General features: G+C 49.5%; 1 protein-coding gene across 8 annotated transcripts; it reads left to right on the plus strand.

Annotated features, from left to right (window-relative positions):
* Positions 1-20,393: 20,393 nt before the first annotated feature.
* Positions 20,394-44,209, plus strand: VEGFA (vascular endothelial growth factor A). 8 transcript variants are annotated; one of them, XM_080408017.1, is made up of 10 exons: positions 20,411-20,692; positions 20,866-21,565; positions 27,519-27,570; positions 32,681-32,877; positions 34,654-34,730; positions 35,134-35,166; positions 35,330-35,476; positions 37,936-38,007; positions 39,153-39,284; positions 41,563-44,209. In XM_080408017.1, the coding sequence occupies exons 2-10, from the start codon at positions 21,500-21,502 to the stop codon at positions 41,582-41,584; spliced, it is 798 nt and encodes a 265-aa protein (XP_080264143.1). In that variant the 5' UTR covers positions 20,411-20,692; positions 20,866-21,499; the 3' UTR covers positions 41,585-44,209. The 8 variants fall into 8 exon arrangements, with proteins under 8 accessions (XP_080264144.1, XP_080264146.1, XP_080264143.1 ...); XM_080408018.1 differs by lacking the exon at positions 39,153-39,284 and having other exon boundaries at positions 20,394-21,565; XM_080408019.1 differs by lacking the exon at positions 35,330-35,476 and having other exon boundaries at positions 20,427-21,565.
* The last annotated feature ends 26,239 nt before the right edge of the window (positions 44,210-70,448 follow it).

A 70,448-nucleotide genomic window follows, 5' to 3' on the forward strand; every position in this document is an offset into this window, starting at 1 on the left:
AGTGCATACAGACCCCACTGCCCATACTGCAGATCCAGTAAGATTTCAGCATCCACTCCACCCACTGTTGTTCACATGCATGAGAGAAAGTCTGCACCCTAAACTTTTTAAGTCTGGTAGGGCTGGGGAATGTAAGGGTGAATGGAGGGAGATGTTGAGTATTGCAGGCGACAGTGAGATATGGAGAGTAACTGAGGAGGGAAAGGGCAGATGAAATCAAGGACAAGGGGCAGAGGGAGGTGGAGGAGGAGAGTCTGAGTATGTATACGTGGAAACAGATGATGCAACTGGAGATTACTGAGGCCCTCTTTGATTCAGCCTTCAGAAGTGGTGTGTTCATCCATAACTACTGAAAAGGATCAGTTACGCTCATGTGATGTTTGAAGAGGGTGGCACCGATGGGTGTCTTGCTTCAAACGGTACAAGGGGAACATTGGACTCCTGGGAAGGGTCACCTGGAGGGTATATGGTGACGACGCAGTAGTGCAGTCATCATCCCTTCATATGTTTACAACAATCATCTTATCAATCCACTTTCTGGGATGAACCCAAATACCATTTTCTGTGGATTGTAAGTCCTGCTTTTCCTTTGCTTGGCTTACGCTAGCTAAACACCAAGCACAAAAATTGTTCCACAACAGCCTCTCTCTCCCACTGAAAAAAAAAAGAAATCATCTGTTCAGAACAACCTCTTCATCCTGATGCAGCAAGATAGGTATGCTACTAATGAGAGAAACACATAAACAAAATAAAAAGCTTTGTACTCATTCTTCTCCATTCCCAATTACAAGATGTAGAGAAAAGGAATCTCCTCCTGGGCAGGTGAAAGAATAAAATCAAAGACCCCTGAAACAATCTAAAGATGAAACTGAGGATACAGTGAGAGATGTCTCCATTATCAAGTACAGAGGAAATGTTCCTCCTGGAGATTATTGGATGGACACATACGGATATGTGGTCTGGGATGAACCAGATTATCCAGTGATGACAGACAAACATCTAGAGGGGATAATTTCTAGTTAAATGAGGTTCCAAATTGAGGCAAGGAGTTTTCACTGTGAGCAAGGAAGGAGAGGACTCTTTTTGCTTACCTCAAAGACTAGCACTCAAGAGAGGGAATGAGAACAAGAAGAGCTCCTGCATATGAAGACAAACCATACTTCTTAAAACAGCACTGAACACTGTTCCTGGCAGTGCTTGAGCTTCAGCTGTGTTGAGACCAGGCTCAGCTGCACCCCTTTGCAGTAATTGCTAGCACAGATATGCAGCACTGGGACTTCATGAGGAACACGGCCGCTTAGATGGATGCTCAGATTGCAAAACACCACACTGAGCCCTCCCGTCGGTTCCAGGAAGTTCAGTGTACAAAGCGCTTTCAAATGCTTTCATCATGATAGACACTACAGGGGGCTGAGGAAGAAGCCTGCGGTCACGCTAACCTGTGCAAGCTGGGGATCTGTGGAAAATATTATTTCTGGTATATGGAAAGGAAGCCTTCCTTTTCGCAGTGGTATTTCTGGCATAGTTACAATCCCAGAAGCAGCGGAGAGCTCCTGGCTGGAATGTTGTGGGCACCTTGGTACCAGAGAGAGCAATAAAAACAAGCTAAAAAGCTCTGGTTTATGTAAGAGCAAGCACATACTACAGGTGCCCTGCCAAGTCAAAATACAACCGGGTTTATGGCCTTGTTTGTTTGTTGACATTGTGTGATTAGGACAAGAAAGAAAAATGGGAAGAGGGAACGTTTTGCTTGTTTCTCATCTAGGAACAGCAAACTTTTTGCATTGGTGTCTTCCTTAATTTTGATGTATGTTTCAGAACAAACAGATGTCTCGTTTAAATTTACAGAGTTATTGTTAACAAAGATACTATTCTTTTCCTATGTTTATTAGCTGTCATGAAGAAAAAAAAAGAATCCTTCAACTTAAAATGCTTACATGCTATTCTCTTTTTCTTATGATGTAAGAACTGACAATAACTTTCACACCATCTCTTGATATTCAGGTTATAGGATTTTGAGTACAAGAATGAAATCACTCCTTTTAAAAATGCTATGAAAACATGAAACATCTACCTCTTAAAATCTATACATTCAAACAGCTTTTCTTTAGAGGTCAGCTTTAAAACATTCTTAAAAGATGATGCTATAATAGAGAAATTTAGAAGAAGATTCAGAGGCAATTGGAAACTTTGAGCAGTTGTTTTCCCCTGGTTTTGATTCCCATTATACTTTTTTTTCTTTATATCCTTTCTGTTCTGATTTTTAATTCCTCATGGAGGTCAGACATTTGAGGCATCTGATTCTGATTGACTGCTGTGGAAACAGCGATGAGGCAAAAGTGAGAGAGGTGACATCATGGGAGAAACAGATGGTGAGAGCTGATGAACTTCTAAGAAACAAAGACACTTTTGCCAATAAGTGTTCCTAGAGAACAAGAAAAAGAAAACTGAGAAAAACAATCTTATTTCATAATGCAAAGACTGTCTTAAAGGAAGAACAACTAGCATTGTGGATAGCTTTTCGGACTCCACTAGGCCTTTGACTCGAGCTAAATGAAAGCAGTGTTGAATACTGGAAGAGCAGAGAGCAGAAGATCATTCAGGATGCAAACTCTCCCAGACACTTCCACATTGTTAGGAAGGTAGTAGCAAGCCCACCAAAAAACTCGCTCTTTGCTCAGGCATCTTGGGAAAATTTGCTTTTGGGGAATGAGAGTCCTCACAACAAACCAGGCTTTTCAGTTATGCGGTGATATGGGTGTCTTTAATAATCTTGTTAGATACTGATGTGGTGCAAATGTAGCTAAATTTGAAAAGGAATGTGGATAAAATGACAGTCAGTCCTGTTACTGAAGAAAGGAAAAAAGAGGAATCTGCACAAGTGGTTGTCTGTTGTCTTGTAGTGTGAAGAACATGAAGAAAGGGTTGGTTTGGGGAGGTGGGTAGCAAGGCTTTTAGGTTTTATTCTACTGCCTGACACTGCCATTGCAATTACTCTGGTGTCTAAATATGAGAGTCTTTTGTGCTTACAAGCTTGATCAAAAGCCTGCCATCTAGGGTTGCTGGACTGTCTCTGGCTGCATCATCAGTAGAGGTAGTAATTGTAGTGTCTCCTCTTGACATGATTTGGAGGGGGTCTGAGTGTGGTGCTGTCATGAGGTGGGCAAGATGAGGTCTCACTGATGATGAGCTGCAAACTGTGCTAATGAAGGCAACTGAGTTGATACACCTTCTTGAATAAGGTTTAATATATATTGAATATAAAAAATAATTTTAGAGATGATGTAGTATTTTGTCTCACATTACTTTGGGGAAACATGAGCTAGCATTAGGGAAGACTGCATCTTACTGGCATCTGCTCAATGACTCCAGAAAAGCAGCTCTTCCCCTGAATGGAGTTTGCTGTGAAGTCATTCATCCTCCTGCTGAGACAGGGCAATCTGACTCCATTGATGGCAGCAGAAATACTTGAACCGAACTTGTTGGGTCTGAGGCTGAGGCTTAAGCCTAGCTGTCTTCAGGCATGTGAGTGGGTACCACTCCCAGACAAGGAGTATAAGGTTGTGATTCCTTCACAGAGAATCCTCTTCCTTATTTTCTAGTACTATTTGATCATATCATGGAAAACACATAGATATTACTTCATGCACTACAAAAGGCCCAAAGCCTAGTGACTATTGAAGTGCCTTTGTATTAGGCGCTTTGAGGACCATACACTTTCATCTCTCTTAACTTTTGATGTTTATGTTTGAATTTCTGCTCCAGGCAATCTTTATAGCCAATGGAAAGAGATAGTCACTTCCAGGACTTGGTTCATCTGAGTGCTTTTCAACATCTACCTTAAAATGAGATTACCCATGCCCCAGAATGCCTATTTCTCTCTGCTGACTGTTAAAGGAAGTCTAGACGTCTAGCTCTGATGTAAATGCCAACATCTGGACAGGTTTATCCCACCAGCAAAAGTCCCCTGGTAAAATCCAGAGCAATTACTTTGTTCTCTTGAAAGGACAAAATGCTAAATCAAGGTGAGAGCAGAGAAGAGTGAGGCTGAAGAGAAAGCCAGGGAGAAAATGATAAAGTGATCGAATTCCCACACACTTCAGGGCCAGTAAGGAACAGAATCAGTGCAGAGGCCCAGCTCATCCTCTTATCTATGGATATGGTGGGAAGAATTTATAGATTTCAGAGGGAGGAGACAGGAGGATCTGAATGTTTTGTAGAAATAAGCTAATAAGTACTGGCTCTGTATGTAAATGAAGTTACCCCATTAGCCTCAACTCTGTGGTAGTGTTCTGGCTGAGCTGTTATATGCAAAGGATCTGTACATTTAAAAAAAATAAAAATAAAAAAAAATGCTAAGGTGTTCTAGAGGGAAGCAGAGCCACTATGGGTTAGGTTATCCAGTGCCAACTGTCCTGCTTATCCACAACAGGAGCAAAAAAGCAGTGCTAGGTAGTGTGTCACCAAAGAAAACTGCTGGTTTTATCAGTTCTCCCAGAACAAAGGAGCCTATAGATAGCTGCTTTCTCACATACTTGAGAATACTTCACGATTTTTTCATTTCTTTGTTTTCTACCTCTGCTCTTCCATCAAGCCAACAGACAGTAAATTCTGTCCCTTCGAATTTGATCCCTTATGATATTGCAGCTTTAGGGTTGCTGAACTTGACCAAGAGAGCACAGCACATTATTTGGCATTCACTCATATGTATAGATGCATTTTGTTCTCAAACATTAAAGATGTATCTGTTACTAAATTTTCAGTGTCCTATTGCTGCTTATAAAGGCAATGACTATTTTGTGTAAGGAACGCTCTCTGTGTGACTGCAGTGTATATTTATTACTGACTTTTCTGCTGTAATGGAGTCAGTTAAAACTCATTTAGCGTAAGGAGTAAAATATCAGTGTGACCGGTAGAAAGTAAACCAGCAAGAAATGTCCTACATAGGTGTATTCATATATGACTTGTTATAAAATACAACATAAAATATGAGAGGAAGAATGTTGCTATAATTAAAAACAAAGGACTGGCAGCAAGAATATCTGGTTTCTGCTTTCGGCTGTGTCACAGACGCTCTGTGTGGCTATGGAAGGATCACTTCTCTCTCCCGTGGGTTTCCCCATCTGGAAAATGGTCTAATGATACCTTCCAAGAAGGTGCTTGAGAAGCATGACTCATTAATATTTGTAAATATCCAGGGATCAAAGGGCCTGTAGATATACAATGTAACATATTATTATGCTGCTGTTCTTTGCCAATTTCCCTTCTTTGTAAGGATGAGCTCTTTGAATTTACTGCTTTTAACTCAGGAGAATGGTCCCACGGGATTCCGTGTTTTTATTGACTCCAGATGAAGTTTTCTCGTGTTTACAAATAAAGCGATAACTTAGTGACCTCCAGTGCCCACCGCGCAAGCCCGCCCTTGGATCTCGTTCCCAAATGTGGTTCTTGCTGGTGCATGGCAATAAGCAAAATGCCACATTTCCGGTGAGCAGAACCAGTTTTCTCTCTCACAGCTGGACGGCTCCGGTGGGGCTAGCACAGAGGGAAATGCCCTAGGTGGGTTTTGAGAGTAAGCAGCACAAGGCAGGCACAGGGAGCTCAGCTCTGCCATAAGGAGTGGTCATGGTTACAGATATTTTGCAGATCATGATATGATGCTGTTTTAGTAATGATTGGTCCCTTTTTCCCTGTCCTGGGATGCAAACAGTTTACAGTTCTTAGAAGGAAAATCACTTCTGCAGCTGCTCCGCTGTGGGGATCTTTCAGAGCCAGAAAAGCCAGAGAGCAGCTCCTGCAAAATGTTTTCTGTTAACTGAAGAGTATGTATCACCAAATCAAAACAGTCTTGGAAATGCTTGAAAATAACACCAGGGTTAAACTTTCAGCTATTGGAGGATGTGAGAAGTCTGAACATGCTGGAGTCCACTGGTGGATAACAATTCCAGAGAGTGATTCTGCGTAGTTGCAGTCAAAGTGTTTCATCGGCCCTCAAAAGACAGAATTTATTTCAATATTTAGTTGTTGTTTTTTGTTCTCCAGGGACAGCTGAAAGTTTGTGATCTGGTAAGATAAACAGGTAGCTTTTACGTACTGGAATACTTAGATCTTTTGGAGGTGGATGGAAGTTGTGTTTTGCTTAAAATAAAGTGATTTGAGCATTTCAGATACAGCTGCATTTCTCCAAATGCACCATACAACACACTAAAGAAAGAAGTGTGATGGCATAAAGCCAACATTGGCTAAATTAGGGACAGAAGTTTTACTCTGGGGAAAAATGCTTTAGTTTTGGGTAATTTTAAAAAAAATAATTATTATTCAGAAATGTTATCTTCATGGGAACAAGAGGTTGCAGGAGAGGCCAGGGCTGACCACTTTGAGCAGGAAATTATTAACGATTCTTATCTTCTGGAATTTGAGTAGATTTGGTTGGTGATCTTTATAGAACAATATTTATCTTTCCCTGGTGGACTTTCTCTTTGTCTCCACCAGCTATCAGAATTATAACCTGGTGTTCTGCATGAGTGGTCTTGTAACTGTGAGCCAAGGGACCTGGGAGCAAAGACAATAGAATTACAGTTACAGTTGGCAAATTGTGAAGATTTTTCGTTAAAGGTTGGATGGTAATCACAGGAGATTGGGTTTTGCGATTACTAATGGTCCTTCGCTCCCCTTTCCCATGTGGGTCTTTGCCTGTACAGAGCTGCAAGAAACTGCATGGAGTGAGACTTTATTTTTCAGCGTGCGTTTTCCCTCCTGCTCTGTATGCTGTTGCTGTGCTTATGAAGGAGAGGAAAAACACAAATGTTCTTTGGAGATCATCTGATGTTTAAAAATTTCTCATTCAGATTCATGTCTTCCTCAGTCTCTCAGCTGCCCTGGGCAAAATTTCTCATTTTCTTTTCTTCCTGCACCACCTTATCTGTCCTTCCTCACTGTGCTATCTTGTCCCATAAATACCCCAGAATCTATATGTTTGTATGACTTCAACTATTTTTCTTACATTATCTTGAGCTATTCCTGCTGCATATGCAATAGTAAACAATGATAGCACCAACTGATGGCATTTTTTACTCTTTGTATATAGATGTGTCTAATCCTGGTTGTTGGGAGTTGCTCTTCGCTTCCCTGCTTGAAAACTGGTAGTGTTGTATGGGCTAACTGTGAAAAGTGTCCTACCACAGAGGAAGTCAGTGCTGGATTCCTTACCAGATAGGCCAGAGATATACTAAAAATGTAACTTATCACTAGTGGGGCTGTGCTGTCCCTGTTACAGCAGGGTCTGTGCTTCCTTATTGCTTTATTCAGGGTGGTTTGTGGTGGTGTGTAGCCCACAGACCAGACCACACGCTCGCCTGTTGTGTTGGTAAGCATGTCGGCGTCCTTTTGTACAAAAGCCTGGGCTGTATTTTCCCTGATGAACCAACTTCTGAAAGAGGGAGGGGGTTGGGGTGAAGGGGGAGCATCAGCAAGAGATGATAGGATTATTTTGGCAGAAAGATACGGCCAGAGAGATGGAGGTATTCCACAGGCTTCGTGAGCCTCAGGTCTCTCCAACAGGAGTATAACCCCGGTTTTCTTCTTGGGGGTTTAGCAGCCTTGCCCCAAAGTCCTCAACACACAAAGAAGTCACTCAGAGTAGCTTCAGCACACTCGGGGTCAGGCCTTCTAACGGCCTGAAGGGATCTGGGGAGCACAAGAAATATGAGGTGCAAGGCCAGTTGCATTTCACTCTGGAATTTTCCAATCTTCTCGCAGCTAGAATACATTCCCTGGAAAGCCCAGCTCCATTAGCTGTATGTTAATTATTGCCAGCTATCTCAGAAACGGAAATCTTCACTCATTTTTCTCCTTAGTCCCTATCTTCAGCAGAAAAGTCCTGTCTTCAGAGGGTGGCTGGCAAGAGGGGATGGCCCGTTTCTTTGAGTTAGTACTCCTGTATCTGATTCTTAGTAATAACAACAGCAACAACAACACTAATAAGTTAATTTTTAGCAGTCTCTCTCTGCTGGGGTTATGACCGCACTGTCAGAGGGTGCAGGTAATGGGACTGCACTTCCACATCCAGCTGTGAGTTATGCAAAGCGTGAGGTAACATTTAAGTTAATGACATTCCAGTTCGCACACCTGCCCGATGGCCCTCTGATGCTGTTGAGTCTTTCCTACAGTGGTGTTTGCAGGCAGAGGCTTCCTTGGCTTGGGTGACCATGTTTATACAGGCTTTATTTTCTTGCTAGCATCAGCCGAAAAAAGAGGCATTCCCCATGGCTCCCCTCATCCAGGTTGAAATTCATGCCCTGCCGAAACACGTGGGTGAGGGATATTTAATCCCACATAGCTCCAGGCGCAGGACCAGGTGCCACTGTGATCTTTTTCTGTATTTCACCTCCAGAACGTGAAGCAGACGGAACGCTGCTCGGCAGCCAGCAGTGGGCCAGCCCGCGGGCCGAGCGGTGGCGTGGCCAGCAGGGGGGAGTGTGGGCAGCCTGGGAACCCCGGCCCTTCGCGGCCAGGGGAGCGCCAGCCCGCCCCGCAAACACGGCCCAAGGGTTGGAGCACGAGATCATGGATTCATAGAATCGTTAGGGTTGGAAAAGACCTTCAGGATCATCAAGCCCAACCGTCAACACAGGATTGCCAAGTCCACCACCAAACCATGACTCTTAAGAGATGGGAGTTTGCTCTGGGTCCCTTCGCCCCCCTGCCACAAACCTGGAGTGTGACATGGGTAAGTTGTCCACCACGGGAGTTGCCTTACCTGCACAAAAGTTGCCTTTGGCTGCCCAAAAGTTTGCCTCTGACTCAAGTCTGAGGCCATTGCATAGCTGCTCTCTGTAGCTGAACAGAGACAGAGGCATCCTTCAAGACCTTGTCTTGTAGGGTCTTTCTCCAGAGACATCTCTTGCTATTGAACAGTTAGGAGCAGGGCTGGAGGAGCACGGAGACTTGGGCACACTGGGACATGAATGGAGCTGTGGGGAGTTTAAACCTTGTGGAAAGCAGGAGGGAAGGTAATGAAGCAGATTGCTGTTTCTGGGTACAGAGATGAAGAAGGAAAAGAGGCCATCAGGAAGAGAATCACTATTGGATGCAGAGCAACTGCACTGACTAACCAGCAGGAAGACACAAATCCCTATTGTAATGAGAGCAAGCAACAAAACCACCCACAGAATCCATCAACTTTTATAACAGATATAGGGCAGAAGGAACTGTAGTGACTGTCTCATCTGTTCTATATGACACCCACCAAAGAATCTTCCCAAGTTCATGCCTGTTTGAATTAAGGAGAAACACTAAAGCTCTTTTGAAGAAAATGACTGAAAGATTTCCAGTTTTCAAAAAATCCACCAGAGCTTGTAATTTTCCTCAGTTGTATTTTTGCCTCATTTCTTATCTCCAAGATTGCCTTGCATCTTTTCCCCCCATTGGCTCTTTTAATATTTGCAACTGCTGTTATTGCATTGCTGTCTTCAGTGTCAGACTCTTACATGCCATGACCAAACCACCCATGACCTCCTCTTTCATCCAACGAACAGGCTGCGTCCTGGCAGCTCTACTCCATGGCATCTTTTCCAGTGCTGCAGTCATCCTCTGGATCTTCCCAGCACCCTCTCTAATCCTCCCTGCCCATGCAGCATTCCCAGCAGCAGTTGTCTTGGTGCTAAAGGGATAATACAGCCTCCCTTTTCCTGTTTAATATTTCCTGGTTTGCAGCCCAGGATCCTGTCACCCTTGACACCGTATTTTACCCTGGCAGATATTTCCCTGGCCTCCAAGTCCTCTCCTGATTTTTGGCTTGCTTGGGTAGAAATCCCCTTTTGGTAGGAGGTCTGCTTTCTTCCACAGCTGTGAGTCATACATTTCTGCATTAAAATGCATCGTGTTTGCATGAGCCCAGGCAATCTTTATTGTTCTGCACCAAAGACATATCCTCTTCATTACTTAATAGTTTCATCTCCAGGCTTCAATAGGAATCATTTAATGTATCATTCTGAGTTGGATTTGAAGGAGCTGGGCCAAAAGCATCACCTGCCAAATGGTGACTCTTCACTTACAGTATCACTTCCCAAGACCTACTAGTTAGCCAGTTTTTAATCCATTTAATAAGATCCATGCTTATTTTGTATCATCCTATGGCATGAACTAAAACGGCCTGAAGAAGTCCAAGTAAATTACATCAACCCTGTTACCTCTGTCAAGCAAACTCGTAATCTCATTGTTAAAAGCTGTTGTTATTCTAACTAGATCCATTTTCTAGGTGTCTAGGCTCACTGATATGAATTATTCTATCCCCTTTAATTCATTCTTCCTAACTGAAAAGCTCAGGAATGGAGGCTCCACCAGCTCTCTGTGCGTCTTGCTGCAGTGTCACATGCCATTCTTTATTTGCTCATCATAATACTGGTAAAATGCCACCTTGTTTTAGGCCTATGAAACCTGTTTTCCAAAAATTATCAAAGCTCCTCAGAGTCTTTTTTTGCCAGCTTTTTTTAATGCTTTGCAGTGGTGGGTTTTTCATGTGTTCAATCTAAATTGCTGCCTTCAGGTTTCTTACACTTCTGTTACACATTTTTAAAACCCCGTAGTCGCTAATGGAAAGGAAATATGTGTCATCACTGTCCAAAGTCTACAACAATAATATTTGTTGGCTACAACTGTTCTCTGTATCATTACTAGATAATTATTTCACCACTATTTCCACGTAGAAATAGACTAGAATTGTTTTATGGTATACTTTGGTTTTACTCTGCTTAAAAAAAGCTGTCTTACTACCCTTAGATCTGTCCGCAGTTATCTTCCTGTTCTTTTGCTCCTCCTATCAATTTTCTACAGTCGTAATAAATTAAATTATCAGTCACATTAATTATTGCTACCAGCTTCTCTTCTCCCCCCCCATATCTACACACACACAAGTCCATAAGGAGAGACCAACATCTACATTTTTAATTATTGCAATTGCTTTGTTTTCCTTACAAACCAGCCTCCTTTCCCAATTGTGATATTTCAGCACCAATAAAAATATTCAGTTTCCCAACTACTGTGTTTCTTCTGTTTGTGTTTCTCTCCCATCTCATTTTGCTCAAAGCTGAATTGTTTTCAGCTTTGGAAACTGGCCCTTTTAAAACTCCACGTTTGTACATTAGCAGTTTGGACTTTATTCTGTTTGCCTGTAACAAATCACATTGAGTCACACTCATTTGACTCTTAACTAATCAATAATTCATTTTTAGTTCTTTAGTTAGTAGTCTTAATCTAGCACAAAATACCAATAAGGAATGAGTTTCCACCAAAGCAGTGTTTTGGAAGGCCCACCCTGATCCCTCCTATTTCACTGTGCCTCCATTCTGCCTGCAGATGTGTGCTAGATGATGTGAGATCACCTTCCACTTCAGCCTAGGTGCTACTAGTACTAGTCAGAGTAAAGTATGCACTAGTCACAAGTCTTCTGGGATGCAACTGGCTGTTTTGCTCTTAATCCTGCGGTGCTTTGGAGTCGGACACGCTTTGGTACCTTCAGGACAGGAGCAGTCAGCAATAAACTGCCCTGGACAACGTTTTCCTGTTTGCCAGCAGGTGACTGTCCCCAAGGTGTCTGCAATGACAGAGCAGAGGCCATCTACTGTAAGATGGCACAGAGTCGCTGTGCTGGCTGGCTCCAGCTGTGTGCTTGGCTGCCTCCAGCTAGCTGTTGTCCTTCATTGTGCAGGGACCTCCACGTGGCCCGTGTCCTGATTCTTGTCTGGGTTTTGCTACCTGCCACATCTGGTAAGGAGATTGGGCCGGCCTTGGGGGCCTGCCTCAGTGGTGACCCCATCAGAGACCTTCATTCTCCCACCTGGCCAGATACATACAGGTGGGATGCCAGGAGAGAAATGCCAGCATGATCTGCCCAGTCTTCCCCCTGCTAGAATGAGCTGCAGACCTGGGAGAGCAGGTAGCCAACCTGATAGCCACTCTGCGACAAATGTGCATGTTGTTGGAGAAAAACGCAGCTGGCTCGGGCAACCTCAGCAGCTGCTTAATGAGCCTTGACTCATCCTACTACACCAAACATCTGACCAGATGAAATCGGCGCTGGCTGATGCGGCTCCTCTATTCCCACTGCTCAGTCCAGAGAAAAATGAAAGGCAAGCGCTTTCAACCGAAACCTGGCATGAGCCCCCAGCCACTGGCCTCGGCTCTCTGCACCATAGTGTGCTGTCCAGCAGTGAAGCCAGTCTGCACACAGCTGCACCTGGGTCAAGGATGTATATTAATGCAGACAACTCCCTTGGCAACCACTTGATTCTCCGAGGTGGTAGCCCTTGGGCTTCTCAATGTCTCTAGTGTGTCAGAGGTGCTCTGTTACATTTTAAACTGGCGGGTTGTCCTCTTACCATCATGACCCCCTGGGTGAAGAGCTACAGACCTTCCACCAGGACCTCCTTCAGCAGCCTCTGCATCATCTCCTCACCATGTGCTCTCTGCCCAGCCCAGCCTTGTGTGCCCAGACCTCTCCTCAGTCCCAGGCAGGGCAGGAACACGGATACACTAACAGCAGATGTGTTCATCAGTGAAAGAACAGAAGCACAGACTTAATAAGGCATCTCTGTTCTGGAAGCCACTTCTTCCATTCAAAGACTGCAAAGCCACCTTCCTTTCAAACAGAAAAGGCCAGCTAAATGACAGGCGCAAATGCTGCTTCAGCAGAGCTTTGCAGCTGAAGCCATTCACCATTGCAGGGTCCCTCCACTCAGTACTGCAAAGGATCAAAGCAAACTGCCCGAGTGAACTGCAGTGAAATGTGTTGGTCTGTGAGGGGGAGAGCGAGCAGAAGTGTCAGAGGTGGCACTGCTGGTCTCCAGAGCAGGGCTAGTTAGCCAGGCATGGCACTGCACAAAACACACTTACTCTTGCATTGACTTTGCTGCCTGGCTTTGTTTGCTTAATTGTTTGTTTTCACAGATAGCACTGGGTTGTGTAATCATTTTCTTTGAAAATGGGATTCAGCTCATGTTATTTCACCTAACTGGCCTGATGTTGAGTGAAGCAAAAGCTGCTTTGCTGACAGCCCTGGTCCCCAGCCAGTGACATGTACTTGGGATGTGGCCTCAGAGAACAGTTGTCTTGTTCTGATGTCAGGTGTGTCCTGGGGCCCCAGCACAGCAGTGTGCATGGCAACTGGGAGACATGTGAGGCAGCCCCCCAATACTAAAGGCACGCAGCTCCAGCTGTGGCATAAAGATATTTTGAATGGGCAGGAAAGGCTTTTTGCCATCCAAGCTTCAGGGGTACAAGCATTAAAAGGTAAAGCAGCTTAGGCATTTAGTCCAGGGTAGAGAGCGTGTTTTAGGGCTTTTGAAACTTCGGGGGGGTAAATGAGAAAGGAGAAAGGCATGCTGTTATTTCTAAAGGCTGAGGGAAGCTGCTCAACTCAGCCTGCTTCTCTTGTATCTGCAAATTGGCTGGCTCTGGACATGGGCTATCCAGATATAAATGCCTTGCTATAAGAGTTGTTTTGTGGCTCACTTTCAGGGAAACCAGGCTGCTAGGTACTTCATAGCAAGTTTTCTGGGGGCAAGGACTGTGTATTTTCCTTTACCAGGAAAGCAGCTTGCTCTTTCTGAGTGCTGCTGCCTCACATTGTAATGGTAAGAGAGCACTGCCCCATGCAGGTCTGGAGCACTGCCCTGATGGTCCTGTGCTGCCCTGCAACATGATACAGATAGATAAGATGTGAGTGGGAAGATGCTAATCCACCCACAATGTAACTCTCGTGAAATGTCCGGGAAGGGGATGGAGTAAACCTGCACTATATTTTTTGCTACCAGGATAGAGATAATATCTTAGATTCACTGCTGATTTGCAAACTCACATCCCTTCCTCCATCCACCAACCTTTGGAATACTTAATACTGTCCCTTGAGGAGAAAAATAACATATATGGGAATACAGAAAATACTGAAAAGCAAGTTCTCTGTCAAACTATAGATGTCAGAAGCTAAGCTCTTTGACCTATAGCTCAGTTCCAGAAATAACATTTCTTTTTAGATGAGCAGAAAATAAGCTGGCAATGATGAAACTGATCATATGTTTGAACTTTAATTTTGTTGGTGGATGGCAGTTGTATGAGTAGCTGCCCCTGCGGTTTTTGTTTTAAATCATCTGGGCTTTTAATACTGACCTTTCTGTGAATTGGTGACATCAGAAAACCTATTACCCAATTCAGATTTTGCCAATCTTCTTCAAAAGTAGTTTTATTTATGAATATCCTATTTGTAAGAAAGGGGGCATTTCTGGCATCTCGAGCATATTAAGCCTTGGCTATGTTTTGTCCTACTGGTGTAAATAGTTTTCCCAGAACTGACACTAGCGAAGCGGTCTCAACCTGAAGCCGTTTGGACCAAACTTCCTTCTAAGATTTGCCCTAAGAAATTGCTTTCAAAATGCTGAGAGGAAAAAGGAATTTGAGAAATTACAATTAGCAAGGACGAGGCTGATGAGCTTGGCCAAGGATGAGGAAGGCAGCTCTCGAATTCTGTTCTTGAGAAATGCTCTACAGGCTGCATTTCAGTTCCAGAGCTGGAAAGTACTCCCCCGGGAGACCGAGAGCTGGAGAATTTAGGAACCTCCTAACAGCCTATTTGCCCCTGTTTTGATCTTTTATTAGTTGGAGTATTGCCCGGCCTTTTTTTGGGTGTGAAGGTGTGGCTCTGGGCAGACAGCCACCAAGGTGTGTTGGCATCTGTTGAGTCCAGAGACAGAAGGAATTTAAGAAAACTTCCCTGCTTTGAGCAACGCAATGTGCTCTCATGAAATTGCTCACTGACCTGTATTCGATATGCTTTACTTAAGGTCCTGATGAAACTGAAACACTATCTTGTGTGAACTGTGATTCAAAAGAGTTATCAAATTCCCATTTATCCAAAACAATTTCTTGAAGTCTGTTATTTTAAAAAAATTGCATGTTTTCAGAGTGTAGAGCCAGACATTAATATACCTCTGAGATGGAAGCTTTACAATTTTTATGTATGGTTTGTGGTTTAGACATCAGATAATAACCTAGCATAAGTATGAAAACATTTAACTGGCATCCAGTTGTAGATTTGATTGGAGCATCCTTTGGTTGGGGTTTCTAGCCTGCACAGTTGAGTGGGCAGGTTTTTGTGAAGGGTCAGGCCCCAGGTCATTCGTGGAGGTGAGACTGGGATGATCATGAGTTACTTGTGGGAAAGGAGGTGGGAGGAGGAAATGGTGCAAGGAGGTCTAGAATCACCGGTGGGGAAGTGGTATTTGGGGATGGGGAGGTTCCCTGCCTCAGCCCCTAATTGCTGGGGAAGAGGCACAGGTGTTGCTTTGGTGCATACACATTTCACACCCCTCTGGTACCCTGGAATGGGGAACCACAAATGGCTGGCTGGTAGCTGCTCACCAACTTTTAACCCTAAGGAAGTTACAACTCCCAAATCTCCTCCTTCCATTGTAGAGGGGCTTTTGAGTCCCGCCAAGCAGATCTGAGAGGAGGTTGGGTCAGCGCTTGTTGGCACCCTGCCCGTGTGGCAATAATCCCGCACTGCCTGAAGGGAGGCAGGAAGGTTTTCTTCTGCCTTGGAGGGAGAAGGAGGCTGGGTTTCTGCTGTGGTTTCTTCCTTCCAGGGGAGCACTGGTGAGTGAGTGGCCAGAGAAAATACATGATTTGTGACAAGGTATATCCGTGATCCTGTCCCCATGTCCCCAGCATTTAATCCAACTACCAGATCTGTGGGCAGGAGGGAGTTTTCCCTTGATAAAATAGACACCACTGGCTGGGGTGTGCTACCTTCCTCTTTAGCACCGACAGCTTCTGACAGTTGTGTGGGGTGCTGGCGCGGACCACAGCCTGCCACTGCCGAGGCTTGGGGAGAGCCTTGCACGCTTCTCTCTTTCTGTGGTGCATTACGCTTGCGGTAATTGACCTTTGCTACAGCTCTGAAGTGTGGTGTGAGGTGTTGGGAGGGACTTTGTGGCCCATGACACACAGAATAGATGCTTTGTGGGTTCCACTGGTCTGAAGTCCCATTTGGTTGTCTTTGTGGAGGACTGCACATGCTGACTGTCCAATTGCTGTGTCCCTCTGTTACCATACTCATTTGATGCGTCATCGGTGTGATTCTGATTTGATTGTTCTATAGGTTTATTTATTGTTCAAGTCAATATTGCTAACGGCCACTTGATTTGCAGGGGAGGGATAGGCATGCTTGAGTTTAGTTTTATTTTTGTTTGGTAGTTACCAAAATGTTGAAATCTGAGACCAAGTCATACCTCCTTCAGCAAGCAACATGTGTCCAGCACCTGGGACAAACATCAAGTGATCAACCTCAAACAACAGAACAGCTTTTCTGAAATCAGCCTTTGGTTCTTAGACACATAAGCCATGAAAAACACCCACTCCCTATGTTTGGAGTGTAAAATACGAGCTCCAGGACAAATGATAATAAATGAGCCCAAATGAATTCTCCCCTCCAGAAAATTATTTAATACGTAAGACTGCCCCATCAGATGCTTCTCCAGGGACCATGATGTAAGTGTATAGTGAAGTACTATCACAATAACCGTGTGTGTGTATTCCTACCAGCTCTGTTAGCCGGGGATGTATAAGTCAGGGTCAAGACGTCTGATGTACCCTTAGGCTGACATTACATGTAGTTTCGGCATGAAAAAAGCTGTTTGAGTCTCTTGATCTCTCTGTAGATATTAAAACAATCCTGCTGATGGCTGAGGACCTGTCCTGTGACATCCATTCACTTGTCACTGCCTCTGCTGCTTGCTGCAAAAGGATGATGCAAAGATCCAGCGAGAGACTGGGTAGGGGAGATGGTGAGTGAGGAAAGGGGAGCAGCTCCTCATAGCCTGCTGTCTTTATTGACTGTGGGAGAAGCACCCAGGGTACAAAATCAACCCAGAAGGAACCAGCGAGTGACGGTGCTGTGCATTTGTGAGCGTTTTTCTCTCTTTCCAGGAGCTGAAGATCTTTGGACAAACTTCTGAGCGACAAGAGGCAAGTGAAACAGCCAGTGGGTGGTGCATGGGCATCTCTAATGCTTGCAAATACAAGCCTAGCGCTGCCCTTGCCCGGTGCTTGTATTCTATTTATACCACAGCAGAGGGAGCGTTGGCAAAGCATCTCACAGGAGCAACCTTTTGTTATACCTACAGCTGCTCCCTTCCCTGTTAGTGCAACCGACACAAAAATAATCACAACGATAAGGATCGTGTGGTCAGTTGATTCACTGTCTTGTGACCAGGCTGCAGACAACTCGGCCATAGCCTGGCTATTGCATCTGCCTCCCTGTGATTTCTTACAGGGAAGGAAGCACCTGAAATACCTCAGGACATTTAGGATCCGTTCACCTGGCTGCTTCTCTCAACAGCTCACTCCATTCTGGTCTTTTTTCCATGTCTGCTAGAAGGCCAGATCAAGACGTCGATTTTCCTCGTGCTGTCCTCCAGGCTCAGCGCTGAGGGACTATATTTGAAATCAGAGAGTGAGCTGTGTGTTAAGAAATAGCTCTGGCACTAAAGTATTTAAAATTACTCTTTGTTTCCCTGACTTCTCTCCTAATTTAGATTATCCAAATCCAGATTCCCCCCAGACTTGCCCACAAGATGGAATTCTAAGAAAATATTGTTTCATTTGTTTTTTAACGTCCACATTTCTCACATTTCCTGTTCCAATTTCAAAGTGGGCCTGAGCTTCTCCGCTAGCATTGCTCCGGCTGTTATTTTGGGGATCTGAGAGAGGGGAGAAAAAAATAAACGAAGTGCAGGGAATGCGTTTCTTGCATTTCCCCCTTGTCAGCCACAGGTTCTTTTAGGCAAGTTGGTAAAGAGTTACTGACATTCCTCTTTTCAGGTCAAATAAAGGGATTAGACGAAGAGTATTACTAACATGGGTCAAGGTATTAAAAAATGGATGCCTAAATTCAGGCTCCTAATTTTGTATTTTGAGCCCCTAAATAGGGCTTGTGCCCTTTGAAGTCAATGCCAAAGCTTCCACTGAATTCAATCTGCAAGATGAAGTCCTAAATTATGGTCAGGCTCTTAAAAGTTCTCATCGTCTCACAGCTCCAAATAAGTCATCACCCAGCCTCTTTGCAAATCACGCGTCTTCCCTTAAGTGCCTGAACATGGAGCTTGTGCTTTTAGGTATTCCGTATTTAAAATCCTGCCTGTTGATGCCGTCTTTCTTTCTGTCTCTGGAGCCATTGACATGGGAAAGATAACAAGGCTAATAAAGAAGCGTAGCTGGGTAACACATTGATTTGCTTTTTTTGGTGAGCGGTGCCTAGCACGAACGCTGTGGATTCTATAGCAATGTCAGTATTTATTACGGTGTAACGTTAACATGGGAGGCACATGAATGTCCTTGCTGGTGCCAGAATTCAAGCAAGTACATGACCATTTGCACAAACTTCACATACACCGCTTTCCTGGTAACAGGATGTTGGCAGGTGGGAAGATCACAGGATCCACATGAAACGTAAGACGAGATGAGCAATCCCGTAGTGGTAATTTTAGAAGCTGGGTTCTGTACATTATTTACAGTACATTGTAGCTTTAAGGGGATAACGCTACCCCTTGCCACTCGTGGGTTTAATCTTTTCTGTGAGACTTCTGTGTGGGACTTGTGGTGGTGCAGCAGCCAAAGGGATATTGTCCATACAGGGGAGGGTTAAAATTGCAAGTTATTTGCAGTAGAGCTGCCTTCATTCATAAAGCGCTCACCTAGTGAGAGGGGAAAAGGCACCTAGGACTTTCTACCAAATGAAGAGAAAAAAGTACTGACGGAGTTACCTGCTTGCTGCTGATCTGAAGTGCTGAGGCCTGGCACAAGGAGGGAGCTGCTCACTGTGAGCTGTGACAGAGTCGGAAGCGGTTCCTGCCTCCGGGAACTTTCATTTGCCTTTACCTTCAGTTAGTGAAATATTCCCTCTTTATCCCAGGGAGGGGCTTGAACTCTCCCTATCTCTCAAAGGACGTTTTTGGCAATTGCATTCCGAATACGGGAAACTCCAGCTATTTGGATGGATATTTGTTTCCTCAGAAGCCCTCTGCAACAATCAGTTAAAAAATAAAATAGAGAAAGGAAAGAAAAAGGGATTCTTTTGCAATGTTTGAACAACACCCACCACTCCGCTGTAGAAACGTGATCCCTGAGGGGAAAGGGATTATATTCTCTTTCAGTTTTCAGCTAGGCTGGATTTCTCCCCTCGCCCAGAAGGAAGGCCGGGGGCACCAGGGGTGCGGGGCATGACCCCGCTGCCTTAGGCAGAGGAGGCGCTGGATGGGAGCTGGAGTCGCTCCTTGCTCAGACAGACCCGTCACTCATCTCCCAGCCTTCCTCGGGATCGGTGTGACCCGGGTGACATCCCCGCATCCTGCACTAACGGGTGACACAAAACCTTTAAAAAATAAACAAAGGGAAGAAGAGGTCTAAGATCTACCGAAAGCAAAGAGATATATATATATATATTTTTTTGTCATTTCGTGTGTTTCCCTCAGCCAGCAGGTGCCTCTATAGAGCCAACGCTTCGCCTGTGTCAGTAGGAGTCCGTGGCACAGCACTGGAATACCTGCTTTCAAATGATAATATGGCCTTTTCTTTCTTCGGTGTCTTTTTCCCCTTCTCCTTCCTCCAGCCCACGGTGAGCCCCAGGAATCTGCCAGTCTGGACTTCCACTCTGTCCGCCACCCGAGGTCCTTGGAGGACGGTGGCAGGAGAGAGATTTATATATGTTGACACAGGCATATTGTTACTATATATCCCGTATGAGGAAATTTTGTGTGACAGGAGCAAAGAAGGAGCTCAGTTGGGGAATGTCTGCGGTAACCCCAGTGAGACAAAGCTGCCTTTTTGCCCTTCAAATACCTTCCCAGAAAGCAGGGTGGGGTTTGATGGCAAAACCTGCACCCCTTCAGCCCGACACCCATGGCACATGGGGCACGGCTCGGGCAGTGCAGGCGGGGGGCTGGTGCTGCATAAAGAGAGGTGAAGCCCAACTGAGGATGACACCCCACCCCCCACCCCCCTTTAGCACGTAGGTGCTAAGAAATCACTGTATCTGAAAAGCGAGGGCCTCGGGGGGAACGGATGATGTCTGTGACCACAATTTGTCCCCTGCTGCCGCCTCCCCCCAAATGGCTCCGTTGGACTTTGGAGCAATTCCCACGGGCAAGGTGAATTTTGACCCGAACGTGCATCCATCGGCGGGGCAGAAAGGGTGGAGGCAGCGCGGCCCGTGGGGCGGCGGGGGGAAGGCCGGGCGGGCGGGGGGCGAGACGTGCGGGCGGCGTGGGGCCGCGGTCCCGCGTGGGGTGGCGGGGAGCGGCGGAGGGGGCGCGCACCCCTTTACCTCCGTGGCCTTTTCGCCAGCGCGGAAAGGATGGGAGGGGAGGAGGGAGGAGAAAACGCCGCGGAGGGTGGGACTTCTCCGGAGCGTGTCTCCCCGCGGCCGCGCCGAGCAGTTGCAGAGCGCCGGCGAGCGGGCGGTGGGGCGGGCGCTGCGCGGGGAGCGGGCGCTGCGCGGAGCCGCCGCTGGAGTGCGCGGAGCGCGGCTGCCGGTGCGCCGGGGCGAGGAGCGCACGCCGCGCCGGCGGGGGACAGCGCGCCGCGGGAGCAGCCCTCCCCGGGCACCGGGACCTGCTGTTGGCTTGCCGCCTTGCTTTATCCTCTCGTAATTTATTTTTCCCCACCTACACTTTGATCCGCTGGGATTTTTTTTTCCTCCCTTTTCTGCAGAGCCTCCCCCCGCCCCAGTTCCCTCCCTCTCTAGCCAGTTTGGATTTTTTTTTTTTTCCTTTTTTTCCTTTTATATTACTATTCTGATTTTTTTTTTTTTTATTAAAGCGGTGGACAGAGAGAGGCAGAGAGAGACAGGCAGAGAGGGCAGGAGGAACGCGCTCTGTAAGTCCCCTCCGCCACCATCACCCCGACTTGCGGAGAGGGGTCGGGCCGAGCGGCGGCAGGATCAGCCCCTTCCCCCCGGGGAGGCGACCCCGGCTCGGGGAGCCGCCGGAGGCAGCCGCCGCGAAGAGGGGCAGCAGAAAAGAGATGCATTGAAACTTTCCGCGCAAACTTTGGCGTGAGTGCGCGAAACCGAGCGCGGCGCGGGTGCGTGCCTGCCCCGGCGCGGGGAGAGCGGCCGCGCACGGGCGCCGCTGTGGAGCTCGGACTGCCCGGCGGCGGGGGCCGGGCGGCGGCGGGGCGGCCGCGGAGCCTGCGCTCGGCCCGGCGGAGCGCCCACCGAAAGCAGCAGCAGGGGCCGGCGGAGAGCCGGGCTTATGGAGGGGTGAAACCGGAGACCCCGAAGAGGAACCCTCCTTCCCCCGGAGCCCCTCGCAGCGCCCGGCCGGCGGTACCCCAGGAGGCGGCGGCGGCGGGCACGGAGGAGGCGCGGGCGAGAGCGCGGCGGGGCGGCGGGGCGGCGGCGGCGGCGAGGCGGAGCGCGGCGGGCCCCGCTCCGCGGCGTGCGCTGGCAACCATGAACTTTCTGCTCACTTGGATCCACTGGGGGCTGGCGGCGCTGCTCTATCTGCAGAGCGCGGAGGTAAGCGCCGGGGACGGGGACGGCGGCGGGACGGGGGCTTTTGTGGCCTCGGGGGGGGTGGGGGGGTGGGCGCGGAAAAGACTTTTCCCCCCCTTGTGTTTTCTTTTTTCTCGACACCCCCCCCCCCCCCCCCCTTTCCTTCTCACCTGCTCGGTGTGGTGCCGCCGCGCCGCTGGCACCGGGTGCGGGTGGGTGCCTGCAGCGCACACGTGTGTGTGTGTGCGTGCGTGCAGCGCTGCGGCGGGGGGGCGAGCGCTGCCCGGGGCTTCGCGGGCCCCCGGGGCAGCCGGCAGCCCGTGCGGAGGGAGCGCGCATTCCGCGCCCCCGGCGCGGGGCTCCCGGGGCGGCGGGGCCGGGGGTGCCGGCGGGGCCGGGGCGCTGCGCGGCGCGGGGCAGGGAGGCAGCGCTCTGGCTTCTTGCATCAGCCTCGCCTTCCCGTCCTCGGGTCTCCTGACATTGCAAAAGGGTGTTTCGGCGGTATTTGCCTTGGGTCCCAGCTCGGGTTCGTGCCGCCGAGTGGAGTTCAAAATACCTAGCCGGAAAAACAAATAGAGATCAAAGAGGACAAAATGGATTCTGAATTTCTTCCAGACTGAAAAAAAAATTAATCAAAATGCGTGTCTCCTGCACCGAGATTACAAACCCGCGCATTTTTCTCTTCTCTTCCTCCTCAGTCACTTTTACTTTTGCCTCATTGTCATTCCTGAGGGATTAGAAACCCACTCTCCCTCCTTTTCTTTCTTTTCTTTCTTTCTCTCTTTCTCTTTTTTTAAGGAAAAAGAAAGGCAGCTTTCTGTACAAACCTGTCCTATAAATCTGTTTTCTAAAGAGTCAAGAGGGCTGTGTTGCCAAGAGATATTAAGGGGTTTAGACAGAGTGCCCACATGAAAGTGGCTGTGTGCTAGGCGGGCATGGATTACGTTTTAAAGGCTATAACAGGTTAGTTCTCTCCTGCCATTTCTCCTTGGCACTTGGAGAGAATGTGGGCCAGATGATCTGCAATCGTGAAAATAAACGTTGCTTGCAAACTAATCAGTTATTCACATTGTTTGTTCAGCACCGATGCTGGAAGGTAACTCCCCAATTAGGAGCCATTTCAGCTGTAACTGAAGTCATGCAGGCACTACGCGCTTTGTTTCTAGCCTGTTATATCTCTACTTTCTCCAGTGACAGCCGCACGTTGGGCTGTACTCGATGGGAGCGGAGGTGCACCTCTCCCTGGCGTGTGGCACAGCGCAGCTCTTGCCTGCCAGCCTCAGCTCGGGGAACAATCCTTTCCGCCCTCCCAAGAGTTTTTCCACCATCACCTAAAACGGGGGGTTCTTTGCCCCCTGGCTCCTCAGTGAACTCGTACAGTAGTGTCTGTTCCGCGGCTATAGGTTAGACAACTCTGTATGGGTGTCTAGTGATAATACCCTTTAACCCTCCCCTTGCTCCTTCTCCCCTCCCCTTCCTCTTCCCCAGAGAAGGAAACGGCTGATCAGGTAGAGTCCAGGTCTGTCGGCCCTCAGGAGTCATGTAAAAGCCTCATGCTGCCTTTTCTCCCAGGCAGGAGGATGATGCCGATGGGAAAGGAAAGAGGATAATCATGGGGAAAAAACTAGGGAAGAATTAGGGGGTGTCGGTCGTGGTGGGGGGAAATGTTGTGGGGATAGGTATGTGAGAGACTGTGAGATGTTCAGATAGCCGGGTGATGCGGGCCATATAAGTGCTCAGGCGGATCGATGGTGAGGTCTGCCCTTTGGTTCTGTCCTTATTTGTCCGTTGATCACCCAGGCACCACAGTGATGGGAACGTTAGAAATACCAGCAGATCTCACGTAGGCAGCTTGACGATGACTCTGGGCATGGCAGAAGGCATGACTCTTCACGCTGGGACTAGGGTTTTGTGCTTTGATGATAATATTTATCTGTACTGTTAATCTGGCTGTCGTGCTGAATAAAACCTATCTGGCTAGCCAGGCGCATTGGAGAGCATTAAATAAAAGCTCAGGCAGAGGCTGAGCTGGGAGAGTGTGGTCCCAGCATGTGTCAGGGAGCTTTCCTGAAGGAGAAAGAAGAGGGACACAGGAATCATGGTGCTCCTCTGGTGAAGGTGGCAGGGGGATAGCTCCTTACTGAGGAAATTGTTACAGTAGCTCCTGCAGCAAGGCTGGGACAGTGGGAAATTATGTCATGGTTGGGGATGGGCTGTTCTGATGCCACAGGTGTCTGCCTCCATTGGTGGCGATAGCCTTCCTGTGCAGGAGAGGGAGGAAAAGGTGGTTTGCAGTGCCGCCCTCCCAGCTGTTTGCCTACGCTGAGCTGCGGTGCGCAGTCCTTGCTCCCCATGGGGTCAGGGAGGTTGTGTTGTTGTCCCCTTCCAGTCCCTCTTTTCCTAAAGAATGGGGGACGGTCTGTCGTTCCTCATCTTCCTTTGTCTGCGGGTCTTGGCGGCAGCCGGGTGGCAGGTTACCCCTGATGAGGGTCTCGGAACTCTTCGCTTCCTGCCCTGAACTGTGGAGGGACCTGGATACACCAGCTGTATTGCCATAGGGAACAGGCATCGATCAGACACCGAGGGAGGGAGAGCGAGCCTGTGACTAGACTGCTAATGATCGCACACCCACCAGGCTCCCTGCCTTTGGTGTGCCTCTGCGCCAGGCCACGACGGGGAGCCACCAGAACCTGTTTCCCCAGCCCACAGGCAGCCAGGACACAGCGGGTCACCTTCCCCAGGGCTGCTCCAGGCCTTGCTCCCAGGACAGGCTGCGAGGAGTGTTCCTCTGGGAGAAGGGGAGAGGGAAGCCCGTGCTGACATCTCAGAGGGGTTTGCTGATTCGTGAGCAACCCCAAATCCGCTCTCCTGTCCGTCCTGCTCCGTGTCAGAGGTGCCTCGGCTGTGCTGGCAGCTTGCAGTATTACTGACCTCTGTCTGCATGTACAATGGAGAAGGAGTGCAGTGAGTCCCGTGTCCCCCCTGCTTAAGTAGAAACCGCTGAGAATTTCTAGCGCCTAAGACGAAAAGTGTCTTAACTCTGGTCCCAGAGTCCCTCTCAAAGTGGATGGATTGTTTGTTCCAGTCCTAAACAGTTACAAAGCTCTTTTAATGAGGCTGCACAGATTAGGGGGAGGGGAAGGGAGAGAAAGAGTTCTGGTGGTGGTAGTCAGGGGAGTGATGGTTAGAGAGGAATGACTTGATTAACCTTTTCTCTCCCTTCAGAGAATAACTTGCTTCAGACAAGGACTGGGGGAGAAAGGGGACAGGGAGGGTGCAGGCACACGGACGGTGTGAAGTGGGTTTATTCGTTAGGGAGGGTTTTACTCCACTGCGGGATGTGCATTTGCTGTGACCTGCAAAGGGCACAGAAAGGAGCTTCCCCTTGGTCAGCCCCATTCCCAGGGTCATTTATCCCACTCTTGAGCACAAGGGTTGCTTCCACACCTCTGTGAAACGCTGAAAATCTGTTGGAAGGAAATTGTGTTACAGAGCTGTTGGGTAATGCCAAAAGCCAGCAGAGGAGAGTGTGACCTTCAGGCTCCCACCGAAGGGCATGCTGGGCCTGCTTGTCCCTTGGAATGCTTTTGGTTCCCCATTGCCCTGTCTGATATGTAGCGGACTGGCTTAAAGTGAGGCACAAGCCTCAGCCTCACCTGCTGTTCTAGCGGATGGGCTTTGAGGGCACTAAGTCACAGGTGAAAGGCACTGCTGAAAGGGCAGAAAAGTTTCTTGGTAGAGTGAGCAGAGAGGGTGTTACTGATAGTTCTGGGAAACCTTTCAGGTTTCTGCTGAGAGCTCCCCTGGGAGTGCTTAGAAGCTCTGTGCAGACCTCGTGTACGGATCTTGTTTCTGGTCCTTGGGGTGGGATCGCAACCCAGGTCTAGGTGATTGCTGGGAGAGTGTTCTGGCTCCTGCTCCAGTACATCAGGGGCAGAGAGAGGTGCTGGTCAGGTGCAGGGGAGCAGTGACAGTATGTGGCTTCTGCTTTCCGTCACCTGTGCACCGTGTGTGCTTGCGTGTGAGGAGGTGGTGGGATTGGCAGTTGGCTGGGCAACCTCACATGGAGAATGGGTAGAATGACCCTCAAGGTGTCTCCGAGCTAATTTTGCCATGGCCATCATGGTCATGCTGCGTGCGAACCAAAAATCCCTCTGTGAAAGGTCTTGGGGGCGTTGTGATTTGGATAAACTGACTTGGCTCGTGATCCTTTTCCTGTGCTATGACACAGACTGAGGCTTTTCTGCCCTTGATGCGGTTTTCATTTGACCCATAGGTTGTCAGGCGCCGAGTGGCTTCGGAAGGCCACTGCAACCCCCGCTTGCCTCCATTTTGTTTGTGCTGTTGCAGTGACCTTCACACTTCAGGAATGAAACTGTTTCTAGGAACCAGCTTTTTAAACTGTTGTCACAGCACTGAGCTTGGGCTCACAGCCCTCTTCTCCCCAGGGAAGAAACAGATCCATGGGGTGGCTCAGGTCTGGGCCGGTGAGTTATGCCCAGGTACAGAAAGACTTTGGTTGAAATGAGAAGCAAGGAGTTCGGTCAGAGGGACCTCAGACAAAGGGAACTGTGCACAGACACAAAGGAGCGGCTGGGAGAGGGGCTTCTAGGGCTTCGCTGGCTCTCTTGCTGCCTCCTTTTAAAAGCTGATGCTTTGGGCTGTTTCAGTGGTGGTGCTGCCCCGTGCATGGGGCTGCCTAGAAGACTGTCAGTAGCAGATTCCCGTTGTGAGCTTGGGGTGGACTTTGCCTGCTCGATTCAGTTGTCTCTGGCCGCAGGATCAGAGGGCCTTTTTCTAAGCCTAAATGCAGCAGATTGCTGATGAAGCGGTGTTTTATATGTATCACCACGCTCTTTTGGGGCCTTTGCTGAAAGACGGCATGTTCTGGGGCGGTTGGCGTCACACAGGTGGCAACATACCTCGGGGAAGTGAATCAAGCTGGGCATTTTTTGGTTTTGGTTCAGAACAGAACAGCAGGGGGAAACCTGACTTGGCTGGAAAGTTACGTCAGAGCTAAAACCCTCACGCAGAGCAGGAAGAGTGGAGTTTTTGTTTCACCTGGAATTAAAAAGACTTCCTTAGTAAAGCAGTGTAATGCGTCTCCATCCCGGTCTGGAGGTGGGTTACCTGTCGCCACTCCTGCCAGCGTCAGCGGTGTGGAAATGCCCCTCATCCCAAAAGGCAACGGGAGTGAGGACAGAGCTTGGGGCCTTGGATTTTGCCCAGGGGAAGAAGCGTGGGGAGCGCAGGGACGGGAGCCCCGCTGCCGCTGGGCCACGCAGGGGACTGCGGGGCAAGGGTGCGTCTCCCCCTCTCGTCTCCGGTGCAGGGAGAGGGGGAACGTGGGTGGGATGGCGGTGACCATCGCCAAAGCGGTGCTGTCACAGTTAATCGCTCTGACACCCGGCCAGATACCAACACCTCGGTGGCCACCACCACTTGGCGACAGACGCCTGTGACATTGAGAGGGGAGCGATGCCCTTTGGCGCCTGGCCGCCCTTCTCCCCCCTCTGCCCTCCCGGGCCGGATTCACCTCACGGGGGGCGGAGGAGAGCGGTGCCAGGCCCGCCGGTCCCGCCAGCGGCGGGAGGGCACCCCGGTGTTTTTCTGCTCCGGGCCCGGATTTGCTCTCAGGTTTTCGGCCGCGATCACTGGAAGCCCCTCCCGAGGGACGCGTTTCTCCCGCCGGGGCCTCCCTCGGGCCCGGCCGCCTCCCTCCCACCTGCCCCTGCCCCCGGCCCGGCCCGGCCGCCCGCGCCCCGCTCGGCTCCCCGGGGACGGGCAAAGACAAAAGGTCCCTCTGTGCCCGCCGGGGCTGCTGGGGGCACGGCCCCGCCTCGGGGGCGCCCGGCCGGCCGCGGCCTCCCCCCGCCCCCTGCCCGGAGGGGCGCCGGCGGCGGGCCCGGGAGTCCTCCCGCGCCCCGGGCCCGAGTAACGGCTCCGTGTGGTGACCGATTCTCTGTTATCTTTGCAGTTGTCGAAGGCGGCTCCTGCCCTGGGGGATGGGGAGCGGAAACCCAATGAAGGTAAGCGCTGGGCGGCTTCCCGGCGGGCGGGGGCGGCCGGGGGCTACGGGGGAAGGAGGCCCGGGCCCCGGGAGCCGCCGGCGGCCAACACCGCCACCTCCCGGGGAGCGGCGGCGGCGGGAGCCGGGGGCTGCCGGCGGGAGGTGCCGCTGCCATTAACCCCGTGCGCCGCCCCCTGCGCCCCCCCTGCGTGCCCGGGGCGGCCGTGGGGCGGCCGTGGGGGCGGCCGTGGTGCCGGGGCGTGCAGCAGGGCCGGGGCGTGCAGCAGGGCCGGCCCAGCCCACCGCTGGCTTCCCACAACTCTGAGGAAAACTGCGTGCGTGCGCTTGTGCACATACACACGCTCATTTTTTTATATATATATATATATATATATACACACACACACACGCACGCGCACACACAAAGAGCTGGGTAGTGGCGAACAGTTTGCTAGGGATTCGCCACAGTGCTGTAGGAAAGGATTTGTCATCTTCCCCAGCAGCGCTGGCGGTGCCCGGCTGGGTGGCCAGGGCTGATCCACGAACAAAGGCCGAAGCAGCACCCCAACAATCCCCAGGCGGCTGGGCAGCGGGTCTCAGGGGGGAGAGGGGGAGGAAAGGGCAGCCCAGGGTGGTCTCCTGGAGTTGTGCCTCCCGGAAGTCCCAGGTGACCCCCCCAGTCAGGTTATTGCTAAGTGCTGGGCTCAAGAAATACACCCTTTTGCTCTGGTTTGGGCAGGCTTAGCGGATTCAAGGGACAGCAACGTGATCCAGTAGGTTTTACTTATCCAGTGCGAATGGAATCATTCCTCAGTGAGGAAACGAGGTGGTGCCTCTGCAGCCCTTGTGATTTTGTGTCTCTTTGGCTGCCCAGAGGCCAGGCTGTGGCAGTGTCCTCTGCCTCGTTAGTTTTTGCAAGTACCCGTAGACCAGAAGAGCAGTCAGCCCCCAAGTTAGTCAGACACGCTTGCTGCAAGTGCTCGTCCAGTGGAGCCCTGTGAGTTGCAGGAGATTGGCTTTCTGTCTTCAGTCCTTGGTTCAGAAGTGGGATAAAAGGATTGTGGACTTGGGAGTCTTCAAGCTGAGGTTATCATCAGCTGCTTTAAGACCATCCTGATCGCCTTTTCCCCATACCTTCACAGCAGAGCAAGACCACAGGCTCCATGGCAGGGTCTGATGGAGGTCTTGCAGGGTCCCTGTGGGTTGTGACCTCCAGCGTTATTCCAGCTGGAGGTCAGCAGAGGGCTCTAACAGTGTGGGCCCAGATGTTTTTTTTTTTTTTTTTTTGTCACGCTCGATTTCAATTTATGTAACTTTACTGGTGTCACAGACTGCATGTGTGTTGCCAGAGGTTTGTGGCAGGCTGTGTTTGGGATAGGTGTCCATTTTGCGTGGGCAGAATACCTGATTTGATGGTGGGCTGCCGCCTGTTGCACTTGAGCCTTGCTCCTGCTGAAGTCAACAGAAGAAGGTTCAGTGACTCCAGCGGGATCAAGATGGAGCCTGCAGTGCAGCTTATTTTGGTAACCAGTCCTCTGCTGTTGGTAGGAAAGAGCTAGAGTCCTCGTCTGTGCCATTTGTTGTGTGACTGCTTTCTCTGGGGAGGGCAGGAATCAAACAGAATTTAATTCCTGGTTACAAGAAGACTGATAGGATCGCAGGAGAGGTTGGTCTGGCAATATGAGTGGTGAGACTTCGGTGCTATTGCCTTGGTGCTATTTCTGATTCTGTGATGCAGATACATCTGTGAGCTAGAAATCAGGACTCTTGGCATTACCTTCCTGGCTCTACTTCTGTCCTGCTGTATGACCTTGGAGGTTCTGTCTCAGTACCTCAGTTTCTCCTCTGTGAAGAGGAGATGATGATATGCCTCTGTTCCACAAGGACAGTCCTGTAGTTCCTTCCACTGAAGCTGTTGAGGTTGAGGTAAAAGGTGATTTTGTGTCTTTGGCTATTTTATGCTTGCTCTGAGATGTTGAGCTGTGACAGGTTATTATTTGGGATGGACTTACTCTGCTTGGAGACTAATTTTAGCTTCAGCCCCTACCCTTTTGTGCTCAAGAGAGCCTTCCACATGTTTCGTGGCACAGGAAGTTGTAGAAGAGTCAGACAAACACTCTTTGTTTGTTCCACGAGAAAAGATTTTCTGGTATAAATAAAGGAAACCACCAGCACTTGTGGCTGCATTTTTTATTTTTAAAAGAACAGTGTGTCTGTATTGCTGCTAAGCCATTGATGGGGAGGGAGGCAGAATGATCATAGACTTGCTCCTTTTCTAGTCTAGCATGTTCCCACTCAACTGCTCCAAATTTGGACTCAGTCCTGCCTGCTGTGGCTGTAACTACCCTGAAGAGTTAATGTGGGCCCTGACTGAGTTTTAACCTTACTTCCTCCCCTTCATTCACAAAGAAGAACCTCTGACTCAAATCTGGAGATGTTTTGCAGGGTAGGGGTGTGGGTTAAATGCAGGATTAACTTTTAACGTGGGTTGAAGCCCAGATTGCAGGAAGGGAGCAGGCCAAGTGGTGTTAGTCCTTCAGTGACCTTCCTATGCTTACCCATGAAAGACAGACCTTCTTCTGTCCCTGACACAACCAATGGAAAGGAAGCACAGACTGAATCAGCCCGGCAAAGTGTGGAATATGACTCCCGGTACATAGGAGTGAGTGTAGGTACGGTAGCAGAGGCAGGGCTTTGCTGTGAGGATGACTGTACCTCAGTCATGTGCTCCGGTTTGGGTGCTAACTGCAAATGAACTATGGAGCATTGCAGTCTCTGTGTGTATGCTCTGTGTCCTGCAAAATCAAGGCAAAGTACCTTTCATGGCAGAATCTTTTGACTGGCAGCTGGAGAAAGATTCCACATTTCCTTTTCAGAGGCTGATTCAGACTTTGGAAAATCATCATAAGTTAAAGTAGAGCTAAAAACTCCCATATTCTTTATGGGAAGGATTTGGTCCTGTCAAATCTCCCAGATCTCAAGTATAGTCAGTCGTCAGGGTGCAGCTGTGAAAGTAAAGGCTCTGCAAAAGAAGTTCAGTATGCTGTTCTGTGGCCAGCCTGTGGTCCGGATTCTCTGGTGTAATCCAGCTGCTTGCACAGTGCAAACATTTAGAAAGCGTGGCAGATGTGAATCGGTTTCACTTCAGTTTTCTACTCTGTTTTGATTTCTGCCTCCTTTATGCCCCAGACTACAGCATTTGATCTGCACAGGTAACTGCCGCCTTCCCTCTCTCTTTCCTTCCCTCCCTCCGCTTGACGTAGGTCTGTAGGCATTTTTATCCAGAACTGTGTCTTTACTGCCAGAGTTTCCAGATCCTTTCTGCTGGCACAGCATGAATAATCAACAGTGCAGTTCAGCAACTGTCATTGTGCCTGCAGAATTTCCCACATACTAAATTGTTCAACTTGTTGGAACACAGGCAGTGACTAAGGTCACTCCAAAGGGGAACGGGGAGAAGGAGGTAGCTGCAGACAAGATAGGAGAACAGCCAGGAGCCATACTGCAGCTAGGGGAGGAAGGAAGAGGAAAGGAAAGGACAAGGAACAGAAACATGCTGTCTTCTAGATGAGGAATACCAACAAGCAGTCCATGCCTGCCAGGCTACATTTCCCTTTCACAAGCCACTTTCTCTTTTAATAGCTGCTCACGCTCTCTGACACTTCAAACTCCCTGGACGGAAGCTCCTCCCCTCTTGTACCCGCTCTCAGCTCTGTGGCACTGTCAGCTCTGCATGACCTAGAATTAACTTTCAACAATTAACTGCGGGCTGTGAGCTCCAAGCCCTGCAGCTTTTGCATTTTTGTGGCAAAGTAACCTTTATGCCAGTTTGTCACAAGTTCAGGGCACTTTAGAAACGCTTACCGGAGACCATTTTTTTCCATGATGCAAGCAGTTTGCTCTTATCACTCAGTTATCAACCTTGGCGCTGTAGGACTCTGCATACTCTACAGGTGGATCATTATAGTGCATAACAGCATGGGGCAGGTACTCTCTCTTTGTGTGTGCTCTTATCCTCTGCTCCACTTGAGACATCCTCCTTTGCCTGTGTGCTGATAGAGCTAGGAGACCTGGAGAGCTCCAGGTACTCGTTGTTTGCAGAACTGTACTAGCAGCTGGGTTTTGTGCATGTGTACTTATCTGTCCTATCTCTCGACTCTTTAAATCTCTCCAACCCTTGACCAAGAGCAAAATGAAGCTTTGGCAAGAGACTGGGAAATGTTGAGAAAGGCTTGTGAAATCAGCGCAGGTCGCAAGCAGTGTTTGCTCCATTTGTAGGGACGGCAGGGGATAATGGCAGATCCGCCCTGTTCCCCCTCCCACACTGCCTCATTGTGGTTTAGCAGCCAAGTATACAGTCTAGTTAATTCTGGGGGTGCGTTGGGTTTGCTTTGAAACTTTCAGTGGGTGGCTTGATTCCTTGGTCTGGGAAAGTGGTCGGTGTGGAGACGTGGAGGCTGTGACTTCTAGCAGGTGCTGTTGTGGTTCTGAGGTGGCCTGTTGAGGTGGATGTTCCGCATGGGCAGAAGAGGTAGCTGACGCTAGGAGTGAAGATATGTGGATGCTTGGTTCAGAACCCACTGCTTGTTCTTGGAAGTGTCTCTGTGCTGAGGTCTGTAGAAAGGATGCTTCTGGCTTATCCCCTTGCCTTCTAAAACCCACTGGGGCATCCACTGGCTCTTTTGAAAGGGAGTAAAAGACAAACCGGTGACGGGCCTTGATCCAGAGCACAGATCATCTGCGGCAGCTTCAGGTGCTTTTTGGCTGAGCTAGTATGCTTAGTGACAGCATATCTGAGAGTATGGGGTATAGCGGGGAAGGGGTTTGGGGAGAAGGCACCTGTGGGATGCATCATGGTGCCAGGGTGGCAAATAGTGAGGCTCTCTTGTTTACCTTGTTTATATACCCTGAAGCAGTGGTAGGAAGAGACTGTCTCTTTCTCTTCCCCACTTGATTTGTGTGTGTGTGTGTGTGTATAGGGCAGAGACGAAGGACTTAAGCTTGCAAGACTGCTAGTGAAGAGCATAGGGTAGATGTGTTGCAACTGTCTGGCTTGATTTAAGGGGCAAAGCAGTAGAAATTCCTGAGCTAAGTTTGCATTAACTTATTCCCTCCATTCCTCCTTTTAGTTATCAAATTCCTGGAAGTCTACGAGCGCAGCTTCTGCAGGACAATTGAGACCCTGGTGGACATTTTCCAGGAGTACCCTGATGAGGTGGAGTACATATTCAAACCATCCTGTGTGCCTCTGATGAGATGTGCCGGTTGCTGCGGCGATGAGGGCCTAGAATGTGTCCCTGTGGATGTGTACAACGTCACGATGGAGGTGAGGGCCCAGCTTGCAAGCCGGCATGCTTGGGTGGAAGGAAGCAAGTCAGCTATCACAGCCACCCCAAGTCCTATCTCTGAGCTAATTCAGATGAAGGGCAGCCTACTCCAGGGAAATGGAAATTGTTGGACCAGGAGGGCTCAGCTCTCTACTGACCCTTTTGCCCAGCATTACATCATGCCGGGTTAAAAGATGAGTTGCCCATGGCTGTTCAAGGCCAAGAGGAGAATCTGGTTTTGGCTCTTGACTTTGCTAATGCCCAAATACAGTAGCTAGGAGCATGCAAAGGAGCACTTCATGCTTAGAGAATGCAAAGAAGCTGTTATCTATGAGGCCTTACAGAAAATACTCATTGGGCCCTTGCTCCACTGTAACTCTGCATTTGGTCCACACAGCTGTTGCTCTGAAGCCAGCTGAGTAGTGCAAAAGGGGAAAGCCTGTCAGTACTCTCTCCTGGAGGGCATGTGAGGTCAGCCTTTACCAACAGAGCAGGGGATTTGGGTCATTAGCTACACTGGCACAGCAGGGGTGGGAAGGGGCTCTAAGAAACACACTGCTACAGTGTCAAGTGGAAAAGCCTTCTTGCCTCTGGGCATCTTCCTCCTTTATTTGGAGGCTGCTGAATTCTTTCCTTGGAAGAGACAGAGATGGCCACGATAGCAAAGGCTGGGCACATGGGGGAAGATGCAAACTCTGCTTTAGAGACCTTTGCTGCTGCCCTTGTCTGCCAGTCTGGATCCCAGCTTGTGACCTTAGTGGTGCTGGTGCCTATTACCCTTAACCTCATCTCCTTTTGTCCTTCAGCCCCTTGAATGGCTACTGTAAATACTGCCATCACTTTTTGATATGTATGAGAGACATTCAGGGCTAAGTGATTAACCAGCAAGCTCTCTTTACTTGTCATTTGAGCTGTGTTTGAACACTGGCAGAGAACCTGTCTGTACCCTTCTGTAGTTCCCCATGCTGCTTTTCTACTTGTAGTTCCCCATGCTGCTCCAGCCTGGGCCAGAGCGTGCTAGCATGGTGTAGATAGGGATGGTTTTCTTCCTACCATTCTTTGCTGAATTACAGTTTTTGGCTGGTATGCCTGCATGCCTGTAAAGGGTCAGAGGCGCTTGAACAGATCTCTGGTGCAAATGCTAGAGCTAGTGGTCCAGCCAGGTTCTGGGTTGAGAGAATGTGACAATACATGCTTAGCTTCCAGTACAACTTCCCTGGAGGCACCTGGGACAGGGGGATGGATGATGTCTGGCTCTGCAGGGCTGTTTTAAGCACAGATCACCAGGTTTACTTTGTGTGTCAAGTCACTGAGAAAGTGAAGTGTCAGCTGGGAAGGAACGCTGGCTTAGGGAAACTGAGTCGGATATGAAACTTTTGCTTTGGGCCTTTGCATTAGACTGAAGCATGCTTCTATGTGAGAGCAGGCTGGATGCTCCGGTACTGTCTCTCTAGCATCATCCAGGGATGGCTCAGTAAGAACCTTGCTATGGTGTTATGTCCTCTGCCGTGCCTGTCTCCAAGGCAGTCCACCAGTGCTGGCACCTTGCACGCATGAGCAAACAGAGCTTTGGCACGAGTCTGGTGTTGCTGCTTTCTTGTGATCAAAGACCTTCTCTGACTGGGAGAACGGGGTCTCAGAGCCAGCTTTTCTCTCTGCCATGCTTTTCCCAGGAGCACCTGGGGTGCAAATGCTTCGCTGCGCAGCGGGCTGATGTGGAGCTGTGAATATAAATAGTGAATGGGCAGTGACCCTCTCTGTTTCTTTCATTCCAGATCATGAGAATTAAACCCCATCAGAGTCAGCACATAGCGCACATGAGCTTCTTACAGCACAGTAAATGTGACTGCAGGTGAGAATGGAGCAGCATTGGTTCCTTTTGCAATAAACTTATTCTGAGCCTTTCCTTTTTTCTGCCATTGGGTTGGGACTGTTGTCCAGAGGCTTCTGCAGTCTCCTCAGCCGGTTTGCAGTGGGATGGCTGAGCCTGGGAAAAGAAGTCATTTGCTGGCAAGCCTCCTCCATCTCTAGTGGACAATGCAGGCTTGCAGCCTTGAGTCTTTTGGCACTGGCTGCCAGCGAGGTGCAACAGGAGGGCAAACACTTTGAGAAGGACCACTTAACCTGTGCCATAGGCATCCTGCAATGCCAGCTGTACATGTCCTTCCCTGGACCTGGTGGGAACTGGGGATAATACTGGAAGCATATGTGGTAAGCTCCCTTCTAATGAGGTCTTTGTTCTCTCTTCCCCCCAGACCAAAGAAAGATGTCAAAAACAAACAAGAAAAGTAAGTGACAAGCCTTTCCTCCTTTCTCTTTTGGTGGTTGGTTGGCATTTCCTTTCCCCACTGCCCGTTACCCTTTTCTTTGGTTGGAGATGCTCACTTTGAGAAGGTGTTTTTGGAAATGGCATATGGTAGTGCATGGGGCGACACTCTGAATCCATTCCAGGTGGGCACAGAAACCCAGATCTGACGGTCCTTCCTTCATACCCCAGACCTGGAGCTTGCATGACCCATGGCCACGGCAATCATTCCTAATGCTTTATCCTGAGTCAGGGAAGTGCCGTCGTCTGTGTCCTACCAGAATGGATTCAAGGTGCAGCCCCCATTTTCCCTTCCCTCTTCCTGGGGTGTTTCTGGTTACTGCAAATCGCTGCCTTTCTTTATTATTAATTTTTTTCTTGCTGCTTGAATGAGTACTTGCTGGCTTCTTTCACAGCAGCTTGGGTAGGAACTCTGCTGGCAACAGGGAGAGGTGGCAGTAGAGGCCTGGTGGAGGCAGGAGTGATGCCATGCAGGATGTGGTGCTGGTTTTGTTGGGTGGGAGCCTGGGAGGGTGTAAAGGGAGGTGGATGTCCTAGTTGGGTCTTGGTGGAGGCTTTCATGAGATTTTTTTTCATCAATCTGATGGATTTGCTGTGGTGACCTGAAGGAGGTTAAGGCACAACCTTCCTTTTCCTTCCTCCTCAAAGTAAAAAGGTTGTGGAAACAAGAGAAATAAGCTCTCGTCCTGCAGTAGTTGCAGGGACAATCACAAAATGTGGAACAAGATTGAAAAGAGTGACCTCTCTGGGAAAGAGTGTCAGCTGGATGGTGCATGGCTGGGATAGCAACTTTGCCTTTAGAGGTGTGGAGTTATGAGAGGAAGGGGGTCAATACTGGGAGATGAGGCTGAAATGGAGACAGAGGGAGCAAGAAGGAGTGTGAGAGAACTTCTTTCACCCCTCTCCCAGTGGCTGTATATTTCTAGCTGCCTTCCAGTCTCTCCTCCTCCCCCTGGAAATCTGCTCCTAGCTGCACCGGGCTGTGTGCAGCAAACACTCCTCTCTGTGCAGGGCTGTGTTGGGGACGGTCGGTCAGCGTGGCTCTGTGGTTTGAAGGTGTGTGAGAGCTGGGTCTGTGTGAGCTCTGGTGAGGATGGGGTGTGGGTGAAGCAGCCAACCCAGACTGTGTTGCATTCCCTTTCCTTTTCTAACAGCACCTTGCCTGCTCTTTGCTGGTTCTGCACTGCCTGGGGAAGGAAGGGAAGGGATGGGAGAGCTTGGTGTGCTTTGATTTGTGCTGGATTGAAAGTCCTGTTATATTGGTGCCCCTCTCCTCCCTTCAGGTCGATTTTCCTCCCCTCACCGCATCCCCGTGACTCCTGACATGTAGGGCAGAGGCTGGGAGCGAGCTGATGCTCTGACACTCATTCCAGTGAGACGGCTTGAACAGGGCCTAAGAAACAGCTGTGGTGCTTTCCCTTCCGCCCCCCACATATCCCCAACAGCTCCCTCCCGAGGTGGGCTGCGCCAGGGAGTGAGGGAGCCTTTGCTGAGCTGCCACAGTGCCGGGGCACACTTGCCTGACGAGCCCTGGTGCTTTGCCTAGGGCCTTCTCCTTGCATGTCTCTCCTTTGGTCCTGTGCGAACGTGGCTCCAGGAGCAGCACAGGCTCCAGCCTCCCTCCCTCCCTCCCTGTGCTCTCACTGGCCTGTAGGGATCCACTGTTGGTGTCCAGGCCTGCACATCCTAGCCCCTGTCTGTCTCAGCTTCTGCCCAAAGAGTCAGGAGAAACTGGTGAATTTTTCAGAATGGAGTCAGTGCCTTGGCTCCGTCCGCTTGTCTGCCTGGCAGATCCGTGGTGAAGGTGAGGGGAGGGAGGGAAAAGAGGGAAGATCTGAAAGCTGCTTTCTGGTTATCTCCTGGGTGCCATCACTAGGTCAGGCGTCCCTCTTTTGCCTTCGGCACTCAGGATGGAGACTGCCAGAGGGGATGTTAGCAGACATCCAGCAAGGTCTCCTGGAGTCCTCTGAACCACAGGCAGGAGGTGGGAGTGGGTGAGCAGAGCCTTCGGGCTAGGTGGCCCGCTTGCACGCAGCACTGCTGTGTAGACCAGGTCATTCCCCTTGTCTGTGGGGTGCTGAGGCCAGGCCCCCTTTGCTCCCATCTCAAGGCAGGATTACCGCTAGCCCTGCAGCAGAGCTGTTGGAGCTTGGCTGTTCCCTCCTAGGCCTGGTGGTGCTGGGCAGGGCATCAGGTCAGAGCGGTTTCCTTTTCCCTGGGGAGAGCCCCTCTGCTCAGGTCGCCTCTTGTCAGTCACTGTGCGCCCGTGCTTGTTGCCTAGAACGGTTGTCTGCGCTCACTGTGGTTGCGTGATGCTTTCACAAAGCTTTCTGTTCCTTCCTCCTCGTCCCCTGTCCCTTTCCCACTTGCTCCTCTCGTGAGGGGGCAGGTGCCCCTCTGAGGCTCCAGCAGATCCACCTCTGCTGGCAGCAGCCCTGCTGGAGGTGGTCTCTGCTGAGTCTGCGGCGCTGGCTTGGCTGTGGGCAGGCTGGTTGCGGAGCTGGCAGGAGCGCAGGAGGGCCGGTGAATGTGTGTGTGAGGTGGAGATCTGTGCTTCGGCCCTGGGACTTGCCGTCCAGTCCTGCCTCATGTGCTTCCCCCCTCCCAGCAAGGCACATGGCTGTATTTTTTCCCCCTCTTCTTCCTTGCGTTTTCTTCCGTTTTCTCTCTCTCTCCCTTTCTTTCCTTCTCTCTCTCTCTCCTTCTCTGTTTTTTTTTGTTTTTCTTCCAGAAAATCAAAGCGAGGAAAGGGGAAGGGTCAAAAGAGAAAGCGCAAGAAAGGCCGGTACAAACCACCCAGCTTGTACGTTTGTGTCCTCTGCTTGTAGACTCTCTTCCCTCCCTCTCCCCAAACCAATCCGCCTGCTTGCTGCTCACTCAAATCTCACCCTCCCCTCCCAGTCACTGGTGGGCTGCAGACCCTTCAGGGGCAGCACTGGTGGTGGCACCGCTCTAGCACTAAGGGTATCTCAAGGAAGGTGGCTTTAGCTTGCTTGGCTCTCTAATCATCAGTGGCAACCATTTTTTCCCAAGGCACAAGAACGTGGGTGGGTGGGCGAGCGCCCTGCACCTCTTTTCCACGCCTTCCGGTTGCAATTCTGTCATCTGCTTTCCCCCACTTGTCTCGTGCCCTCACTTGCTACGATGACTGGTGACAGGCAGGCTGGCATCTGCCGTGCATGTGTGTGTGTGCGTGCGTGCGCGCGTGTGCGTGTGTGTCTGGTGGAGTCACAGGCGGAGAGGAGAGGTGGGATGGCGGGAGGCTGGAGAGGGGGTGCTGGGGAACTGGGGAGGGTGTGCTTTTTTTTCCCCCTTCTCTTTCTGCTGGATTTTGGTGGCTTCTCTCTCCCTCTTCCTCTTGCTGTCTCTTTCGCTCTGCTCTCACAGTGGTTCACAGAATCCTGCATTGTAAATCCATGGCCCTTCCATAGGAGATTCCTAGATGGCAAGGTTGGGATGGGGCTTACAGAAAGGAGGGCAGTGCTGGCTGCAGGGGTAAGCATGTGATGCTGGAGCCCAGCTGCTTTCCAGGGGAGGAGAGACCCTGTGCATCTAACTCATTTAGCTGCTGGCCTCTTTCTACTCGAATAGCCCACTTCAGAGAACTCCTTTCATCGATTTGTCAATAGCTGGCTGGGACCTCTCACCTTCCCATCCGTGCTTTTCCCTTCTTCCTCCCTCTGGCCTGTGCCAATGGATCCAATGCAGCATTTGTGAATACTGTGCAGAGAGCCTGTTTTCTTTCTCTTTACGCTAATGCATGGGGGTGCTGTCCTGGGGCTGCCGGGGTGCTGCTGGAAAATCCATCAGCCTGCGACGCTCCAGTGGGCAGCATGGGGGCTGTGGGAGGGGGCAAGGGGATTGCTTTGATGTTTAGGGTGTTGCATGTGTATTTTCTTTCTGCTGAAGCGCTGTAGCTTAGACATCTTTCCTTTTGCCTTTTTGCAGTCACTGTGAGCCTTGCTCAGAGAGGAGAAAGCACTTGTTTGTACAAGATCCCCAGACCTGTAAATGTTCCTGCAAATTCACAGACTCACGTTGCAAGTCGAGGCAGCTTGAGTTAAACGAGCGCACTTGCAGGTTTGTGTCCTGAAGGATGAAAGAGAAACACACAAAGAGAAAGAGAGATAAAGAGAAAGAGGGGGGAGCTTGCTTCCTGCTGACTTCTGGCACCAGTGCTATATGATTACTTCTTTTCCCTGTCCTACGTGGGCCAGAGGGGCTAATTGACATGAGGGCAGAGTTTCCCTGTGTCAGAGGGTGGCTGTGCATTTCAGATGTGCTGTCAGAACTTGGACGGGGACGGCTCCCAGAGCAGGGCATTTGTATCTAAGCTATCCTTTCCCGTAGAGCAAGATAACGGAGTTCATGTTGCTAAGGTAGCCAGGGGGAGGGTCTGTAGCCCTCTGTACACTATCTGTATGCAACTTTGAGCGTACTGTTGGACAAAGACAAATCCTTAGCTGACTACAATTTGACCACCCCTGTCTTCTAAGCCTGTTTTATGTAGCTTCTGGACACTCTGCTGTGTGCGGAGTGAGGAAAGCCGGGCCAGGAGCTTCCCTCAAGGCTGTCCCCATGTTATCCTTTGCCTCTTTGTTCTTCTAAAAGCCAGGGCGAGCACCCTGTCCTCTTGCAGTGTACTCACAGTTCCCTGTCCATGTCTTGTCCAGAGTTGTGGTTTGAGGGCCTGCTCTCAGGCCTGTGGTGTGGGATACAACAGGATTGAGTCTGTCTCCGGGTGAAGGCAGGCAGCAGTCTGTATTTCAGGTGTGAGGTGGGAGACGCAAAGACACTGTGTGGTTAGCGTTTGTTCAGAGATCCATGCTGTGCATGTGTCATCTGAGTGTTACCTGTCACGCACCATCTGTGGCATAGACATGTGCAGAAACCGATTCCTGGTTCTCATCTGAGCACTTTGGTGAACTCAGTGGGGTCTTTTGACTTGCACCAGCTATGTGTGTGTCTCTGGTGTGGGATCATCCTACCTATCCAGAGAGAGATGTGGAAATGGGGTTGCTAATGAGCCCTTGGCTGTGACTCTGAGCTTCAGTCCCTTTCACAGAGATCTAGGCAAATTCCTCCTGTCAAAAGAGTATTGCAGTGGCAGTGGCTGGATGGGGGAGAGATCCAGGGTCCTCTGTGGCTACACCCTGAAAGAGGAGACATCCGTTTGACTCTGCCTACCTGGAATCTGCTGCTGCTAAGGCTGCTACAAGTAGCAAGTGCCTCCTCTGGGTGTGAAAATGCGTTGTGCCCAAACCAGAGAGGCATTGGCACTGCCAGCGTGGTGGAAACTGCTCTGTTTACAGGAGAATTTTCTTGGATGCTGTAATTTCAGTGGAAAAGTAACTGAGGGAGGGGCCAGAATAGAGCAGCTTCTGGAGTTAAACTTCTCCCAGTGATCATAACCCCTGAGGCATGAGATGAGACCTAACTTTGGCGTTTTCCCTCTGCTCCTGTTCCCAGACCCCAGAGTAACTGGAAATTACCCTGCCGAGTTTGAAGGGTGAGAAATAGCAACAAATACAAAGAAAAAACAAAGGATACCCTAAAGAAGTCATGATGGCAGAAGGGGGTTACTGCTTACTCTTACTAGTCCCTGTCTGTATTGGGATAATTGGCACTAAGGGAAGTTTCCAGGGCTGGTGTGTTGGACAGAAAGATAGGAAGGTGTCATAGAAGCGGGTAGCTTATCTGTTTCCAGATAAAAAGCTGGTTAAGCTGAAGTTCCTCATGCTCTTTCTTGTAGAGTTAGAATTGGGCCCTACGGGGAAGAGTAATTTCTCATTTCTCCTGCTGCTTCTTCAGGCTGCTGCTGCTGTTCTCTGGTGCTAACCCCTGCTCATGACAGCTAGTGGAATGAGAGGCACTTTCTTTCCACATTCTTGCCTGCATGAGGCCTTGTTGTCTGCATTGCTTCCAACCCAAACAGCAGGCTAGGTGGAGAACTGAGGGAGTGTGTCTTTCTGCATGCATTGCTTAGCCTTTTTTTTTCTGTGTTTGTGTGTGTCTATGTGTGCACGGTGTGAGAGGGTGCAAACAAGACAGTTCACCTGTGAGAAGGCCTCTGATTCTGCTCCTAAATTTACCCCTGTACCGGTATCCCTCACCCACCACGTCCAGATGAGCCTGGGGGAATAGAATTCATTGACCTGTGCATGGGTCAAGATTCTCAGCTGTTCTGCCCCATCTGCACAGCGCTTCACCCCACCAGTGACATCATGCCATGTCTTAACACCATGTGCTCTTAAACACATTAGCCACCTCCCTTCCTTCCCTTTCCTCTCCTACTTGCACCCCCATCACAAACATTGACCCTTCCTCTCTTTTTTTCCTTCCCTCTCCTCTCTGACAGATGTGAAAAACCGAGACGGTGAGCAGCGGAAAAGAAGGGGGAACAGCCCTGTTTCTGGAGCCTGATTTCTCGCCTAGACAGAAAAAAACAAAACAAAACACTAATCCAAATGAACCCTAAAAATGAAGGATCGGTAGAGCACAGCACTTTCAGTATGGACGATGGACTCCGGAAGGAACATTCCCCAAGGCACCCGCCGCACAGAATTCACCTTTGGGTTTTGAACTGTTTTATTTTATTTTTCTTTTCATGCTGCTAAATAACAGAGCCAGGAAGACTATAGGGGTGTATTTGATGGGGTTTCCCATGCATACATATATATGTGTGTATACATGCATATACATATATATATATGTATATATATTTTAACCACATCTATATATACATATATGTATATCTTAACCACACACACACACATATATATATAAGATATATATATATATACTGATTATTTTTTTTAACATTGCTAATGTTATTGGTGTCTTCACTGGATAATACTCGACTGCTGTGGACACAAGCGGGCTACTTGGGGCATAAGAAACAAGCTAAGACTGGACTTGAGTAGAAGCGCTAGGTGTAAACTTCTTAACTCTAACTGACGTGTGTGGCCTCCGCTGTTTCTCTGTAGAGTGTGCTGTACCACAAACCACCTTCTCCTTGCCTGGGACAAGGGAGGAGAGGTGATGGAGAGGACGGGCAGGGAGTTCCAAAGAGCGGCATCCTAGGGTGCAATGGGTCAAAGGCCAAGGAAATGGCCGTCTCCGTGATCAAGGATTCCTCCTCCCCTCTCTTCCCCCCAACCTTCGCCCTTACTCGTCTCATAACCTGCCTGCCTTGCTGGGACATGGGATGTCAGTGTACATTTTGCGTTGACTTTATTTGCTATAGAAACTTTTGCCAGAGAGACATGCTGGCTTCTCTTAAGGATGGTGGGCAGCTGATGCGCGCTAACTTTCCATTCAAGGGAGTATCACAGGAGTCTAGATTTCCTGCCCTTGGTGGCTGCAAAAGGACACAAGGCCTACAGTGTGCTGAAGCAAGAATGGGGACCGGTGCATAGCCACACAGTTGTTCAGCACTGTCTGCTTTCTTCATGCACAGAGCTGCCACTCAAGAGCATCCAAGATGCTTACGGAACATTTCTGGAAAGGGATATTAATCAAAAGTATATACACAGTAGGGGTGTGTGTGTGTGTATGTGAATGTGTGCATTTGTGTCTGTGTGTATGTATGTTTGTGTTTTTCTCTCTTTTTTATATATATATATTTATTTTTATACATATATATATATAAAAAAATAATATATATGTATGCCAAGATTGGAGGGGGGATAAAGAAAGCAACTTCTGCTGCCTTCAGTTTGTGTGCCCAGTGTGAATGACCTTTAAGAACGTCAAGATATTTTTTTTAACGATGTACTGTAAATATCAGGCCCCTTTTCCACATCTTGGGCTGGGAAGTCAAATGTGAAGGCAGCCGGAATCCCTAAGCCATGTCTGAGAATCTTGGCTATGTGTGTATCTGCAATATACGCTGTGGTGTATGTGAAACCCACCTTACACATGCGCGCACACACACCCCCCAGAAAGCGTGTTTGTACATCTATGTGGATATATATAATCTAGTTCTGTGATTAAAATTATTAATAATAATAATAATAATCAAAAAGGTACTCGGTCTGTGTCAGAATGCTGCCAAACATCATCTGCAATTGAATTTTCAACGCTTGATAATGTACAACACGGAAAACTTCCAAAAAGACAAGACAGTCTAAAAACAGACTCACAGCAAGTGACTACTAACCACTAGGTACTCCCCATCCGACTGATGGCTTTCAGAAGGAGAAAAAACACGCGGGTGGGTGCTTGCATCTGCAACGTATAATACTCATGCTGCATCGTGCGCAAGACAGAGGCTTCCGATCGGGGGGAGGGAAGAGAAAGTGTTTTATATACTTATTTAATATCCCTTTTTAAATTAGAAATTAAACAGATAATTTAATTAAAGAGTAGGGATTTTTCAGTATTCTTTGTTAATATTTAATTTCAACTATTTATAAGCCGTACCTCCTTTTTTTTTTTTTTTTTTTTTTTTTTTTTTTTATTTGTACTGGTTGTGTATAAATTTAACCTTCCTGTTGTCCCGTTCCATCTCTCCCCAATTGTTGGCAGAGTCAGTAGCATGTTATGGGCAGTTATTTAATTAATTTCTCTAACACCTACCCCTACACATTCCTATTGAGACAAGGGTTAGATATACATCTACATACTATATATATATTTGGCTATGTGTTTGTATATATATATATGTTTATGTATATGTGTGATTCGGATTAAATAGACGCTACGATTTTTTTATATATGTAAAAAGAAGAAACAAGAAAAATAGAAAATTCTACATCTTGAATCTCTCTCCTTTTTAATTTTAATATTTGTTATCATTTTATTTATTGGTGCTACTGTTTATCTGTAATAATTGCGGGGAAAAAAGATATTAACACTACATATTGTGTCTAGTGAATTTTTTCAAGATATTCCTTAGTACATATTTATTTTTAAACAAAGAAATTACAGATATATCTTAAAAAACAACGACGACGACGACAAACAAACTTTTTTTGTATTAAAGAATTTAATTCTGACCTTGATTTCCTTTGCCTTCTCCTTCTGCCTTGCATCCTGGTTTTCTTCCATTGTGTAGCAGACCCTCCAGCATTGCCTCTGGAGGCTACAGGGCGCCAGCAACCTGCCAGTTGGACTCCTGGATTTGGGCTCAGAGCCTCCAAAAGCATCTAGGTACCTAAAGCCCGTTGAGATGAATGGGAGGTAGGCGCTGAAATACTTGCGTGGAGCTGAGCCCGAGTTCCCCATGCGGTGAGAAGAGGGTGGTCTGATGGGCAGGAATGAGGGGGCAGGACTCCTGCGTTCCTTCCCAGCCTCTGATGCCAAGGAGCGCGGTGATGGTCCCAGCCCTGCCAGTGCCTTGTCAGGAGCCAAGCCCCATGTGCTGGGTGCTGCACAGGCATGAGTAGACACGATCCTGGTGGAGCTTACAAACCATGATGAAAGTAATGCTCTGAGCGTGTCCTTCACTGGTGATGGACTTGCGGTTTGCAGCTGGAGTAGCACGTATGTAACCCACTGCCAGCAGTGGCTCAGCAAGACCTTGCCATCCCGGACGACGTTGAACAAAGAACTATTCAGCTCCGACTGTGCTCATCGCTTCGTGAGGCACCTTGGTACCGTTGCACCTTTTGTGATGCGCTTTGGGCTCTTTGGGATAAAACGCTCTTTGGAAGTGGTCTTGTCTGCTCATCAGCCGTGGAGGTGAGTGTTTCATGTGCCAGTTGTCTGGCCACGCTGGGAAGGAGCATACAAGATGTTCCTGGATGTCTGGGAGGCGACTCACCCGGGTTAACACAGAGAGTGCACTGAGTTCATGGCCGCCTCAGTCCTGCTCTTGCAAAGATGGAGGAGCTGGCTTTTATTTAGGGTGGACTTGGGTAGCTCAGTGGGTGGATCAGCAGCCACAGCCTCTGCAGAGGGCAGAGTGGAGGAAAGAGGACAAGTACTTGAGGAGGGTCTGGTTCGTCTTGTTCAGTAACATCTTGTGGAGTGCAGCGGTGAAGTGAGAAGGTGAGCAGGGGCTGTCTGTGGATCATGCTGCCTGAGGAACCCAAGGAGTTATGTCCCTTGTGTATTCACCACCAGCTTCTGGATCTACGGCCTGCTTCGCAGATGGCTGTGCAAGGTGACAGACAGCAAGGTTTGCCTCAGTAGACCTGCATTGTCTCTATCTGACCTGGGAAATGTTTACAAGTCACCAGATTGAGATTGAAACTGGCAGGTCAGTGGTGTTCCCCTGGGCTGAGCTGGGTGTGAAATCTCAGCACGAGGGAACCCAGGTCTCCCAGATGGATGAGGCGGTGGGTCCCTGCTGCCAGTTGCAACACGTCAAGCCCTGCCTGCCGACGGTGAGCTGGGCTGGCTGCTCCCAGCGCCTGGAGGACCAGAGCATGCTGCACCCCTCTCTTTTCCTACCTCTGAGGGCTCAGGAGAAGTAGGACATCTGCAGAGCCAGGCGAGCTGGTAGCCACCTACCCCATGAGACAGTGGCAGCGCCTGGCTGGGTGGCATGTTTCAGCTGGGATGACTCTACCCGCTCAAAGGATTCCCTTGCGTGTGGCTGCAGCAGAGCTGAGGCAGCTTCCTCAAACCACTGCAGCACGAACCTGCCCAAGCCAGCTCTGAATGAGGTACCTGGGGCCCTGGCAGCAGTCCAGCTTTTCTTTGTCCTCCAGGGTGGATACAGCTGGGCTGTCACGTCTCGCGAGGAGAGTGATTGCAGCTCGATGTTGGAGGGGAGCTCAGCCTGGCTGGAGAGGCTGCGTGCCAGTGAGGAACCTGCTCCTGGAGGGTTTGGGACACAGGAGCGTGGCTGCCCCTCATCCTGCCCAGGGTTCGCACCCGGCTCACCTGTGCCCTTCTGGAGGTGAGGTGAGGACACATGGAGCGAGGCCAGGTTTGAAGGCTGGTGCTGTGATGTTGGCACGCAGCCTTTCACCCTGCTGATGAGGACTTTCTCTCAAAGTCTTCTGGTTACATCCACATTTTGGTGGCTGGCTAATTAAAATGCTATCTTCAGTCAGCCAGCTGGTGCTTTCGTCGTGCCTGCCTCATTTATTCTGTGGGACTCAATGAGAGGAGGCACCGTGAAAAGCAAAAAAGGGTGGCCTGTGCAGACACGACAGAAAACCCCACTGTCAGTGGGAAAAAAGAGTGCAATGCCTGTAAAGCTTCTGTCCTTCAGCATGGTCCCACAAAGGGCCTTGGAAGCCCAAAGGAAATCAGTCCCACAGGCCACGTCCTCCACCGTCTGCTGGCGGGAGCTTTGATAGTGACAGATGGGTATTTTTATCCTAGTCCATGTGGTGTGGGTGCAGGCAACCTCTCCGTGCTTGGGACGCCTGAAATTTGAGCCTAATCTCGATCATCCAGCACAAGGTCTGCAGTCCCGCTCCATGCAAGCACCACGTTTGCTCCCAGCATCCCATCTGGGGCCGGGCCAGTGTGGCCCCGGCAGCACTGTGTCACCCCACAGGCAGCTGCTGGTCCCCGCTGTGCCCTGCGGCGCCCCATGCCCTGCAGTGTGATGGGGCGGCTGAGCTGCTGGCTGTCACTGGACCTCCAGCCAAGTATCCTGTATCTTGTAGGACGCGGTGAGCTGTGGATAAGAGCGGGGAGGTGATACCCCCTGCACCAGCAGTGAAGGAGGGTGTGAAAGGAATGGAAAGAGTGCCTGACACAGCTTTGGGGAAGGCTTTCACTTCAGTTTGGGGTGGTGGGAGGACCCTGGGGGCTTTACACCACAGAGAGGGCGAGGGTCAGGTCCCCTCTCAAATGTCAGTGGCTTGCTGCCTGCCTGCATCAGGGGCAGGGTCCTGAAGTACCTCCCAGAGGTGCAGCTTGCCACCTGTGTGAGAAGGGTAGAGCTTATACAGGCCAGTGGGCTTCTTGGGCATGTCAGCTGGTTACCTGCCCCAGTCTGGCCTAACCAAAAAAGCCTTCCCATAAGGATTTATTTCAATTTGCTGCCTGAGCCATCTCCATACGTCCACGTGGGCAATGCTGCATGTTCACAGCTGAGGGACATGTGAGGAAATATCTGCACTTCTGGGCTATATCTGTACGTTGTGATAGGGGGCTAATCTTGCTGGTTCGTGCTCTTTATTTTTACCTCGCTCTTTCAGATGTCCCAGACACTTCTTTGGGGGTGAAAAAAAAAGGCAAAATCCTTCTCTAACCTGAGAGTGCCCAAGCATCTCCTTAGGCATCGGGGCTGCCTGGGCAACCTGCTGCCGTGGGCTTCTATGTGCCTTTAGCACCCAAGTACCTCTACTGCCCACCCTGTGCTGCCCATTTCCTGGCCAAGCCTGGTGCACACAGCAGGGGGAAGGCATGCTGCAAGCCTGATGTTGGCATGGCGGGGGTTTAGCTAGGGAGTTACTCTGACACCTCCTTTGCCAGCTATTCTGGGAGCTGTTGGTGTGCTCCGTGTTTGGAGTGTGTTACATGGTGGGACCCAGGCTGGGAAAGGCATCTGGCTCTGCTGAGTGCCCTGCCAGGACCGCTGATGAGTGGCAATTCCTGCTGAGCACTCCACAGGGAAGCTCATGTTATGCTGAAACAATCTGGGATGCGAATCCCCAGAGAGGCTCACATTATGCCAAAATAATCTGGGATGCAAACTGGGATGTCTTGCTCCCAGCCTGTGTGGTGCCTTGGAGGTGAGAAGCTTTGGCTCTGGATGGCAATACCTCTGAATTTAGGTCGACCATGTCTGTGGCGAAGAAAGGGTGCATCTCACACAAGCCCCTGGACCTTTCCTGTGCAATGCTGTTCAATGGGAGCATTATCTAAGCAAAGCAGGGAGAGACATAACCCCTTAGCTGCAAGCCCTGTGGACAGCTTGGGAGAGGTGGCACAAGATGAGTACAATGATCAGCTTAAGCAAATAATTGAGTTCCATCACCTCTTCAGTGATGTTAAGGCCAGAAGCATGACTTGACTGAGCTGACCAGAGCCCTTCACCTTCATCTTGCCCAAAACTCCTACCTGAGCCATGGTGTAGGCTTTGGAAAGGCATCCAAGCTGCTGTCTCACTGCCTGGCCTTCCTGCCTTTCTTACCTACAGAGAACCTGCTGGCACTGGAGGCAGCCTGTGCCACGAACATGTTGATACCACGGGAGTAAGTGTTTGTGTCATTGACTTCTTATCCAGAATCTGGGCTCCTACCAGCACCCCTCCCCGCCCTCCCTGCCTGTGCTGGGCTCTGACTCCAAGCGCAGAAGCAAAAGCCCAAACTGAGCTTTATGTCGGACTCATTCCTTTCAAAGAAACCCCTCACCTGGCTACTCGGACACCAGTGCAGGTACTAACTTTTGGAAATACAAAATGCTGTCAATCACCCACCCCCCTTTTTTTTTTTCTCAGTTTGAATTGGCTCATTCCTCCTCCAAGTCCCCTTCCTTACGCTGGGCTGCTTACTGGAATGTTCAGGCCTTCTTTTTTTCACATTGCAAGGACCTCATATCTGGGAGAAGCAGCCTGGAGACTCCAGAGCAAATCACATTTCTTCTAAGGTGGTGTTGCTCCTGGGAAATAAGGAGCCAACTTCTACTTATTTTGATTTATTTCACCACTGGAAGTGCAGTGAATGGGGGGTCAATGGCACTGGATCTGATTGTTTCCAGTCTTCATAGGCACCATAAATTATGAGTCATAGGATCATCCTGAGTTATTCGGTGACTAATCTGAGGCTGGTCTTGAAGCTTAGGGCCAATTTCTTGCTTGCAGTATTGGCTTGCCAGAGCTCTGTGTTGAGAACATGCGGGGTGGACCTTGTCAATACACAGCACCCAGAAGAACTGGCTGAGCTGCCGAAGGGGGTGCTGATGAGTCAGGGAGTGGCACTGCCCTCTGCACCAGTGCCGTACTGGGGTGGCTGGATGTACAGCACAAGAGGCTGTGACATTCGTGAGTCACTTTGCAGGACTAGGTATGATCCACACCCCTGCTGAATTGTTGGGAACGGTCACGGACTCAGAGACATCCCGAGAGGAACAATTTCTGGGTTTAGGACATCTTGCCAACCAATTGCAATTGCGCTGCTGTTCTGAACATGTCTATCTTAGTGCACGTCATACCCCACAGCCTAACCTGTTGCACTGCCTGGACTCTGTCCTGCTCTTTAGCCTCTGTTTTCTCTGCCTTAATTTCACCCTGTTGCTCTAACTTTGCAGATGTGTCAGTAGGTGTGTTCCTTTCCTCTCTGACGTAGACCCCTCAGATCCTTGTGGGGTCTCATCACGTCTCTGCTGTGAATGTTTCTTGGCCAGTGACATAAAATGATTATTCAAAACCCCTGTCATTAGCTCATCAAGCTCTGCCCTTGACCGTTTGTTCCTCTTCCTCACCTCCTGACACCATCCATGCATAACAATAACACTCATTTTTCCTCAAAGGATGTCTAGTGCTGAAGACACTCAAAGGTGGATGGCTCCAGAACTGCAGACAGGCAGCTGGCTCTGAACATACCCCTTGTCTCTCTCTCTGGATGTATCTCTCTGGGGTTGCTCTTTCTCAACCTCTTCTGGCAGTTCTGCTTTCCAGAGTGTCCCTCCCACTGCAAAGCAGCTTTGCCCCAGATACATTAGCTTATCTTTTCCCAAGTTAAATCTCATTTTGTTTCCTGCTCATTTCTAATCTCTCTAAATCCTTTTTGAGGATTTCTCATTTTGCCCTGGAATTCGCAATCGCTTCTGATGGAGGTGCCAGCTCTGGCAGCTCATGGGGGAACCTTCCCTTGGTGCTGCTGAGTCAGGAGGGCGCTGGGGCTCCCAGTGCCGGGGGGTGGTGGTGCCCCACAGTGTGGGTGCAGGTGTGGCCCTGCACGTAGCTGTGTTCAATCATCTGGTGAGCTGTATTTCTCCCTCACCCTCAGACAGGAGTTGCCTAGAGCAGCTGGAGGAACCGTGGGAGTCCGCGGGTCCTAGTCTGTAGAGCAGGGCAGAGGTGTGGGAGGCGAGGGAGCTGGGTTCAGCTCCCAGGTGGGCCACCGAGGCTCTGCTTTCCCTCCCTGCCTTGATTTCTCCATGCGTGACAAAATCTCATCCTCCTCTTCTGGGACCCTTGGCAGATGGTCAAGCTCCATTCACTGCTTATCATTTTATTGCCGGTCAGTAGAAGGCTTCCCGGCTTGCTGGAATTGTTAGGGATCTCTGTGTACATTCCCCAAAAGCAGGTTAAGTCATTGTCCCCTGCCCCGCTGCAGTCGTGTCTCCCTGCTCCTCTCCATCATCTGAGAGGGAACCTCAACCGGTATTTTGGTACAGACAGCTCCTCCCTCCACCTGCTCCTTGGGAGGGGACAGGAGATACGGGGCTGGAGGGGGGACGGCAAGGCACAGCTCAGGAGGGGCTTTGCTGTCGGGGAAGAGGTAGGGGACAGTGTGAGAGTGACGAGGGCGGAAGGTGAGGGATGCCCTGTGAGGTGGGAGGATGAGGAGGAATAGGCTCACTGTGTCTCAGGAGCGGGGTGGGGCAGGCCTGAGATAATCTGGCAGCCCTGGGCAGAGGGAACCCTCCCAGTTATGAAACCTCCTGCGCTCCCATGGTTAGGGTTTGCAGGAGTGCCTGAGCTGCCAGCTTCATCAGCACTGGGGAGCTTTCCCTGGGCAGCCCCTCGGCCTCTGCATGTCACGGAGAGCCCCGCTGCAGAAAGGGCACTCGTGAGATGCCGCACGGCTGCCTCCCTGGCTATTCATTAATTCCCTGGAGTCTCCCCTCTCTGCGGGATGACCGTGCAGGTGAAGAGGCAGCTGCTAGAGCCCAGGGTGGCCAACGCAGAGGATCTTGTGCTATTTATACCGGTACAGGAGCTGTGTGCAGTGCAAGACTACCTGCTTTTAGTCAACCCAAAAAGCTTTCAATCCTTCATACTCCTAAAAAAAATAAAATCCAACACGATCCAAGTATACACCAAAAGCTCAGAAGGCAAACGGCCCCATATTGCAATAGTTTTCAAACTGCTGTGGGGTTCAGCTGTGCAGGTGATTTGCCAGCAGTGACTTTCCTTCCCAGCCTTAAATCCTGCCGGTGAGTCCCTTCGGGCACGCTTCAGACTCTGCTCTCAAGGCTCCCACCATATCCCTTTACAACCAGGTTCCACCCTATTTTTAATCTACTCCCCATCTTCTGGTGTTGTCAATCTCAGACCCTTTCCAATGCCCAGCAGAGGTTTGTATATGTGCCCTTGTCTCACTGTGGATGTTTTTTACAGTTTCTCTCCCAATTTTAAGTCACTTGAGCCCTGTTTGCCTTTTGGGTTGTAGATACGCACAAAACCCAGGCATCCAATCCAAGGTATCCACAGCAACTGCAAAATATTTTTTTCCAGAGGGGACCTTCAAGACCTGTTGGTGAAGAGGTGAAGTTTTGGCTGTTCTGGGCCAGGGTATGTCACCTTGCGCCTATCCAGGGGCCGTTTCAGAGGGCTGTTGGGCTGCTTCACCCCAAAACATCTTTACATCCCTTTCAGGCTCCTCAGACATCTGAGCACCATAAGCCAAACCCATTAGCTCCTCATCCTCGGTGTCCTGCGATCATTCAGTGGCTATCAGAGCACCGGCACCCTGTGGCTTCCTCATTGGAGGCTCTGCTCCGAGCAGGTTTTCACTTTTTCTTTAATCACATCACCAAGTTTTAATGCCCAGCAAGAACTTTGACCCTTATCCAGGGATTAGTTGTTATCCTTAAAAGCTTTCTGCGGCAAGCCTTATAAAAGAACTCCAGCTTTGTAGAATGTGGGCAAATCATGTCCACCGGGTTAATTTTCTTTATTAGCCAACTGCCTCATTTTTCCATCCACAGCCCTCGGATATTGTCCCCTCGCTCCGGGAGAAGGGCCGTTCCCATCAGTTCACAGGAAGTTCACTGCCGGGAGCCTTGTTACTACCAAGCCACCCTCAGCAAAGAAGGGGGAAATCTTGGCCTTGGTGAAATTGAGGGAAAAACGTTATGTTCCCTCATCGGGCTGTTTTGCATCCCGCCCCAGCAAAATCAAGCAGTGATGGATGGCTGCCAGACAGACCCTGCAAAGAGGCAAAGTGTTTTAAGCAGGGAGCATAGCGGCAGCTGGGGTTAAGGGGAGGCAGCAAAATCCATTCAGCTGTTTAACAAGTTGTCTTCATGAAAAGAATTGTGGGCATCTGTCTGTCTTTCCTTGTATCTCTATCACAGCCTATTTCAAGTATAATCCTGTTTACTGAGCAGGATTTTAGTAAGGGATAAAAGGGGATTTTTGTTCTGGTTGTTGACCGTTATTTTTCATGTGTGTGCAAAGTACTTGGATACGGGAAAACCAGGAGCACAGTGTGTTTTGCTGTAAGTAATTAGAGGCAGGATTCACAGGTATATTCTGGCTGCTTTCAGCCTTTCCCGTGACAGAAAGCAGCTGCACACCCAGCATTAGCCAATCTGCTAATAGGCTGTGTCACAAGACACAGCATCACCATGTCTCACAAAGCAACTGCATTGTCCTCTCTAAGCTTATTGTGTGAAATATCACGGGAACACCACCAAATCATGTCCCGCAGACCATTCCAGACTAAACATCCACAGCCCGGCTCCCTGACCTGGACTGGGGTCCTTGAGGGAGGAGAGAAGGTACCTCGCTTCTGCTGTGCTGGGAGCACAGGAGGTCTGTGCGCTTGTTCAGCATCTCCACACAGACCTGCCTGTCTGCATGGGGTCCGATGCATCCAGAGGCTCCTCATTTTCTTGTTCAAATGCTAAGTATGTGGAACATGTTAGCGACAAAAATCAGTCTGTGGGTACCTCTGAATCAGGTCCTAGGTTTCCCAGCCCAGGTGGCCAGGCAGACGGAGCCCTGCACCAGAAAACAGTGGATCCTTAGAGTCCAGATGCTAGCTAGCACTGGATGACTGGTCTCTAACTCACAGAGGATGAGGGGTGGAGTGGGTAAAGACAGAAGGCAGAGTGATGGCAGGAAACCTGCTTGGGGGCTGCTACAGAGGGCAAAGGGAGTTTTGGGTAGGTTCTTTCTACCAAGACGGACCAGAGCTGTGGCCTCTGTGGAAAATTTTTTGCCAAACCCTGTGCTCGGTGTAAAAGAGACTGCCTAGAAGTTGCAGAATGGTGTAATACAGGTGATCCTGTACCTTGGTGCTGTGCCAGAGCCGGGAGTCCTGGGTCCTCTTCCCAGCCCTGTGCTTCGCTTGCTTATTAGAGCAGTGTCAATCACTGGTCTGGTCCGTGCCTCAGTTTCCTCATCTCTTAGTGGTGATAACAGTACTGCGCTACCCTGGGGGATGATTTGTAAGTGAATTAATGGTGAGGAGTTAAAGAAGAATTAATCGCTACCCTCTGTCAAGTGATGAGAGATTCCATGATAGTGGGCAGCAAGTGGTGAGCCAAAGTTTCACGTGATGTGCAAAGCATGGCTTTTGCTTACGTTGCAGCCTGTCTCTGAGTCTTTGCTCCTCTCTGTGTGGCTCCAAAGGAAAGTCACGCTTTGATTAAGACAAGCGCTCATCAGTCACGTAATGTTATTTCCAGGTGTGCAGCAGCCTGTGTGGGCAGGATGGAGTAGGTTCCCAGCTGCAACTGCCTTCCCTTGAAGCAATATGTAAAGAGATAACTCAGGACTAACATTCTCTAGGAGACCCTCACATGTTGCATGGGACGACAGAGAAAAGGGAAAAAACCTAGGAGAAACAGAGCAAAGTGGGATGTGGCTTGTAGCAAACTAGTGCTGTAGGGTTTTAACCATAAACTGGTAAAAGCTAGGGAGCTCAGCCCTGGAGGAGGGAAACGTGGAGAGTGCAAACCATCACACAAAGTCTGCTGGGAGGGTAAGATCAAGGACTGGAAATAAATGTCTTCTGAGAGCTGCGTTTAGCCTCCATCTCCGTGGTATGAACTGCGAGTCTGGGGTATGACAACTGCTTATTAGGTTTCAAGTTTTTTCAGTCTCTGAACCCCTGCTCCTCTTCCAGGAGTGTTTCAGAGCTCTTCAGAGAAGTCAGATATGTAGAGCTCTGCAGAACATCCAGCGAAGTGCCCTACCTTGTCACTTCTTCTGGATAACCAACATGTAGCCGCCAGACCTGTGGAGATCTCTGGAACGCAGGCAGAAGATCATTTTATCTCTCTGTGCCTCAGTTTCCTTCTCTGTGAAACAGAGATGTTAAAACCAACATCATCCTAAACAGCAGCTTGGTGCCTCGAGGCTGGCAGGGGCCATGGGGCAGCGCTGAGGGTCAGGGTCAGAGCTCTGGGTTTGAGCAGGACCCTGGAAGACCAGAACTCTTCGTGGATAAGGGATGGCGCCTCCAGCGCAGCCGAGTGCAGGCAATTGGAAGAAAGTGGATGCTCAGCACTGGCACGTCTGCTCTGCACCCGTTTGCACAAGCTGCCTGTGTTTTACGGAGGTCACCCTGGGGAGCTGGGGTCCCCCAGCCCATGGGGGCTGCCCTGTGCCTCAGGTCAGGGTGCTTTGCTTGTAACCCCTGCCCTTGTGCACTGCAGGTCCCCAAGGAAGCCGGGCACCCACCTCACCCCTGATCCCTGCGACTTCTGCCTCCAAAGATGGAGCCTTTCTCCCCTGAGAACGGAGCAATGTGGCAACGCTCTCAGACCTTGGCTTGTAACAGCAGTAACCTCCGAGCTGCTGACTGTTGCTCAGCAATAAACACCACTCGTGCTATTAATAAACACTATCTGTCAGCCTTGGTATTTTTAATGCTGGGACACTGTGCCCTGGCATGCGGAGCCACTCAGAGACTGAAGGCCGGATTCAGAGACGAGTCTAAACTGGCGTAAGGCACTGCATCACACAGCCCTGCAGCCTGTGTCTGCTGCAAGGTGGAAGATCTCTGCTCTCCTTGGTGTATCAGACAGGATCCAAGTTCCTCCCCACAAGGGATTTTCTCTCCCGCCCATTGCAATCCCAAGGCACTGAGACTCAGAGACAGGCTCGACGTGCTCTCACAGCCTGGGATAGATCTAATAGGATCTCTGGACCCATGTGAGTCAGTGAAAATACTCCAGCTTTTTCCCTGTGATGTGCCAGTACGTTTAGCTGAATCAGCAAGGGAATGCTGCCTGCTTACACAGTGTCTTTGGACTCACAGTCCTGTTATAGGAGGTTCCAAGCACCAGCTTAAGACGTGCTCCCCTGTGCCTAGAGGTCGTCAAGAAAGATCTGATCGGATCGATGCCTCTGAGTGGGGCACCTGGATCCTGCACGCTGCGAGTGACTCTGCCACCAGCAGCCTGGAAGAAAAACAGGAAGGAAAATGAAAATGAAGCGTGTATGGGGGCTGGTCATGTTGTACTGAAGCTCCCGGCTGCTTCCACCTGGCTGGGGTGTGAGCCATCCCTGCATTGAGCTGGCGTGTTCTCTGCTGGGGCTAATCTATCTATGCCCAGGCAGGGCTGGAGGGGGCTGGTGTGATGCCACAAGGGGCTCTGCATGGGAGGGGGTCCGAGGCCGTGGGAAAGAGCCAGTTTCACCTGCAGCCTCAGCGTCTGGCCCTAGAAGTACAGCTCGGGTGGCAGGTGGGTGGCTCCTCCTGTGCTCAGGGGCAGGGAGTGGGGCTGCGGGTGCTAGAGAGCTGGGGTGGGGTGTGGGTGATGTCAGAGGGGAGCAGCATGGTCCCAGCACTGGCTGCTGCTGGGGTGCACACCAGGCTGGCTGGGGGTGCACCCTGGGGGTGCTTTTCCCTTCGCTGCTGTGAGCATGGCAGGAGCAGCTGTGGAGGGTTATGGAGGGACGGGGCAGTGGCGGGGACAGGATGGAGGAATGGCTGAGCAAACAGTGAGCTGGCCGAGCAAACAGCCGCCAAAGCGAAACAATTGGGTCCCGTTCTGGTAAAGCTCAGCAAATACTGCGTAAAACCTGCTGCTGGCAGTGGTGCTTGCCCTAGTCATCAGGTATAGCAGTATCAGAGGGCAGATACAGAGCAACCTAGGGAGGCAGGGAGAGGTTGTGCAAGAGAAAGCTCTGACCAGCATGACTCAACACTCATTAGCAGTGGCACACCTACGAGAAGCCCATTAAAACCGAAAGGAAGAAGCTCAAGCACGTTATTTCTCCTCTTTGCTGTAAACCGTCTCTTTTCCCATGTGCACATCTCAGTGTCTGCAGCGATGGAAGCAGGGAGGGAAGCACTATGAATAGTTATTGCTGGTTCTTGGAGCTGCACAGCATTTCTGGAGAATTAGGTTCTGGCCTGAAAAGCTTCCAGCATCAGTGGAAGCAAGTCATTATAATGGAGTGCACATGGCCGGGAAAGGGGAGGTGGAAGACAGATATAATTCCTTACCCCATCACTTTGACCCACTTTAAATTCCCCCCACACCCGTCCCCAGGCCCCCTGTCTCTGCCTCTGCCCCATCTCCTGCCCCATGGCCCCTGCCCCCAGTAGCTCCCTCCAGCCAGATGGGCTTGTCAGTGATGTGATCCAAAGCTTATTTTTCAGCCACGGCCTTGGACTCTGGTTTCTTCAGAGCCAGCCACCCTGATGCCTGCAATCTCCTATAAAGGCAGCGGCACTGCCCCTGCATGCCGTGCACAGCCCCGCACTGGGCTGGCCGTGTCTGTAGCACAGTCACAGATGTGCACCTGGGAGATGCCCTCAGCTCTTAGGCTGAAGTTGTGCTCTCTGAACACCATCCACCTGTCAACTTTCCCTTGCCTACTGGCTGGTTTCTTGGACATGCCCTTGAAGAAAACACCGAATGAGAGAGATAGATAGATAGATAGATGAGACTTCTATGTGTCTAGGTATAAATACCCCAACCTGGGCTGTGCAGAGTGGAAACATGAACAGAAAGCATGTCTGCAGCATGTCCCCCTGGGCACTGGTGTGCATCACTGGGAAAATGGTTTCATTTTTCCTGCTTGCATTAAAGACACCAAAATTAGGTTTACCCTGAAATGCTTAGTATACAGCTGTAGGACTGGCCTTGGAGTAAAACTCTCTTAAGTCACTTCTCCATTAGTATTTTACAAGGAGAGAGCTAAATCCAGTCATCCCTGGGGCATGTCTGCATTGCATTCCAGAGGTGGGATCGCAGCTTGGTAAACATACCCTAATGAGCCTGGGTTTTAATCTGAGTTTTAACCTAGTTTTCTGCCTGTTAGCGTGGGTACCAGTAGCAGTGTGTCACCGAGATGTCTGGATTGCAGACCCCTCCTAGGCCAAACCTGACTCTGCTGCTGCTCATACTCTCCCACTAGTCCCCAGATAGTTTAAAACTAGCTCACGCATGCGTCTCCAAGCCATCAACATGATCTCGGATTGCTGTTTTGGCACTTTATGTCACCATTACATTCCCACCACATCTGCCAGTCTGGAGGCACCATGAGTCCTCCCCTGCTGCTCCCAATACATGTATTAGCCCTTGTGCTTGCTGGTCTGGACCAAGGTGCACAGCCCTCGTGCGATTTAGAAGAAGGGACCTCTCTGCAAAGGCAGAGGCTCAGGAAGGTGTGCTACATGCTGCAGAGGGGAAGGGTGGTCTCAACCCTCTGTGTCCAGGGTGGCTTTGCTGTTCTAGGCAATTATCTGCCACAAAGAAGACAGGTCATCCTGCCCTGTCCTTCCTCCCTGTGCCCCCCTCTCCTGCCCTCACGGTGCTCACGGTAAGTCTTCAGGACGGCTCTTCTCTCTCAGAAACACCATCCTAGGCCCACTGTCTTTTATCTGATTCGGATTAGATTTCTTTCTGCTTTTCTCTTCCCTCCATTGACACACAGAAGAGTGATACCCCCACAGGGGAGGGTCCAGACATACTCCAAATGATGTCAGCTTTGATTTATTATTGTTTAATATCATGTTGCTTACTGTTGCATTGCATGGAGTTAGCTTAGTTTGGGAAAGACTGCTCTTCTTCGGACAGGACAGATGGTCTGAAAATTAATTTTTTCCCTTGCCTACCTAAATATCCAAAGCAGGCTGTTCTGTCATCAGAGCTTTGCTTAGGCGAGATCTTTCCTTGGCAGAAGTGGCAGGGGGAAAGGTGGGGATAAGGGGAGAGAAAAAGGGAGGTGAGTGCACTCTGCCACAGTTGAGGTTTCTCAGTTTGTCTCCTCGTCCCCCCTCCACAGAGCCTCCTTCCACTCCTGCCAGTTTCCCAGTGGTCTAATTCAGAGCTGTGCCTGGGACAGGGCCAGTGCCAGATGCTGCAAGGAAGAGGGGTGGGAAATGTGGCTGCAGGTAACTATGAAACAACCCACTCAGATGTGTCATTTTGTCTTAATCCCTGTCAGTCAGGGGTGGCTTGTATCCTGGAGCAAGAGGGCTTACATCTCCTACATTTTTATTCTATCTCATGTAGCTCTGGATGTTCTTTTTTATCCATTGAAACATCTGATCCTTTCGTGCTTCCTGCAAAGCTCTTGGTCTCCCTGATGACAATGATTTCCATCTGTGCTTTCCCTCAGATGATTTCCAGGCTCCTTTTGGTGAACGTGTGGGTTCGTGGGGATCCGAGCTCCCGTTTTGTGAATGAGCTCAAGGGCTTGCTGGGAAAACCGCTTGAGCTCGTGCTGCCTCGCAAGCTCCACAAAGCTCAGCTCCCTGCCCTGCAATTGGCAGGACTGTGTGGGTCCTGCTCAGTGTAGATGGGTCCTGTTATGCTTCTTGCCAGGGTCAGGAGCCAAGCTGCTAGGCTGTTCAGAGCAAGGAGAAGAAGACTCCAGGCAAGGAGGGGAGGAAAGGAAGATGCCCAGAACCCACATGCTCAAGCCAGCTTCAGTTTCAGTCTTAGCAGGGACAGAGCCTGAAAAAACTGCTCCTTGTATGTCTACCAGGCAGACGAAGAACACTGCGTTTGTTCCCACTACTACTTTTAGTATGCAGCTCTCAAACGCATAGACCTATATCGTCTCAAAATGTTCGCTTATTTTGTTTGGCCTGAATCCTAGAGGACATAACTGTGGGTTTCCGAATATTTAAGGCAAATGTGTTATTTATAAGCCATGTCGGAAACATTCTGAGCATGTGGATTTTTAGTAAGGAGAGTCTGGATTTGGTATGTCTGCACACCTCGGGTTTGCCATTCTGCAGTGCTGTCTGTGGTGACTGTATTTGAGGTTAGCAGTGTCTGTAGCTGCGCTAGTCTCGTGGCATTCTCTGCTTAATATCTTCAAATGTACTGGCAAACAGCAATGAAATAATAAGGCGGGTAGCAAAGGACAGAAGGAGAACTTGTGTGCTTTTGCACCCCTTGCAGTGCCCTCATTTAAACTCCTAGCAGCCATCACACCGCTCCTCTCTGCTCTCCTTGGGCCCCCATCAGAGCCCTTGCCCTTTCCTTCCAAGATGATGACTATCGCCCTTGGCATGGCACCCCAGCCTGCGACCACCTTCCCAGGGAGGAGCAGGAGACAGAGAATGGAGCCTCTTCCTCCAAGTACTGCTCTGTCCACCCACCCCTCATGGCATTTAACTGGAGCTTGTCTCCATGCTGGCTGCCCGTGGCATCCCTCCACAGCAGCCTGTCCTCTGGGACACACGATCCCTGCAGCACAACTGACCGGTAATTAGTCAGAGCAAGAGCGGCTCTTGGGGCCCGCATTTTCCTGCTCCTGCAGGAGCAATTAGGCTGCTCTGAGGCTGTCTTCAGTAGGCTGATGTTATCGCCACCATGACGCAGGCGAGCAGCCCTAAGCCCTTGTAATAACCATGCCAGGGTCACTCTCTTCCTGCTGCCTGTGTGCCTCTACCTGGGAGACAGGCTGAGCTCCAGGACTTTCTCAGTTATCTAACCAACGGGCAAAGCCTTTCCTTTAGCAGCACCAAAGCCTGAGAAAGCCTCTCTGGTCTGTGCTTGAGGTGAGCCTGCAAGGTTTTTTGGCAGGCAGATGCATCCCACAGTTGCTGCAAAAGCCACACTTTGCTTGGGGAGTTGAGGCCAGGGAGCTGCTGCAGCTGGGGACTGGCTCTTCAGGGGAGAGCCTTGGCTTTCCAACCAAATCACAGAAGGTCTGAGATTTTGCTGCCCGCTAATTGAGACAAGATAAAAGTTTGCATCAGGGATTCCTGCTCCTGCTGACATCGTCATATGCAGCTGGTCTGCTCTGCTCTGGTGTTAATGGTGTCTAGGAAGGCTCCCAGCCGCCCCCTGTCACTGCCCAGGGAGAGGCAATCTCTACCCTGGAAAGCTTTTACCTAATTAGACGAGACAGATAGGGAGAGAGAGAAAGAAGGAAGTGGCAAAAGGCTCGCCCAGGGCCACGTGTCAGGTGAGTCGCAGCAGCAGGATGTGGAGCCAGGGCTCGTGGCACTTGCACTACAGGTACACGTCGCCTCCATGGCAGGGCTCGGCACAGTGTCCTGCCCAGCCCGTCCTAGGGCCAGGCGCCCTCCAGCCCACCCCTTCCCCTTCACCCACAGGCTGCAGGGGGGTGCTTTCCTCTCCTGGTACAGAGCACAGCTCAGCAGGGAAAGCCTGGCCTGGCTGGGGGTGTTGGTGGGCAGACAGGGAGGTGAGCACTGGCCAGCCGGCAGCCCCCCGAGGGCAGAGGGAGAGTTTGGGGCACTGGCTGCTCTGGGTGGTGACACCTGCGCAAATGAGGGGTTTGTGTCCCTGGAGCTGGGGCAGGCAGGTGGTGCGGCTGATGCTGGTGATAAACAGGCAGCCATGGGAGTGATGTGGTGAGCCATTCCCATGTACCTGCGGGTGGGTTCCCCTTGCCCAGAGAGACTGCAGCATCAGTCACTAAGCCCGGGGACACCTCTCCAAGGCTGCGGTGTCTGATGCTGCATCAGTCACCAGAGAGAGAAGAGTACAGGGTCCGCACAGGGCACTGGTCTCTTTGTACTCTGCCCTCACTAACGTGGAGTTTGCCATGGGGCAAAGGGGTCGGACTGGCACCAAAAGCACCCCCCTGATACCTGCTTTACCTTGAGTGTGCCTCCAAAGCAAAATTAAACCAGACTACTTGCACTCCTCTGTATGGTGCGGGACACATTCTTGTAGGTCAGCAAGACCTCTCAGCCCTGCCCTGATCTTACACTGACCAAGGCTCTGCCCCGTCCCATTTGTATGGTTTGTCTGCAGAGTTGAAGGGTTTGAGTGACAGCACACACAGACACCAGTCCAGACTAGGGCCCTTCTTGCTGAGCTGTTTTATTCTGCTACCCGTGATTATTTGGGGTACATCAGGATCTTCAGTTATACATCCTGGCAGAACACTTTATACCCTACGGTGACTGCAAATTCTGTAAACTGCAAGCCAAGGTCTTGCAAAGGAGGCGAAGGGCAGGGGTAAAAGAAAATGTCCCTGAACTGTGAGACACAGAGTGGAAGAAAGATCCTTATTTCAGCTCTTTCAGCAGACAGTTTCCTCTAGATACCAACAACCACTTGGGAGCTGCTCGCTGGTCCCCAGAGCCCTGAAGCGTGAGTGGGAGAGGAGGTAAGTTAGGAACAATGTGCTTCCAGTGAGCTGGGAGGACCATGGCTACCAGGCTTCAGGTTCAGCCTGGTCTGCAAGCCATTTCAGTCCATGCTTGCTCACACGTTATTGCCCACTGGAGTACATTCATGAGACTCTTTCTGCCCTGTTCAGCTATTCCTGATGTTGGGGATCACCTGGCATTTTGCTCACAGGCTTTGTTCCTTGAGGAGTCAGCTGGGGCAAGCAACGAGGTGTTTCACCTTTCTCCCTGATTAGACGAGCCAGTCGCATGCAATTAAGCAGCTTTAGCTCAAGGCAACAGAAGCCATAATCGCTGGGCTCCTCTGCTCTGCTTGAACTCTGTTATCCATGCTAAAAATGTCAGAGAAAGAAAACATTTTCTTCTCTCCCTGGCGTCTCCCTGGCGCTGGCTGAGTGGCAGGTGCATATCTGAGATACCTCCATGTGCATCTATCTGATCACCCTCACTCCCCACATCAGGCTTGTCTCATTTGAGGTAGGCTAGGGTTCGGTTTCAGGAGAAGGCAAGAATACCTGGCCAGGTGTCTCAGCCCTCCCTGGGGAAATCCTCTTTGGTTTGGCAACCTTCCTGCCTCTCAGGGAGAAAGCTCATCTTGGCTGCTGAAGGCACCATGCAAAATTCTCCACGTGCCCCTTAGAAACAGCAAGGGTTGAGCATAAGCCCTCCTCTGAGTGTCTCTGTGCTTCTCCACCGGGCCTGCACCAGAGGAGAGGCGATGCCTGGAGAAGGCATGTGGACCACCCTACTTTTGGGGTAATGCTGTGACTTTTTGTCTGAGCTGGATCTTGGCACGTACTGCAGGGTTGGGAGAGGTTTTGCAGGTAGGCATAAGTATTGCAAGGATTATTCATTTCTGGTTACAAATGTTCATGCTGCAGTCCTGCTTCCCTTATCTGGGCAAAACTGTGTAACATTCAGAGGAAAACATGCACACACACACAAGCATACATGTACATATATACGTGTGCAATGCACAGAATAATCCCTATACCTAGCCCCAAACACAATTGGTGCTTGAGGACAGGGTGTATTCCCTCCTGTCCAAACCCACAGACTGCCTTTTCCTTCACAGCTGGTCCCTGTTGATTCCCTACCCATTTGTCCAGATGTCACTAAGCACTGCTCTGTTACTCAGGCATGTTTCCTGGTCATAATTCATTGTGGGTTTTCACATCCAGGTGCTATTACCACCCAATCATGTATTAATAAAGACAATTAAAGGCTTGTTTTTAAAAACAAACCTCTTTCCCATGAAGGTGACTCTAATACGTCTTGCTGGTTAGAAAGTCCTCAGTGTTCATTGGCACAACAGCCACGTTACAGTCCGGTGGTTGCTTCCAGCCAAATAGCCTAAGAAGGTGTCCCAGGCTCTCTGGGTAGCTCTGAAAGGGGTATGGGCACTTCCGTAGCTCTTCAAACACCATTTTCACTACTGGCTGTGGAGTGACCCTGCAGGAGATGTTGGTATATATCATAGCAGCAAGAACACATCCTGCTTAGGAGAATAGGACAGCAGAGCTTGAGCGTGAGCGCATCGAGAGCAGAGTCCAAATCCAGGCAGGAAAGAGTAGGGAGATCTGTGGAGGTAAACTAATCCAGCTTGTACCGGATTCTGAAGGACAACCTCCAACAACACTGACTGCTGTGGACATAACTGAATTATGTGGAGACATCGTTCTCTTTCTTTTAGGAGACACAAGTCTCACACTGTCACCCTGACTGGAAGAAGATCAGAATGAAGTGGTTTGGCTCCAAGGTGAGCAGCCATGCAGAATTAGGTAGGGATTGTTTTATCCTTACAAAAGACCTCTGATTAGAATTGAGGCTCGCAGACCCCTCTCCCTGTAGAGATTGCGTGGGATTTAAAAGCAAAGCTGCAGAAAGAGCAATATCATTTACTGCCAAATGGGCAAAACTCCTCTGGGCAGGGAAGAGAGCTTTCTGGGGGGCTAGATAACTGTCTGCAGGAGCAAAGGACCACCACATCCCACCTTCTCTCTTACACTTGAAGGCACTTCTTCAAAGCTGCTGTCTCTAGCTATGATACCTGGCGAGCAAAGTAAACCACCTGCATTACCTGTGTACTTCTGCCTGTGGGATTGGAAGGAGGAAAGGAGGAGTCCCATAGGGTAGATGTTAGTCAGACTGCCTTAGGTGTTACTAGGAGGTCTTCAGATAGCGCCACGATATGTTCACGTAAAGAAGGGAACAACTCCAAGTTTGTATTACTGGGGGCTGGGGGCCACAGCTGCTCATGCGGAGTCTGACATTTGGGTAAGAGTCAGCAAAGTGTCAGAAGTGGGAGAAACCTCTGGTCTTACAAAAATTACATGGATGGGGTTAGAGAAAGGAGGGTCTCTTCTTGTGAAGTGGTGTCAGGAAAAGGCTTCATTTTTCAGTTTGCCAAGTGATACATCACCCTGGGATGGGCAACGATGGACTCATTTCTGAAGCTGCTCGTCCCTGTGTCCCTGCAGACACAAATATTCCCCCCAATGCTTTTGCAACACAGAGAGAAAGTGACTTCATGGCATTCCTTTTCTGACTGTTTCTCTGGCATGTGCTTTCTAAACATAGATCTAAAAATCAGAAAGCACCAGGAGAATTACGGGTTTCTACACCCTATTGTGCCTTATAATAATTATAATTATTGTAAATACGGCCCAGACACTGTAATTTTCTGCTCTCCATTGGGTCTGCCTTTTTCATTTTCTTCTTCTTTTTATGACTGTTTTCTAAGAAAGTTTTCATATGTCACCTTATAGATGGGAAATGGCAGAGTCAGCTCTTAAAATAAAAGGAGAGGAGTGGCTTGAGGGGGGACGGAGAGAGGGATGAGAAGGGAGTGAGGAGAGAGAAATGTCATATACTTTGTGGTGAGGGCACCAATGGGGACAATCAGGAGACCTGGTGCAGTACCTAATCTAATGCCGACCTGTTGCGTGATTATAAGCTCCATCTATTTACCTATTTTTGGTTGTGGGGGGCTTCTTTTATCTTATTGCTTAGTTCAGCAACTATCTGATCTTAAGTTTAGAGGTGCTGACCATTTTTCACATGAAACATCCGGCTGAATGTCTTATTGTAAGAAGATGTGGTACAGATATTTGAATAGGTAGAGTTTTTGTGGCATTGCTCAGGTACAGGCAGGAAAACCTGGTTTACACTACGAGTGGATGTACACTCTGGTATGGACACTGGTCCCATGCCCTGTAAGTGTCCAGAGCAGAGATGTGGCTGAGATGTGTCTTCCTACCCAGGCAACTTGGTCTTACTCCTGTGGACATAATGACATGGGGTAGAGTGGAGAGAGACTAAGAATCAAGTATACCCAGGTTTTGTCCCACCAGGAAATCAGAATGTGGTCACGATATGGACTTAGGTGGAGTCATCAGTCAGAGCACAGACACAGGCAATGCTTCCTGGAGCTTTGCACAGGAGCGGTGAGGAAAGGAAAGGAAGTTAACAGCATCAAGGGAAACAAAAGGCAAAATAAACAGATACCCTGAACTCAGGCAAGAGACTTTACTTTGAATTCAGACTGAACTTAAAGAAAGAATTAAAGAAAGTGCAAAAAGGTAGGATAAGGATGGATGGGAAGTGGTAAAAGACATGGGGGATATGGTGTGATGGATAGCAGAAAAACGAGCAAAAATATTTATGCAATGTAGAGACTGGGAAAGCAGAAGACAGGCAAATAAGAAGTCACCTGGAACAAGATTCACTATTTTTAAACACAGAATTGAGTTGAAACATCGTCACCAGAAACCCAGCAGAGATTCAGATTGAACTGTGACTAGTTTATCCAGCTTTTACCCAAACAGAATAGCTGAGTAATCTCTCACTGAGAACTCAGGCTTCTTCTGCTCCTCAGGAGTCTCCCCTGGAGACTTCCAAAGCGAACCAAAGAGCAGAAAGCTGCTCTCCACCACATGACCAGGGGAACCTTGGTTTTATACAATTTTAGAGCAAAAAGAGGAGTCTTTCTGGGTGACTTTCTACAGTGAGTGTAGGGTTTACAATGTGGACTAGGGGCTTGAGAGATGTAACTATTGTTGTGCCAATGAAAAGAAATTGCAGCTGGTGATGGGACTCTGGAATCTGGCTTCTAGTTCCAGGCTTGGAAAGTGACTGACTGTAGCCTGGAAGTGAAAAGTGGGTTAGTGGAGTTTAATTCCCGCCTTTCCCACTGTCACAAACCAACCTACCAAATTACTTTCTCAGTACAAGTAAATAGCAATTAATTGCCAGAGGGTTTCCCTGATGCTGAAGTTGCTGTTTGCAAAGTGCCCAGAAATCTGCTGGTGAAAGGTGGTTTGGAGGAACAATGATTATGCCTTTACCTTGTGGGGCAAGAACTTCTTACAAGAAGGTTTGTGTATTTGCCTCTGGCCATCTGTAAATACACCGCTATTGCAGGCGATGCAAGAGGCTGAGCAGAGCCCTGTGCATTAAAAGGAACAGTTGCTGTAGTATTTGGAAATAAGTCAAATTCTCTGCTATCTGCATTTCTTACAAATACCACAGATTCCTTATGTTTGTGCCTCCACCATTCCAAGCTGTTTCTTTGACTTGCTAATAGCCCTCTGTTGTTAAAAAAAAAAAAAAAAAGTGTGCTTTTTTTTTTTTTTTATGGGGCTAACACTCAGATGTTACTTTGTGCCCAGCAAGACAGCAAGAACATGGTGTCTGCTGGATTCCAGAAGGAAGGGTCTGCAGGGATCCTGGAGGGAAAACTGTCAGACAGGTATTTATGAAAAGGAGACGATCTGGTTGGATTCAAGAATGTACTACAAGCTAGATGCTTATCTGGTGTCAATTGACAGTTTCATTGAATTAATTTGGGCTATGCTGATTTATAACTACTGAGGATTTGGCCAAGTCTATATAAACAACTCTAATTAAGCCCCTTTCAAGGCAGCAAGAGTTAGTTCCAAGAGATAAATCTTGATCAGCTATAGGTCCTTGCCAATTGTCTTCCAAACTCTGATCTGTCTTGTCACTGTAAAGAATGTATGGAGCTTTTGTCATCCAGGTTCTGCCAACTCACTTTCTACTCCTCTCAGCTTTGCTGATGCAACTGCTCCAGCCTGTGCTGAGTCACTGATCACAATTTAAAGTGAATAGCAAACCTAAATTGATGAGCAGCCCCACAAGCAACTGCATCAGGTGGGAGCCAATGTATGGAACTAGGCTCAGGTGCCAAATTCTAGCTTGACCCACAGAGAAATAGATAGTAATGGAGTGGGATCACCAAGCCCCTTGCACTCTCAAGTTGAGCTTGGCTGACTTTCCAACAGATAGGCTTTATCTGGTCCAGCAACCACCGAGACTTGCAGAAGAGAGGACTGGCAGAAATGTTATGGCTGATATTAAGCAGAAAGCTGGACTAAAAGTGCCGGTGGATCCCTGTGGGCATGCAGAGGTAAGCATTTAGCCACTCAGACAGCAATCATTGCCTGTGGGCTCTCATCACCTTCCCCACAGACCTGCCCGTGGTGTAGCAGCAACCCTCAGCGGCTGTTTCTCCAGCAGTGTGTGGGGGATGGCCGATATGTTACCCACCACGCTCCACTGCAAGGTCGCTGGAGGGCTGTGCGGCACCTGCTGCTCTTCTCTGGGCCATGGATATCGGTTTTGCAAGACTCAGCATGGACCCCGGCTCCAGGGCTACGTATGTTGCTGAGAGGACTCAAAAAGGGGAGAGCATGAGGATCTCCAGAGTAGGCAGCTGGCAGTTTAATTTCAACATGGGTAGGTACAAGGTAATACAACATGAGAGATCAATTTAAACTACTTATGTAACACGACAGGCACTAAATTAATTATTTCTAACTCAGGAAACCATCAAGGTTCTTTTCAGGCTCAATAGCAATAGCGATCACAATAACTAGCTAGCACTGAACAGGATGTATTATAATGCCTTCCTATGGATTGAAACGATGTCTGCATTTGAAACTGTGTGCTCAGATTTTGTCACTTTCCTGATAGATACCAGAAATAGAAGGTATCTAAAGATAGATGATACAAATTATTAGAAGAGCTAGAAAGATTTCACAAAGAAAAGATTAGGACCATTAATTTAGTGAGAGGGATGTGACATGGGAATGACAAGAACAACGGCGGGGAGAAAGCACATGAGACCCTGCTATTTATCCATTTTAAAATACCAGAATGAGAAAGAAAAAGCTCATGACTTAAAATACTGCACCTGAAATACCAAGAAAGGAACACACTCTGTTGCACAGTATGTAACCTGTGGAATTCACTGTTTGAAAATACGACTAGGGCCAAGAGCTTGGGAAGACATTACTCTCACATTTTCCATACAGGAGCAATAAAAATACCATCCACCCCTACACCAGCTGGGATAAAAACCTACATGGGATATAAATCTTCATCTTGCATGACAGTAATTGCCGCGAGCTAGATGAGGAAGCCTATTGCACAACCGTCCACTATGAGGGTTTCACTACCTCCCATGGAGCGTGTGGTGCTGGCTGCTGGCAGAGGGGCTGCCGGGAGGGACACTGCCGCTCTCCCTTGCCATCCCTCCCCTCCCCACTTCCATATGGAGCAGGTCCTTTAGCTGTGCCAGGGACCTCCACATGGACCGACCGCTCTCCTCCGTGCTCTCGGCAGCGAGGGCTGTATTTCGTGTGCATGGTGTGGCTCTGGTGATCTGGCTGAAAGGAGACACGCCTCTGGCCTTGGGAGATGTGGAAGCTGGTAGTCATTCAACCAGCTCCCGGCAGGAGCGAACTCCAGGTAGGAGTCAGCAGCAGGGAGGACGCCCATCTGCTGCAGACATCGGCATTCCCCTCAAGACAAAGATTTTTCACAGCTGTGAGCAGCTGTGATCAGAAAGCATGTAGCAGTTCCCTGAGGCAGCCGGCACCCAGACTGTGAATTTGGAGAGGAGGGTTGAAAGTCTGGATTTGGCTCAAAATATGGTACAGAGCTGGTGCAGAGAACCAAAGGGTCTGGTGTTTGAAGCTGATGCCCAACACAGAGTTAGGGGGAATAAATTTGGGGGTGGTTGTCTCTGGAAAGGCTGCATCAAAATGTGAACCCATTGGGAAAGAGGTGCTGTCTCCTTGCCACAAGGTGCTTTATTGCTCTCCAGCTGCAGTACGGTTAGGTGCCAACCAGGAGTGGGACTCTGCTGCTTGAGGCAATGTTCATACAGAGCAGCAGATACCAATCTAACAGATGTGGCTATTTCAATGTCTAGAAGCGATGAGGAGCCCGGGCAACATCAAGGCTGTGGGTTGTCCTAACATGTCAAAAAATTGGGCTGATGTAATTTCTTCTTAGCCCTTGCTTGCTGATTTTCAGGGAGAGACCCTCAACTTTGCCATGGGAAAAGAAATTCTGAAAGGTATTTGCAAGCCTAATCAATTATTTTTTTAATTTTCTTACAAAATTGATTCTTACAGAGTTTGCAGTTTGAGATTTTGCGTTTTGTATTTCATTCAGCTTCTGGAATATCACAACATCCATTAGAAACCCTAGTTCATGTCCTTTTTGTCATTTACAATGATAGCTGACTGGTTTAGGATAAAGTTTTAGTGCATAATATGGCAAGAGATTTGAAATCTTCCATTCTTTTATTTTTAAACTCAATTAAGGGCAGCTGTTACATAGTACTAATTAAAAAATCTTATCTTTCTCTACAGATCAAAGTGACTTTTGTTTGTTTTGCAATGAAACAATCTGACAAAAAGTCAAACACAAAAAGTGTCAAACTGCTTCATTACAAAACAAACAGGAGACACTTTGATCTGTGAAAAAAGATAAGGTGTTTTAATTACTACTAAATAACAGCTGTCCATTATTTAAGAAAGGAAATAAAAATCCAATATTTCAAGTCTTTCATATGGTGATGTGCACCCTGAGGAGCTCTCGTAGAATTAAAAAGCATTACAATGAAAACTGGGCTAAAATTTTGAAATTTATAAATTTATGAAAATGTATTTCTTAACTCTGAATGCACCCATACTGACAAAATTTGCCAGGGGAAATTTCCATTGACATCAATATCTGGTTATTAAAAGCAACGCATTTAATCAAAACGCCTTTTAGCATAAGAAGCTGTGTTCAGAAACATTCCAGCCTGCTCTGTTTGCAGACACGGGTTTCAGCTGTGGCCCTGCTGGGTGGGGAACCGGGGTAAGTAACAAGGTGCTGCAGTGTGCCTGCAGCTGGGCATGATGCAGCTGCAGCACTCCAAGTACGTATCACCTGGTTAAGTCATTCTGGACTTACAGCTGGGCCCGTGACACCTCTCTTCACTGCACCGTGAAGCCACATGCCTTTGTGGAGGTGTTGGGGGTAAGGCAGGTGAGGTCAGGTCTTGCAGGTAGTGCTGGCTGTTGGGAGGTAGCAATCGATCCCAGCCTTCTCCGCAAGGAGTGAGGTGCCCTCTCCGTGTGGTCCTGCTGAGCTTTTCCACGTTCCCGGGCCAGGGCAAGTGTTTTGAAGCTGGCTGTGTCAAATATTGCCAAGAGCAATGCAAGTCCACTCTTAGAAAAACAACAGTTATCTATTACTAAGTATTTCCACTGATTCTCCTTGGGTCTGAGCACTGTGCAAACCTGGTGAAGGGAAACTCCTGTCCCAGGGAGCTACACTAGCGGAGGGAGTGTAAATCACAGGAGGACCACATTCCTACTAATGAGGCCAGGGTGATGGATGACCAGGCGGTGAGTGAGCACGTCAAAGGGTCAATCAATGGTCTGAGCCACGGAGTTAGTTTTGCTCTTCCCTTCCACCTTGCTGTTAACAGCCAGTGAATTTCCTACAGGAACCCCATGGAAAGGGTCCTCAAAACAGTGTCCTGTGATCTCAG

Source organism: Falco punctatus (assembly GCF_963210335.1).
Source record: "Falco punctatus genome assembly, chromosome: 12".
Taxonomy (NCBI): domain Eukaryota; kingdom Metazoa; phylum Chordata; class Aves; order Falconiformes; family Falconidae; genus Falco; species Falco punctatus.

Excerpts from the sequence above, each read along its gene's own strand:
- VEGFA (XM_080408017.1), top strand. The coding sequence starts at position 21,500 with ATGAACTTTCTGCTCACTTGGATCCACTGGGGGCTGGCGGCGCTGCTC. Across the intron at positions 34,731-35,133 it reads CACAGTAAATGTGACTGCAG|ACCAAAGAAAGATGTCAAAA; the intron begins GTGAGAATGGAG and ends TCTTCCCCCCAG. Across the intron at positions 35,477-37,935 it reads CCTACCAGAATGGATTCAAG|AAAATCAAAGCGAGGAAAGG; the intron begins GTGCAGCCCCCA and ends TTTTTCTTCCAG.